Consider the following 70,042-nt stretch of genomic DNA (forward strand, 5'->3'; position numbering starts at 1 on the left):
CAAGTTTCAATTAAAATAGAGAGGATATGCGGCTGGCGCTGTGGCTCACTAGACTAATCCTCCTCCTGCGGCACTGGCACACCAGGTTCTAGTCCTGGTCAGGGTGCCAGATTCTGTCCGGGTTGCTCCTCTTCCAGGCCAGCTCTCTGCTGTGGCCCGGGAGTGCAGAGGAGGATGGCCCAAGTGCTTGGACCCTGCACTCTCACGGGAGACCAGGAGAAGCACCTGGCTCCTGGCTTCGGATCAGCGCACCAGCTGTAGCGGCCACTGGGGGGTGAACCAACGGAAAAGGAAGACCTTTCTCTCTGTCTCTCTCTCTCTCACTGTCTACTCTGCCTGTCAAAATAAATAAATAAATAACAGTTTTTACTTTCTGCTGTGGAGTTTTCAGAAATTAAGTAAGATTTGAAAAATAGTGGTGGTGGTGTGGTTAAGATTGTCCCTTTATTTCAAAGTAATTCCCATGCCAACATTTATAATCTGGAAAGTTTTATCGTGTAAAAGTAAAATTGAGAATTATTTAGGATTAGTGAGATATTCAGTTTACCTGATGCTGATTTTTGTTCAAGAATAAAATAAACCCTCAATGAATTCACATTGAATTTGTAATTCATAAGAAACTTTACTTATCAAAATATAATTTATATAAAAATTGATGAGTCATCATCACAGTTTTCATTAATTTTGATTTGGTTACAGGATAGATCATCCTGATCATCTGCTCATTTTAGAGCTAATCATATCTTTTTATCTGTGATGCTGATTTTTGTAGACCATGATGCATTTGAAATTCCAGACAGCCCAACTCAAACTAGTATAAATAGACAAAATTACCTTTCTAGTTCTCCTCTTTCTTCACTAACCTCAGCCTATCTATTTGACATTATTTTCCCCATTTAAGTATCACAGTTCTTTTCTTTTGAATAAAGTATAAGGTATAAGAATTTGAGTCTATTATATGATATGTTGGACCCCCAGAATTTTGCCTTTTCAAAGAACCTAAAACCTGAAACTAAAAACAACAAATTTAAAACAAAGAACCTTAAATGTTTGCCCCAATTCCAGATGTATAAAGGCCTTTTTATAGGTACAAGCAGCTTATTGTTTGCTCATGACACTTAAGCTAATTTTATGGAATACAAACACAAAATATGTCATTAGAACAAAGTCAAACATAATTTTAATGAAAAATTATTATTTTAATGAAAAAATTATTTTGTGAGGGAAATCTCTTCTTGTGTCTGTATAATAATGTGTATGTTCATGTCAACTATACTATTATGTAGTAAAACGTTACTATTAACTGTTCTCTAGCGTGTTCAATTACCTTTCTTTGGTAATAAACTTAATTTCAGTCTATAGCTAAAAGCAGATGCTAGTAGCAGCCATTAACTTTTACCTTCTCCTGAGTTACACAGGAGATACAAGTAGTTAACTTGCTTATTGTTCATCTTTGACCTGGGGGGCTATAATTTCAAGTAATTTCAAAGAATATTTGGGTAAATTCCTTTAGAGAACACATCAAAAACACTAACCATGTGACTTCAACAAAAATGAGGTCAAGACAATGACAGCAGCAGTTTTCATGGTGCAGTTCAAACAGAAATGAGGAAATCTGTTGCACAATATCCCCCTGGAGGATCCAGATTAATCCGGATGTTTGTTGAGTGATGAATCTGGATTAATCTTATGAGACCAGTTCCCATCTCAATGTCTGACATAAGTTAGGGTTTCAGAATGTATTTGAGTAAAATTCATCAGACAAAGAAACAGGAAGGAAATAGTATGGCTTCCCTAGGCAACACAGCTAGTGATAGAACTGTATTTAGAAACTTTGACACCCACTACCATGGAGAAATCAAGAGGCCTGGTTTGTAATTAATTCTTCAGCAAAACATAGGGCAGAGGCAACCCTGGTGTTATGTGCAGAACCCTAGATCATGTGGCAGCCTCACAAACCCATAGGATTCATTTTGAGAGTGATCTGACAGGAGCAGGCATTGTGGCACAGCAGGTTAAGCTGCCACATGGGACCCCCGCATCCCATACCAGAGGCTGGAGGGCCAGAGACTGAGTCGTGCATCTGAGCCTTCCTGCTGGTGATCGTGGAAAACAGTAGGTGATGTCCCTGGTACCCAGATCCCTGCCACCCATGTGGGAGTCCTGGATGGAGTTCCTGGCTCCTGGCTTTGGCATTTCCCAGCCCTAGCTGTTGCAGACACTGTGGAGTGAACCTGAGGCTAGAAGGTCTCTCCTCTCTCTCACACTCTCTCTCTCCCTCCCTCCCTCCCACCCTCATCCCTCCAAATAAATAAGTAAATAAAACATTTTTAAAACACAGGACAGTGATCTTTCAGAGAAAAAAAGAAATCAGTATATATACTGCACCCAAATAAACATTTTGTAATTCCATTGCCCACAAATGTCTAGAAGTAATGTGTGTGTATGGAGAGGAAAAGAAAGAGGGAGAGAGGGAGAAATGAAGACAGGGAGAAAGGAAGAGAGTGGGAATTGTCTATCCTGGATTTTTAATTTCCTCCTGTAGGTTTTTCTGGGGTGGTTTTCAGTTAGTACCAAGCATGCCATTGCAGATATGGCTACCGACTCCTTTTCCACACCTGTCACAAAGGAGAATCAAAGCAGTTTGAACTAACTTAGGACAGACAGTGGCAAGCATTGATGTTCTTGCTCTACAACTGTGTAAACTTTCCCTCTCTCTGCTATAATATAGTCTGAAGAACCCTGTATCATGTAAAAGATCAAAGAGCAATGGTTTTCATTGTGGTCCATGAGTCCCTAGGAATCCTCCGGGCCCTTTCTGTGGGACTGCAAGGTCAAATTAATCTTTTTTATTTTTTATTTTATTTTTGACAGGCAGAGTGGACAGTGAGAGAGAGAGACAGAGAGAAAGGTCTTCCTTTGCCATTGGTTCACCCTCCAATGGCCACCACGGCTGGCACACTACGGCCGGCGCACTGCACTGATCCGATGGCAGGAGCCATGTACTTATCCTGGTCTCCCACGGGGTGTAGGGCCCAAGGACTTGGGCCATCCTGCACTGCACTCCCTGGCCACAGCAGAGAGCTGGCCTGGAAGAGGAACAACCGGGACAGAATCCAGCGCCCCGACTGGGACTAGAACCCGGTGTGCCAGCGCTGCAAGGTGGAGGATTAGCCTAGTGAGCCACAGCGCCAGCTGGTCAAAGCAATCTTCACAGTGATATTGAGATATGGTTTGCTTGCCTCATTGTGCTGACACTCATTGATGATGATGAATAAACCTGTGAGTGCCTAGCACAGATCATTGCAGTGATAGGAAATTGTGACAGCAATCATTGCCATTCTTCACTTCTGTGCAAACACAGGGGAAAAAGAGAGAAAACTGCCAGTTTCACTTATTCATGTCCTTAATGTGCCACTGCCTGGTCTTCTGGTTATGATATCTGGTTATTGGGTGCCTGGGTTTAAGTACCAGTCTGCTCCCAATTCCAGCTTTGTGTTAATGCACACCTTGGGAGGCAGCAGTTAGTAGTTCAAGTACTTGGATCCCTGCCACCCCTGTGGGAGACCTGGATTAAGTTTCAGGATCCTGACTTTGCCCTGGCACAGCCCAGACTGTTGCAGGTATTTGGAGAGTGAATTAACAGAGAAGATATCTGTCTGTCTCTAACTCTGTATCCCTTTCTCTATCTCTCTGCCATTCAAATCAAATCAAATAAATAAATAAACAAAAATTTAAAAGAATGTCTTTAATAAAACAATAAAGTTATTGATTATATTAAATCTTAACATTTGCATGTACATTTTTTAATATTCCGTGTAACAAATTAGAAAGTATGCATAGAGTACTCATGGAGAGAAGGTGCCTATTTTAAGGAAAAGTGCTTGTGAAATAGCAGAGGCAGAAATTAAAATCATTTTAGGAGTCAGTGTAGTGGGACAGCAGGTTTAGCCACTGCCTGTGACCCCTCCATCCTATATGAGCACTGATTTGAGTCCCAGCTGCCCCACTTCTGATCCAGCTCCCTGCTAATACACCTGCAAAATCAGCAGAAGACGGCTGAAGTATTTTGGCCCTGCCACCCATGTTAGAAACCTAGATGGAGGGGGCCGCTGCTGTGGCGCAGCAGGTTAAGTCACTGCCTGCAGTGCTGGCATCCCATATGTGTGCTGGTTCAAGACCTGGCTGCTCCACTTGCAATCCCGCTCTCTGTTACGCCTGGGAAAGCAGTAGATGAAGGCCCAATCCTTGGGCCCCTGCACCCGTGTGGGAGACCTGGAGGAAACCCCTGCCTCCTGGCTTTGGATTGGTGCAGCTCCGGCTGTTGTGACCAATTGGGGAGTGAACCAGCAGATGGAGGACCCCTCCCTCTGCCTCTCCTCTTTCTATGTAACACTGACTTACAAATAAATAAATAAATCTCTAAAGAAAAAGAAACCTGGATAGAGTTCCAGGCTCCAGGCTTTGGCCAGGGCCCAGAACATTGTGGCCATCTGGGAAGTGAACCAGCAGGTGAAGATTCTCTCTCTCTCTTCTCACACTCACTCTCACCTGTGTGCATGTCCATCCTTTCTGTAAATCCACCATTCAACTGAAAATAAAATAAACCTTAAAAAAGGAAATGAGGGGCTGGCGTTGTGGATAGCAGGTTTAAGCTACCACCTGTGATGCCGGCATGTTATGGTGCTAGTTTGGGTCCTGGCTGCTCCATTTTCAATCCAGCTCTCTGCTGATGCACCTGGGAAAGCAATGGAGAATTATCCAAGTACTTAGGCTCCTGCCACCCACATGGGAGACCAGAATAAAATTCCTGGCTCATGGCTTCTGCCTGGCCATTTGGAGAGTGGACTAGCAGATGGAAGATCTCTATGTCTTTCCTTCTTTCTCTGTAACTCTGCCTTTCAAATCTATAAATAAATAAATCTTTTTAAAAGTAGGAAAATAAAATCAGTTTTATGTGAAAGCGTTATCAACAGATAACTATCAGCATTTGGTCTTAGGTATTTGGCAAACATTTTCTAAACAATCCATTTCTAAAAAAATGAATGAAGTGAGCCTTCACTTCAAGGAAAACAATTGACAAAATTGGAGCTCTCAGGGGCTGGCATTGTGGCACAGCAGGTTAAGCCAGCACTCGGGATACCCACATCCAATATTGGGGTGCTGGTTTGGATCCCATATATTCTGCTTCTGAACTAGCTCCCTGCAAATGCACATGGGAAACAGCAGCTGATAGTTAAAGTGCTTCCATCCTTGTCACCTGTGTGGGAGACCCAGAAGGAGCTCCTTGCTCCTGGCTTCCACCAAGGCAGTCATTTGGGGAGTGAACCAGTAGGTAGAAAATCAGCATTTGGAAGAACTCCTATCCACCATTGTGAAGTTGACATCTCCCCAGTACTTACCTTTCCAACAAGATGGATGCGATATTCAAAACTGTGATGTTTTATGTTGCAGTATGTGAGATTCCTCAACAGCTGGGTGATCTGGATAATTCAGGGATCTAATGTTATTCAAATGGCCAGGCCATATTGCCACAAAATCGTAAGTGGGAAAAGGCCTAAGACCAATGAATTACAGCCTAGCAGGCACAAAAAGTTCATGGTATGATTTCAGATTTCACATTATAACAAAGCTTTAAGAAACTGCCACTAACTGAATTTTAACACAGCATCACAGAAAAATATCCCTAACTATCTGAAAAGACTATTAAAATACTCCTTAACTTTCCAGCTAGCTCAGTGTGAGGATGGATTTTCCTCACAAACTTAAACCAAAATAACATATCACAACAGATGGAATGTAGAAACAGATATGGGATTCTAGTTGTGTTGAAGAGATGTGAAAAAACTGTTAAATAATGCCACTTGCATTTTTTTTTTGTTTTGGAAAATATAGTTGTTTTTCATAAATTAGTATTATTTATATAAACTTGCAGTGGGTTTATTGTTTTATTTTGAATTAATACTACACAAATATGTTTAGGTGTTCTCCATTTAAATTTATATCCTAGTAACTATAAATAGGTGTAACTCATGCAAAGAAAGCTCTGTGGGGGTGCTCAATAAATTTTAAAGAATATAAAAGGATCCAGAGACCAAAATGTTTGAGAATTCCTGTTCTACACATTCATCATAACTGCACATTAGTCCACTGTGTTGATGTTGAATTTTAGTAGAACTGGACAAGTGAGAAGAAAAGTTGCAACTGTATTGGAATCCTTGGATAAAAATACAAAGGTACTTCAAAAAATCATGGAAGATGTAATTTCTTAAAAATCTTGTATTGAGTGAATATAATTTTCATAAGCACAACTTTGGGAATATAGTGGTTCCCCCACACACCCACCCTCCCACCCCCACTCCCATCCCACCTCCTACTCCCTCTCCCATCTCATTCTTCTTTAAGAATCATTTTTATTTAACTTTATGTACAGCAGACCAGCTCTATACTAAGTAAAGATTTCAAGAGTTTGCACACATACCCACACACACACAATGTAAAAAGTACTATTTCGGAACAAGTTTTGCAGTTAATTATCATAGTAAAATTCATTAAGGACAGAGGTCCTACATGTGGAGTAAGTGCACAGTGACTCCTGTTGTTAATTTAACAATTAACACTCTTATTTATGACCTCAGTGATCACCCGAGGCTCTTGCCATGAGCTGCCAAGGCTACAGAAGCCTTTTGTGACCACAAACTCTGTCAGTATTTAGACAGGGCCATAAGCAAAGTGGAAGTTCTCTCCTCCCTTCAGAGAAGAGTGCAGCCTTCTTTGATGGCCCCTTGAAAGATGTAATTGAAAGAAGTGTGCATAGGGCTGACATTGTGGCATTATGGGTTAAGCCTCCCCCTGTGACACCGCCATCCCATATGGGCATCAGTTTGATTCCTAGCTGCCCTACTTCTGATCCAGCTCCCTGATAACATGCCTGGGAAAGCAGTGAAAAATGGCCTAAGTATTTGGGCCCCTGAACTCACATGAGAGACTTGGATGAGGCTCCTAGTTTCAGCCTGGCCCATCCCTGGCCATTGCAGCCATTTGGGAAGTGAACCAGTAGATTGAAACTCTCTCTCTCTCTCTCTCTCTCTCTCTCATTTCTCTCTGTAACTCTGCCTTTAAAATAAATGAATCTTTTTAAAATGTTAGTGCACATTTTTCATGCATGTGCTCTTACGGGTGAAAAAAAAAAAAAAAACCTCTGAGGATTCAGATGTCCATTATATCATTGAAGATATTAGGGGCCAGTAGACTGTGACATGACAAGACATTCCTTCCAATATAAAGGAAAATATATTGCATCGGAGACTTCCTGCCACTAATAAAGAAGCCCAGTGCTCTCTGGGCACTTTGGATGCTAGAGACAGCACATACCATACCTGGGGATATTGCTCTGATCCCCATAGTAGGTGACATGAAAGATGGCAGCTTTGTTAGATAAGAGCCAGAACAGACTCCACCAGCAGGTCTGGTTGTGGTGACAGCAACCCTGCCAACCTTATGGTACTAGAAGAGGCTCCATGTGGATTTTGTGATAAACATCAATAAAAGAGTCACAGTGTAGACCTCTAAGGGTTCTGGAACAAAGACACAACATTGGCAGTAGAAAACACTGTACCATTTGAAAAGCAATTTGGTGTACACCAGCACTCCAGCAGAGGAACAGCATCTAAGCAAGAGACATTAAGAGACAATGGAACAAATATAGCCATCAGATTACTGCAGACCTACCATCAAGATTGGTGGGCCCAGCAGGGAAGTGACATAAAACAGAAGTGTACATAGCAGATCCAAAGTGTACAAGAAAGTTCCACCAGTGGGTAGGCTAGACCACCCTGTCATTAACCACTGCCACCTGAGCACCTGCCCCCCAGCTCAGAGCTATGGCTGCATGACAAGCCCATGCAGCACGAGGGAAGCTGGGAGTGGTCCATATACAGGACAGTCTGGTGTGCTGGTCAGGTCAAAAAGAAGGTTGATGGTCCCACTCTAGAATAACCTTGGGAGACTGGTGGGGGGGATTCTCCAGTGGGAATAGTTTTAGGTGGTGCCTGTGATCATGCATTTAGTGTGGAAAGAGAAATGGCCTGAGGAAAGAATATATACATACAGAGACTCATGAACAGTGCTAACAGCCTGGAAAGTGGAAGATTGGAAGAAGGAGATCTGTGAAAGAGGCAGATGGAAGAACAAAAGGGAAGAAGCACAAAGTGTGAGCATCTTTTTCTCACTTGTAACACACTCCAGAGAATATTCACCACAGAACAGAGCCCTAAAGGTAGAAGGGCTGAGCCCACTGATGACAGCCAGCCTTATTGCTGGCCACCTGAGTGTAGCACAGAGGAGCTATGGTGGAAGGGGTGAAAGCTATGCACAGGTGAACCAGCATGTGCTCCCTCTCAGTGACACTGGTCTAGTGATGGATCTAGTTCCTGCTGCTGCCTAATAAATCAACTTCCTAGGAAGAGAGACCAGTGCTGAGCCCACTAGTTGGCAGCATCCTTTGAAGAGATCTGCAAGTACAGCTTTTCTTCTTCTGCCTACAGGGTCTCAGCCAGCATCACCACTCAAGGTCTTGCATAAGTTTCCATCCTTAAATAGAGGATTCTATAAAACAGCCTCCTGAATCAGCAGCCCCTCTTTGTAGCAATGAGCACGCAGTTTAGAGTCCTATCACAAACCACTTCGTGTGAGTTGAGTTGTCCCTCCCCGTTCCAAGACAAAAGATGTTTTAAAGTCTTAACACCACTATCTGTGATTGTGACCTTATGCGGAAATAAGGTTCTTGTAGATGTAATCATGTGAAGATGAGATCAATGGCTGGAGCAGGGCCGATCTTAAGCCAGGAGCCAGGAACTTCCTCCAGGTCTCCCATGTGGGTGCAGAGGCCCAAGGACCTCGGCCATCCTCCACTGCTTTCCCAGGGCATAACAGAGAGTTGGATTGTAAGAGGAGCAGCCAGGACTAGAACTGGCACCCATATGGGATGCCAGTGGCGCAGGCCAGGGTGTTAACCCACTGCACCACAGTGCCAGTCCCTATTAATGATTTTTTAAATCATCAAATCTCAGCATTGTTTGTTGAAAATAGAACTCTAACCACTGACAAGAACGGGGTCCTAGGGATTTTTTTCACCTTCCATCAGTAACCCTGTCCATCCGGGGACCCTTGTGGATATTGAAGGACTGAACTGACGCCTGTGCTGTGGCCTCCCTCAGAGGCATGATAAAGTCCTAACAGTTTTCTGTTCTCCAAGCACTTGTAATGAAGGCAGGAGGACAGGAGATGACACCCACAAGAGTGGGTTCACAGGGAGGAAACTCAGGAAGCCCAACTGCCCTGTCTGCACCCTCATGGGCTCTCCACTTTTTTCTGGCAGTAAAAGCCACCCTCACTGTCTCCACATCCCTGGTGTGCTCTGCCCTGGAAATGTAACCTGTGCTTTCCTGGAGCCACCCTTAAACAGAGCATGGCACGACAGCACAGAAGCTGATAGCATGGGCTTTGCAGATGGCCTGACCTGACTCCAATTCCAACTCAGTCACTAATCCGTGACCATGAGCAAGATGTGTAGCCCTCTCGGCAGTTTTATTTTCAACTTATTGTTTTGTATTTTTGAGATAATATATTTTCAATTTACATTATAATCAAAGACTTAGTGCTCCACTAAAGAAAGAGTCAACTAATAAAAAGTACAGGCTGGACAATAGGCTAGCCCCATAAAGAATAATCAAATGGAAATATTTTCAACTTCTTTCATTTACAGTAAATTTTAAAACAGTCCTTTGACAGTTTTGTTGCCTACGATTTATGTCTCTTTTGCTAAGTGATTGGTTTTCACTTCTGCCTTTTATTAAACAAACACTTAATGAATTTGACCTTGCTTCACCCACATTCATGTCCTGCAGAGGTAGAGAGAGAAAGAGGTCTTCCATCCACTGGTTCACTACCCAGATGACTGCAACAGGCGGAGCTGGGCCCATCTAAAGCCAGGAGCCAGGAGCTTCTTCCGGGTCTCCCATGTAGGTGCAGGGGTCCAAGGACTTGGGCCATCTTCTACTGCTTTCCCAGGCCATAACAGAGAGCTGGATGGGAACTGGAGCAGTCAGGACTCAAACTGATGGCCATAATGGATGCTGGCACTGCACGCAGCAGCTTTACCTGTGGTAAAGACAATGTAAAATTTCACATTTTAATACTAATGTTGTACACTGTTTTACTTAACATTTTGGGGAGTAACTGCCTCTGACTTCAATTCAAGAGGATACTTTTTTGTTGCTAGTATAACCTGTTTTTGTAATGGCATTAGCAAATAAAGGGATGCTTATTATTGAAACAAAAAAGTGTGTTATCCTTGCTGATTGTTAGCTATGAATATGACAATTATTATTTGATTTACCCACAGTCTCCTGTGGAGGCTCTGGGATATGGGGTAACTAAAGCAGATAAGAATCCCTACTTTTTGTGGTAGGGGCTTGGGAAAATCTTTTTTTCTTTCTGGGAGTCATATTCCTCATCAGTATGATAAGGCAATGGGCCTGTCTGGGGGCCTTTCCTGCTCAGTTTTCTCTGAGTCCCTGGGTGACAGAGATGTGTGTTCAGTGTGCACTGGGGACTGCAGCTAAGACTTGTACAGGTGGAGAAATAAAGGGAAAACTTAGTATGGCTTCTAAGTTCATCTTTTCCAGAATTATCATGATGATATCCAGTCTTGATGATAAGTTACATTGCACTGTACACATCACTACTCTTTTATTGTTTTTAAAAAATTATTTATTTGAACGTCAGCGTGAGAGAGAGAGAAAGAGAATTTTCCACTCACTGGTTCACTCCCCAGATGGCCCCAGTGGCCAGCACTGGGCCAGGTCAAGGCCAGGAGCTACATCTAGGTCTCCCATGTGGGTGGCAGGGGTCCAAGTATTTGGGCACAGGCAGAATTGAGCTTTCTACTCTAACTTCACTCTGCAAACACTCATCCTCTATCCCTTTCTTCAGCCAGCAGCTCCTTTCTCTGAATCTTCATGTTTTGTGTTCTGTACAGTGAGAAAAGGAAAAATGCTTCCTTGGGTACTGAGAGAAGGAAGAAGGATACACACAGAAAATGCACCCATAGGTACTCTGTGCAATAACCCTGGACCCACACAGGGTCCCTTCATGCATCACAGAGAGGGAGGGAGGGTGGGAGGGAGGGAGGGAGAGGGACAGAGAGAGAGAGGAGAGAGACACAACAGTCTTCCACTTGCTGATTCACTTCCTAAATGGTCCCAACAGCTAGGGCTAAGCAGATCCAAAGCTAGGAGCCAGGAGGTTCCTTCAAGTCTCCCACATGGGTGCAGGTGCCCAAGGACTTGGGCCATCTTCCACTGCTTTTCCAGGCCAAAACAGAAAGCTGGATTGGAAGTGGAGCAGCCAGGACTTGAATTGTTGCCCACACTGGGATGCCGGCACTGCAGGAAGTGGCTTTACATGCTATGCTACAGCGTCAGCCCCCACATAAACTTTTATTCTGTTCATAGAAATGTTATAATTTTTATACATTGTTTCACATCCTGTTTTCCTATACTTAAAAGGTTTGTATGGACACAATAGATGATCTTAGAATGCCTCTCCTTGGTGTGTAACTTGGGAGAAAGATCAAGCACCCAAAGAAGAGAGAAAGAAAGCTCTTTAACTTGCCATGGGTGCCTGGGCACCTGAAGTGGGTGGAGATGTTGATGTCACTGCCCCCTTGGGTGTGTGCTTCTCAGGGGCAGCTGTGCAGAGTAGAGAGGTGGGTAGAGGGTGGGGTGTATCTTGGGGAAAATGAGAGGTCTTGGACGTCATCAGTGGGGAGTGTCTGATGTTGATCAGGCAGCACAGGGCTACTGGTTAGGCAGCCACTTAATGGCCAATAATCCCAGAGCTGTAGAAGTAGGCCAGAGATGCTGTTAGAACTTGACTTGGCAGAGCTGTGTGGAGTGAGCTCAGGGCTATGAACAAGACAGGTGATAAGGGGGAAGGGGAGTGTGTGTCCTCTGGGAGAGTCAGAATCCTCCAATTTCCTGCCTGTAGAGGAGAGACCTTACCTGTGAGGGGACATAGTGTGCAGTCTCAGCCAGCAAAATTTGTAGTAGTAGAGGAGCTGAGTTTCCCCTTGTCTGGCATTTCTTATTTAATTGATAGCCCCCCTGAACCTTTTATTTAAGGTATACAAACTTAATGAATTTCATATTAGGAACATAGTGATTCTTCCCATCCTACCCTCCCTCCCACCCGCACTCCTACCCTTCTTCCTCCTCTAATTGTGATTTCAATTGTCAGGGCCTGCAGTTCCTTGAGAGTTCTGTAACCACACCTATCACTGGTCACCTCTCCTCACACTCACCCAGCCTTCCCCACTATGCAGAAGGGGGAAAACACCTGCAAGTCTTCACCCACCTGGGCCAGATGTTTCAGATGTCTCACCTGGCCACGTCTCCCTCCTGCTTCCATTCTGACCCTCTGTCATGGGCACAGCAATCACACCAACTTGCAGACAATACCCAGTGCTGGGTCTGCAGCTTAGCCAATAACACACTTGATTGTTCCTGCAATATGGAGAGAAAGACCTTCAGAGTGGAACCTTCTCTTCCAGGGGACTCTGAGTACCCAGTGAGGGTCCTGGATGAAGCCTAAGGCCAAGGGCATGGCTTCCCTGGCTCTCCAGGGAACACAGGTCAGCTTAGCACGGGTTGTTATTCATGAAAATCTCCCAAAAAGTTCAGAGAAGGTTGAGATGTCCATGTGGCCTGCTGTAGTCATTGTTCCTCCTTCCCTTAGGACAGCAGCAGTGAACAAGGCTGAAGGTTCATAGGGGGCGGCTCCCAAAGGACAGGCTCTCACCATGATCTCATAGGGACGTCTACTCAGCTCCTGGGGCAGGGCTGGTGGGGCTTCTGCACCTCCCCCTCCCCCCGCCACACACATATAGGGTCAAGCAGAACAGGTCCTTAGAACAAGCAAGGTGTTTTTTAAAGTCTTCCTAGTTACAGCTTTCACACAGGCTGTGGTTGTTTTCTGCATTCCGTGAAAGCCCCTTTCAGAATCCAGATAGGCATTCTCCAACTTTGAATTTTTTTTAAGATTTACTTATTTATTTGAACATCTGAGTTTCAGAAAGAGAGAGAGAAAAAAAATCTTGAACTCACTGGTTCATTCCCCAATTGGCTGCAACAGCCAAGGCTGGGCCAGGCCAAAACCAGGAGCCAGGAGCTTTGTCCAGGTCTCCCACATGCGTGGCAGGACCAAGCACTTGAGCCATCATCTGCTGCTCTTCCCAGGCCATTACCAGGGCTATATCAGAAGTGGAGCAGCTGGGACAGGAACCAGTGCCCAAACAGAATGCTGGTGTCACAGGCAGCAGCTGTATCCCCTATACCATAACAGCCCCCAACTTTGAATTCTTGAAGTAGGGGTGCTGCAGCAACAAGAATTAGCTCTTCTGCCCGAAAGAACTAAAAATAACAGCAACCACAGCAACAGACAAAATAGAGTATTTTCAAGATCCTTGACAGCTAGCAAAAAAGAAGTGACAGGAACGCAGCGGGTGAGCCCTGTCATTGCTCCAACTCACTGTCCTCAGAGTTTCCAAGATAAACAGAGGGAGAGGAAGGTGAAGATGGGCCCAGTGGGCCCTTTGGTAGGAGGACACTGAGCTGAGAGGCCAAGAAAGACAAAGTATCATTGAGTCTGTAGGGGGAGCCCGGGGGGGGGGGGGGTCACAGAAGGCGCCTTCTGAGCACACAGCACAGTGTGACCCAGGCCTGCACACAGGAAACCACCTAGTGTAGGGAAGTTGTTTCAAAAGCAGAGACGAGTGCCTGTCACTCAGGGCCAGAATAGTGACTGTTTCCAAAAGACAGACTTTTTCAAAAAACAAGCAAGCACGCAAACACACAAAACCCCTCCGTGCTCCATTCAGCCAGCACCACACGCTCCTCGCCAGGGCCCCAGAGCGCCCAGAGCCCCCACCCCAGGGCCTCACCGCGGCCCTCAGCCTCCAGAGCCGCCGCGCTCCCAAGGCCACGCCCACCGCCGCGCGGCCCGGCGCTTTCCCGCCCTCCGCAAGCCCCGCCCACCCGCCCGTTGCCCTCAGCCCCTCACACAGCCCAGGCCCCTGCGCCCCGAGGGCGCCATCACGACCCCCAGCCCGGCCTGCAGCCCGCCGAGGGCCCTGGGGGCTGCCGCCCCCCTGGGGAACCCGGATGCGGACCCGCTTCAGAAAACAGAGCTGTGGACATGGAGGACCCCGCGCCAGGGCTCCGGAACGGGGACAGCGGTGCGGGGTCACTTGAGGGGCGCCTTCCGGAACCGGAGTCAGAGGAGAAGACAGGGAAACGCGGACGCGGGGCGGACCCCGCGCTGAGGGACAGGGTTCCAGGAGGACGGGCGCTGGCCCCAGGCTCAGGACGCCGCTCCTCGGGAGGAGGATGCGGGAGCCGCGCCCACAGCTCCCGGGAGGGCGGGAAGGGCCGGGCCCCCCTGGAGGAGGCCGCGGGGCTGCGGAGCCCGGGCGGCAGGGGGCGCTCTCCGGGACTACAACCTCCTGCTGTTTGTAACTCCAGGCCTTTCATTCTTACTGTGGTGTTTATTCATTGGAGAGAATTAGAGAGAGGGGAGAGGCAGAGAGAAAGGTCTTCCATGCTCTGGTTCGCTCTCCAGATGGCCACTACAAGGGGTCTCCCAGGCAGGAGCAGGCCCCAAGCCCTCGGGCCATCTTGCATGGCTTCCCCAGCCCATTAGGAGAGAGCCAGAACGGAAGAGGGGCAGCCGGGACAGGAACCAGCGCCCATGGGGGAAGCCGGCCCTGCAGGCGGAGGCTTAGCCCACCAGGACACAGCACAGGCCGGGCCCACGGCGTTTCCGGTGCTGTGCAGAGAAACTGACTTGAAAATTACCAGACTCCAGGAGCTAGAATCCTGCTGTCTTTTCTCTTAGAGAGGGGAGGCCTTGCCTCCTGCGTGCAGGCTTGTAGTGTGTAACTTTGTTGCAGGCAGAAGTCTCTGAGGGTTAAAGTGCAGTTAAGGAAGTGAGGTTAAGGTGGCTGCAGGTCATCCCGCACTGTCTTGGGCTCAGAGGCTCTGGAGCTGGCGCAGTCACACTAAGGAGAGGAGCCCAGGAGCTGCAGCATGGGGGCGACAGGGCATGCACAGAAGGGCTGGGTTGGGGTGAAGGTGGCACAGCAGGTTAGAGCCCCAGCCTGCAGTGCCAGCCTCCTTGGGGGCTGCTCCACTGGCTCTGCAGCTCTCTGCTGTGGCTGGGAAAGCAGCCAAAGATGGCCTTAGTCCTTGAGCCCCTGCCCCGGTTTGGGAGACCTGGCTGAAGCTTCTGGCTCCTGACTTCGGATCACCTCAGCTCTGGCCATTGTGGTCATTTGGGGAGTGAACCAAAGACCTCTCTCTCTCTCTCTCTCTCTCTCTCTCAGGCTCCACCTCTCTCTGTAACTCTGTCTTTCAAATAAAATAAAATAATAATTATTAAAAGAAGAAGGAGGAGGGCAGCGTCTGTTTCCCTTGGGCCACCATGAGTTCACTCATGTCTTCCTTGAAAGGTTGCTGGGCCCAAGCCAGGTCCATCCTGGAGTCATTCAGTTTGTTCTGCACCTGTTCTCTCCATCCTTATCCTCTTTACTTGTTTTGTGTGTGTGATTTATTTATTTCTTTATTTGAGGGTTAGCACTACAGAGAGAGGGAGAGACAGAGAAAAAGGGCTTCCATCTGCTGGTTCACCACCGAAATGGCCTCAATGCCTTGCTCTGGGCTGATCTGAAGCCAGGATTTATCCGGGCCTCCCACACAGGTGCAGGGGCCCAAGCCCTTGGGCCATCTTCCACTGCTCTCCTAAGCGATAAGCAGAGAGCTGAATTGCAAGAGCAGCAGCCAGGACATGAACCGGCTGCCACACAGGATCCTGGCCTGGCTGTTTGAGGCTTCCCCTACAAAGCCACAGCCAGGCCCATCTCCTTCTCCTTAAAATCAGATGTGGAGAAATCCTGCCTGAACCCCGTGCTCACATTAATGAGATTGCAGGGATGTGTGGGAAGGATCCCTCCTCAAATAGTGTTGAAAACAACACCTCTGTCTTTTGTGCTTTTTCCACATAAATTCTGGGTGCTTTTCCTAGTTATATGAATAATGTGCATAGTATTTTGGTGTGGGTTGCCTTGAATTATAAACTCCTTTCTATAGAGTAGACATTTTCATCATGTTAATTCTTGTAATCCGTGGACATGGATGTCTCTGTAGTGTTTGTGTCTGCTTCAGGTTCTTTCACTGGTGTTTCATAATAGTCATGGTAGGGAAGACACTAAGAAATGGACAAGTAGGAGTGCTTTCTACATGGCTTGGCAAACATTTTAATGAGATGTAGAGGCAAAGCATTGAGGCTTGTCTGTGTCTAGCACACAGTAACTGCTCAGTCACATTAGTTCTTGCCAGTCCATCACCATCTGCTCTTTCAGACTCTTCTTCCTTGTCTTAGACACATGGATAACTGTTCATGGTGTGATGGACCATTCTACTCACATAAGTTAATGTTCCTCAAATGATTTAAATGTTTAGTATTATTAATAATGTCTCAAGGAGCATCATCTACATATATTTGGTATGTCCCTTGTTAATTGTGAAGGTACTTCTCCAGGTTGTATCCTGTAAAGGGACTTGCAAGATCAAATTTCCGGTACATTCCTGATGGTGCTGTTCTGGCCCCATTGCCTGGCAAGAAGATTTTCCCATTCACATTCACAGCCACTGATGAGAATGATCTTTTCTATACCTCCTTGCAGAAACTAGACAGCCCCTGTTACCTTCTGTTAACTTTTACCAGCACTTAACTCTTTGTTGTGAGATTATATCAACTCAGATTACACTCAATAGGCCTGGAAAGGCTGCGATCAGTGGGATGCTCTGTGTTCTCTTGTATTGGATGACTGCTCTGTTCTGAGATAGACAACAGCAATGCAAGCACACAAGTCTTGCATGGTGGACGCCACTGTGTGTTGGGTTCCTGCAGTGTTCTGGATTTTGTGTCTGAGGCCCTCATTTCTCTGTCACTCTTTCCTTTCTTTCTGCTTGCATCCTTATTCTTTCTTTCCACAGATTTGGGATTGGTCTGCTCCTGTTTTACTAGGATTTTTGAGATACTTTGTTAGGTTATTTGAAGTCTTTCTAATTATTTGATGTAGGAACTTAATCCCATAAACTTTCCTCTGCATACTACTTTTAGAATTTCCCACCAGATTCAGTGTGTTGTGCTTCCATTATAATTAGTTTCATGGAATTTTTAAATTTCCCTCTTGGTTTCTTATCCAGCCTTTATGTATTTGCATACCTTTGGGGGTTCTTGTGTTGTTGATTTCTAGTCTTATAGCATCCATGTTCCATGTGCAGATGAAAAGAATGTGTATTCTGCAGCTGTGGAGTGAAATATTCTGTAGTCATCTCTTATGGCCATTTGGTCTGTAGTAGTTTCTCTCTGATGCTTGTTAATTTTTTCCAGGTGATCTCTTCCTGTTGAAGAAAGGTGAGTGTTGAAGTCCCCCACTATCACTGCATTAGAATTCATGTGTCCTTTAGATGGAATAATTTTATTTTATAAATTAGTGTGCTGCAGCAATGGGTGCATATGCACTTACCATATTATTTAACAGATAAAACCTGTTTTATCTGATCCAACCGTAAGTACTCTTACTCACATCTAATATCCATTAGCATGAAGCATCTTTTCCCATCCTTACCCTTTCAGTCTCTGTCATTACTGGTGTGTTTCTTGTAGGTGACTTGTGGTTGGGTCTTGCTTTTCATCCAGTCATCCTGTCTGTATCTTGTAACTGGGTAATGTTGTCTATTGACATTCACAGTTATTATGGATAAGGGATGGGTAAGAACTTGATTTTTAGAAATTTCATCATTTTGTTGTGAGTACCCTATGTTCTTTTTCCAGTGGGTTTTCTGTCATGGGTCTTGATGGTGGTGGTGACTCCTTACTCCGAGTCACTTGCAGAGGCTCTGGGACAGGAACTGCACAAGGCAGACAGTGCTCCTGTCTCAGGAAGACTCTTTTCTGGCATAGGAGCCTGATGGTCTAGAGGTGGTCACAGAAACTCATTCTGTGTCTGACTGCAATCACTACTTGATCCTTTCAGTGTTCTTCGGTCCTGCTGTGTCACCCAGGGATCAAACTGACTGAATATCAATGATAGATCTTAGTACCAGAGTAACTCATGGGGGAAGCACATTCTCCAAATGGCCAAATGATGTCCCTGAATAACAAATGAGAATTCCTCAGTTCCTTGGATGTCACAGCATCAGGTACACTTACGCAACCGGTAGAAGTGTTTCTACCTGTGCAGAAACTTCTTGGTTTGATAACATCAGATTTTTCCAATTGGTTTTTATTGTCCATGTTCTTATGGTCTTAGCCCAAAAACTGTGTTGACTCTGCCCATTTCTTAGAGCATTTGCTCCATGTTTTCCTCTTCACATCTTACATTTAGATCATGATCCATTTTGAGTTGATTTTTGTAAATTAAAATCCAATTTTCCCAGTCCCATTAAAATAGATGTGCATATCTCCAGGGAATGTTTTCCACACCTTTGTCAAAAGTAAGTGTAGGGATGTAGGTGTGTGAATTTCTAGGGGTTCTCTTTTTTCCATTGTCCTATGTGTCTATTGTTATGTTGGTAGCATACTGTTTTTTTCTCAATAGCTTTGTGGCATATATTTAATTTTGAACTGTGGTGCCTCCATCTTTGGCTTTATTGTGTTAAGACTATTTTGAGTATTCAGAGCCTTTTGTGTTTTCATAAAAATTTTAAGATTTTTTTCTTATTCTGTGAGGATGTCATCAGTATTTTGATGGGGACGACATTGAATCTCTAAATTGTTTTGGGTAGTTTTGATATTTTAATAATATTAATTCTTCCAAATCAAGAATATATGAGGGAATTCCATTATTTTGTGTCTGCTTCATTTTCTTTCATTAGATTCAATGTGTTTGAATTTCATTGAAGAGGACTTTCACATCCTGGTTGAACTTATCACAAGGTATTTAATTTTTTGTATCTGTATAGAATTGGATAGCACTTACCAATTCTCATCAAGATGGTTGAGTATATAATAAGGCCAGTGATTTTGGAATTCCACACTGTGTACCTAATAGAGAATTACTAATCCAAAACACATAAGGAATGGAAACACTTCCCCTGTCAGGTGGAGTCCTCACAGCAGGAATGTGGGATTTCTCTGGGTCATGAAGGGGGATGTGAATGAGGGGTTGGAGGCATTTGTTACATGTGCATGCTGTGTGTGATTCCTTCCATCTGTGCTACTCTGACATTAAACACACTGCTTATCTGCCCCCATGTGCAGGGGACATAGGGTGATAATGACAGTGACTCTAATTCAGCAAGGGCAAAAATGGAGCCTACAAGGAAGTCATGAATCCAAAAGTTTTCAAGTTGAGATGGGCAAATCCAACAAGACTTCCTGGGATAGGTTTCAAGGCCGAGGACTAATCCTCTGCGACGTGGGGCCTTTCCTCTGGGTCTCAGCCTGCGATACTTCCATCTTCATTTGAGCCAGTAATCGTCCTTTCTTCTCACACTCCTCTGATGTTTGTCCTCTTCCTGGTGTCAGCAGCCTTCTCTTGGTTGTTTTGCACATACACCTTACCTGAGTCAGTCTGCCAATGCCCCGTGCTTGGCTCTGACCACTTTACGAGGGTCTGTTCTCACAATCTCAGGCACCTCTGGAAAATCTTTATTGGCCTGATTTCCATTGGTCATTGTGGAGTTTACTTTTTTATCTTTGAAACTAGCAGCATTGCCTCGCTGAAAAGCTGGGTCCACAGAGGTCCAGAATGAATCTCTACTCTCCCTGGCTCCAGGAGACAAAAAGAAGAACATGGATCTCCATACAGAAATGACCTCCATGAGGTCTGACACTCTGCAGCATTGCAGCAGAGGAGAAAACCTGAGGGAGAATTCCAGAGGTAAGGGCCCACACAGGACAGGCAGGGCTGTGTTAAATACTCATTCACCTTGTGTGTTCTCTGCTCCCATTCTATCACCCAGTGGTTGAAAACAGACAGAGAATACATAATGGGACAATAGAAATGTGGGAAAAGCTGTGTCCAAGGAATGACCCTCATACTTTTGTTTGTTTCTTTTAGCGGCAGAAATAGCAGTTCTTTATCTGAAGTCCACAAAACCCAACAATGCATTCTTGGAATACAAGAGCCATGTTCGGCACAGGGAAGCTGCAGATCAAAGCTCATGGGTGGCCCTCCTTCCATCAGGTGCTGTGGTGCTGAGACAACCTCTTTGTCTCTGTGGCCCTCTGGTTCCTCATCAGTGAGGTAAAGTGTGTATTGTTCCTCTCTGAGGTCCTGCTGCTTAGGTTCCTCTGAGTCCCTGGGGAACCACACGTGCCCTGGGAACTGAGGCTGAGAGCTGACTTAGTCCCTCCTCTGTGTTTCCTCCCAGATCCGGAGCTGAGTCCACATCCTGAGAACCCAGAACTGAAGGTGCAGATGAAGGAAGATGAGCAGCTCTCTGGGACGTGAGAATGACCCAGAGAATGACAAGGTAATGTTAGGGTGAAACCAAGTGTGGGTGAGATGAAGGACACGTTGTGTCAGAAACCTCAGGGGATACTCAGAAAGGCCTACTCCACTGCCCAGCCCCTGAAGGAGCCACCTTCCATGAGCACTGAGGTCAGGAGAGAAACTGACTCCACAGTGAACCTGTGCACCTGGCCAGGGAGATCCCTGGATGGAATCAGAGCAGGTTTATGCTGAACACAAGCTTTCCATGCAAACTAGAGATCCTGGTAACTTCAGTGTCACCACCAAAAAAAAGGGGTGGGAGAGAAAGCACAGACTTCCTGCCCTCTTCAGCTAGGTACATTTTTCTACCCATGCTCAATTCCACCATGCAACACACTGCACAATCCAATAAAATGGCAGTGGTGCAGTTCCACAGCCCCAACGTAAGTATCCCCATGATCCCCACATGGGGCCAAGACCTATGTACATTGTTCACAATGCTTTTGCTTTCTCTGTGCTATAGTGTGAAAGCACTCACAGAACTCAGTAGCCAAAATAATTATTCATCTGAGAAATTGGCAAAGGACCTGAGTAGACATTACTCCATGAAAGGAATACCCATTGCTACCAGGTTTATGACAAGTTGCCCATTATCAGTACTCATCAGGGAAACACCATTCCAAACCACAGAGGGATATCCCCTCAGAACCATAGGGTCAGCTGCTTTCACAAAGACAAGAGAGAATAAATGTGGGCAAGGGTGTACCAAAAAGGAAACCCTTTTACATTATGTGTGAGAATGTTGAGTGGTATGGCCGTTATAGAAAACATTATTAAAGTATTTTTGAAATGTTAAACTAGAACTGTCAAATGACCCATTCATCCTCCTTGTGGGTATATGTGCAGAAAAAGAAGAAACAAAAAGCCATATCAGCATTTAGCAGAGATACCTGCAATCCCTAGCTGGCTCTACATATGGCTTGAAAAGTATATTTTAATAAAAGGATACTACAGACTTTCCATGACACTTTGGAATCACTTGAAACGTTTGAATCATTCTTATACATGGCTGTGTATAGATATTTATATATATATTATGTGTAACAATACATTATACATGATAGATGTATGATGATGCTTAAATATATAGATTTATATGATGGAATGCTGTTCAACTCAAAGTTAAAGGAACTCCTGTCATTTCTGAGAAACTGGATGAAATTGGAGGACATTATGGTGAGTGAAATAAATGAGATATAGAAATAATAACACTGTATGAAGTCTGTTATGTGTGGAGTTGAAAGAAAAAATGGAAAATTGTTGAATATGTCAAAACAGAAAATAGAGGTCTTCAAGGTGGTGGAGTCTGGTTGGAAGAATAGAGAGATGTTGACCCAAGAGTACAAAGTGGTAGTTATAGAGAAGAACTAAATCTAGGGTTCTGAAGTTAAGCATGAGAATCTGAGTTATTAGTGGAGCATTCTATTCTCCATTAGAATGAGAAAGTCTGAGAATTTTCTAACAGTACATTTTGTGGGTTCTTACCATGTGCAGGCACATAAAGGTTAACTGTGAAATGATGAATATTTTATATACTGATCTAGAGGAATCATTACACTATGGATATGTACATTACAATATCATTTTTGAATATTTTAATAATTATTTTTTTTTTTTTTGACAGGCAGAGTGGACAGTGAGAGAGAGAGACAGAGAGAGAAAGGTCTTCCTTTTGCCGTTGGTTCACCCTCCAATGGCCGCCGCTGCAGCCGGCGCACCGTGCTGATCCGATGGCAGGAGCCAGGATCCAGGTGCTTTTCCTGGTCTCCCATGGGGTGCAGGGCCCAAGCACCTGGGCCATCCTCCACTGCACTCCCTGGCCATAGCAGAGAGCTGGCCTGGAAGAGGGGCAACCGGGACAGAATCCGGCACCCCAACCGGGACTAGAACCCGGTGTGCCGGCGCCGCAAGGTGGAGGATTAGCCTATTGAGCTACGGCGCCGGCCTATTTTAATAATTATTTTAAAAGATGTATTATTCTATTTGAAAAGCAGAGTTACAGACAGAGAGGAACACACACACACTGAGAGGGAGAGACCTTGCATCTTCTGTTTCACTCCCCAAGTGCCTACAACAGCCAGGCCTGAGCCAGGCCAAAGCCAGGAGCCCAAAATGCCATCTGGGTATCTCACAGGAGCTCAAGGGCCAAGGACTCTGGTCATCTTCCACTACTTTCCCTGGACCACAAGAGGGAGCTGGATCAGCTGAAAGTGGAGCCCCTGGGACTCCACCAGCACTCACAGAGGAGACCAGTGTCTCAAGTGGTGGCTTAACCTACTATGCCACAGTGGAGACTCCTACATCTATTTAGACATCAGAATTTAAAATTTCCAAAAAATCCCAGTTTTGATCATCCCCTCAAATGGAAACCTTAAAATGTGCATCTTTTGGGACTGGCATTTCCTTCAGCAGTTAACTGGCTTTTGCAATGCTCACATCCTATATTTGAGTGGCGGGGTTTGAGTCACCAAAGGGTTTCCTGTCCAGATTCCTGCTAATGTGCACCCTAGGAGGCAGCATGTGATTGATCAAGTATTAGATCTCTTAGTTCTAAGGGTACAGTTCAAGAACTTGCCATAGGATGCCAAAATCCCTTAAGCTGCCTGATAAAAAGAGCAGCTTCCGTGTTATAGAGTACATGGATAGGATTAAGTGGTAAAGTGAATATAGAGATAGGATCAAGTGTTAAAGTGATCATATAAATAGGACAAAGTGTTTGGAAACAATAGTAGAATTCAAAAGCAGTGAAGAGTCTAATAAGAAAAGTGGTCCATACAGCAGACTCATAGAATGAGTAGTACTGTGAACTCAAAATATCACCTGGTTCCTGGTTTTATTCAAAGGGCAAAAAGACAGAGAAAAGAGATCTCCTATTGACTGGTGTGCACCTAGGAGGTCTAAGCTAACCTGGGCCTGGCCAGGCTGAAACTAGGACTGGGTCCATCAGGATCTCCCACATAGACTGCAGTGACACAAGTACTGGAGCCGTCATTGCTGCCTCACCGTGTGTGTACTCCCAGGAAGCTGGAGGGGAGAGCAAAGCAAGGACTCGGTCCCAGGCACTCTGATCCAGGTGTGGGCACCCCAGGTGGCATCTTAACTGCTGTGCCAAATGATTGTGCCAATTTCAACCTCTTAGAAGAAAAAATAGTACAAAGTCTTTCAACTTGAATTAGATTACATTTTTTAGGTATTATACCCAAACTACATGTAATAAAAGAATAAATTCATAAAGGTCCCAATATGTTTAATTACCTGCTCAAAGTCATTGATAAGAAGATGAATAGACAGGCCAACATAGGGAGAAAACATTTTGAAATTGCATACCTGGTATAACAATTCTCTTCAGAGAACTGAAAGAGCTCTCTCAAAATTTCATTCACAAAAATGAAATGACACATTTAACAAGGAAACGTAAAATTCTCCATTTCAAACAGGTAAAAAAGCCTTGAGATATCTTTAAACAGCAGGTGGGGTGACTTCCTAACAGCCCTGAGAAAGGAAGGCTTGTTGGGACACATTTTCTGCCTTGGTATTTTCATACACATACATGACTATACGAGCGATACATGCTTAGGTGATTTGGGGACACGGTCTGTGGTGTCAGCACAGGATCTATAACTATGAGACTGGCAGATGGGTAGGTTGTCCCCACCAGTGGGGGTCTTGTGCCTCAACCTAGCTTAGGCCCCTGGAAGGCAGAGTTCCAAAGATTCCATGACATGCTCCACCTTCTAATTCTGCGATGGCAACGGCAGACCGTTAGCTGCCACACAACAGCCAGTCCTAGCAGAGACTGAGCTACAGGCAGTGCCTTCAATCTAGGCTTTGGCAGTTTTATCCTTGTTTGTCCAGAGAAGAACTTCCCAGTGTTGTCGGGCTGTGGATCAGGAGTTTCACATCAGTAAGTGAAGCTGGTTATTGTCACCCCCCAAGCCTACCTGAAACTCTTGGATGTCATTTGTTTGACCCTGGCCTGTGTTTGGCTTTCCTCTCCCCAGTCCCTGTTGTCCTGCCGTGACACACCATCAGCATGGCGGGATCCCACAGCCCTGCATCAGATCCTGTGGCAGAACTGAACGACCTCGAATGCCAGCAATTGCGATCCCAGCTGGCAAAGAGCCAACAGGACTGCTGGGAGCTCCAGGAGAAGTTTCTCATAGCTGAGGCTACAAACTTTGCCCTGGCCATGGAGCTGAAAAAATACAGTAAGTTCTCTCGGGTCATTTCACCACAGTGATGATTGTCCTGTATCTTCTCCTGAGGAGCTAAATGGTTTACCTCACTACGTGATTTTTGTCTTCTTTTAACCAAACTTAATTTCCTCCTGACCACACTCCCAAGCTGACACACAGGGTTTCGCAAGTTTTCCAGGTTAGCAGTGAGGTGTAGGGTGACAGGAGTGCTGAATCTGTCATGGATTCCTGATGAGGCATTGAGTGCATGTTTATGATCATCCTGTCTGTGTCAGCTCCTGCAGCCTTATACCATCACTGTGGGCCTCATTTCTGGGGCTAATGCATTTCACTCAATTCAAGCTTCTGTTGAGTTCCCATTGGCAAAGCACTGTCCTAGGTCCAGAAGTGGACATGTGTTCAGAGTGAGCAGGATGGGCTTCCAGAGAGACAGAGAGTCTCCTGTGCACTGGAACTCTGGTATCCATGGGAACACTCTCACAACACAGCCTCCCCGCTGGGAGAAAAGTCCTGCTCCTGGAGCACAAGTTCTTCTTCCAGAAGAGGAAGACAGTGCCTGAGACCTGGGAGTGGGAGCACAGGGTGTAGGGGGGGAATCAGGGCCACTCGCCTGGGTGCCCCCATTGCCCACCTTCTCTGTAACTTTGATTTCTCTCCCATTCATAGGTACTATCTGGGTGCCTCTGTAGATTGTCACAATAAAATGCACTCCTTCTTTCCTATACAACTCCAAGGATGGTTCCTTGCTCAAGATCAACAGAATCCATGAGGCCCTTATTGTGCTGTTTCTAATTTAGCAGGAACTATACTTTTTCTTGGGCCATATTGCCTCAGGGCCTTACTTTGTTATACATTGTACTCTACACAGTTCCATGAAAGATGGTCCCTTAAGTCTGAAATAACAAACACTTGAAATCTTTCCCAATGCAAGGAAACAGTCCTACACCCTTATCAAGCTCCAAAACATACAAAAGGTGACGACTTCATGCCCCAGGTTCCTGTTTGACCTGAGAGGCTGCAAGACTTGCTGAGTCCATTGGCTCATGATTCAGTCTGAGCTCAGGGGCTGGGAACTCTGATTCTGTAAACACCAGTGGAATCACATTGTCAAGTCATCTTCTGTATCTTTGAAGTCCTTTTTTCCCATTTTATTGGGAAATAGCAGGGTCAGTGCTGTGGTTCAGCAGGTAAAGCCACTGCCTGCAGTACTGGCATCCTATATGGGTACTAGTTCAATTCTGGCTGGTCCACTACCACTCCAGCTCTCTGCTATGGCCTAAAAAACAGTAGAAGATAACCAATGTGGCTAGGCCCCTGCATCCACATGTGAGACCTAGAAACAGCTCTTGGCTCCTGGCTTCAGACTGGCACAGCTCCAACCTTGCAGCCATTTGGGGAGTGAACCAGCTGATGGAGTCTCTCTCTCTCTGCCTATGTCTCTCTGTAACTCTGCCTTCCAAATAAATAAATAAATCTTTTAAAAATAGGAAATTTCAGATGCTATGTAGTGAGGTGATGAAATACAGATGTGAAACTCCCAATCTGGAGCCTGGCCCTGGAGTTCTTTTGGTCTTCAGCAGGCACTGACTACAAAAGCACCTCCCTGAGTTCTGCGTGTCTGTCTTTCCCCAGATTGTGAGAAGTTTAAAAACATCATTGAGTCCATACTGACCAAAAAGCTCCACTTGGAGGAGCCGCTGGCAGAGAAGCCCACGGTCCCAGAGCTACTCAGGTAAGGGTCTCTGTGTGGGGCAGATAGGTGGGGAGGTGTGTGGGTGTCTCTGGTGGGGCAGCTCAGAAGGGAGAACTGAGGCATCTCAGGCATGGAAAGCCAAGGCACTGTGGCAAACAATGTTCTCCATGTAGGATCACTGTGGGACCCCAGACAGAAGTGGCCATCAAAGGAGGATGCACTTTTCTCTAAGGGAGGAGAGAACTTCCACTTTGCTGATGGCCTTGTCTAAATACAGACAGAGTTTTCAAAATGCTTCCATAGCCTAGTCAGCTCATGTCATGAGCCTTGTGTGGTCCCTGACAACATACAGAGGAGTGCTAATTGTTAAATTAACAGCAGGAGTCACTGTGCACTGACTCCCCATGCAGGACCTCTGTCCTCAATGAGTTGTATTAAGAGAGAGTTACAGTGAAACATTTCTCAAACAGTTTTTATTCTTGGGTGGGTGTGTGTGCGCATTGTTGAAATTGTTACTTAATATAGAGTTGGTCTTCTGTGTTCAAAGTTCATTGAAAATGCATCTTAATGGAGAATAAGATTGAGAAGTAGAGAAGGAAGAGGAGCTGGGCTGGGAGTGTGGGTGGTACCCTGGGTATGGGGAGAAGAATAACTATGTTCCTAAAGTTGTCTCATGAAATGTATATTCCTTAAAATAAATGAATGAATAAATTTTTAGAAAGAAATGGTAAAAATTAATTTTACAATGAAAGTAAAAGTGAATAGGGACTTGGAAAAAATTCTCCCTTCAGGAGAAATTAAAATGAAAATACATTTTTCCCTCTTCAATTACTGTTTATTTCCCAAATGAAATGGTATGCATAGATAATAATCATAAAAAAAGACATCATGGAGTCCATGTTGACCAAGAAGCTACACGTGGAGAGCACCTGCCAAAGCAGCCCAGGTCTGCTGAGCTGCTCAGGTAAGGCTCTCTGTGTAGGGCAGGCAGGTGGGGATGTGTTTCACTAGTGGGCAGCCCAAATCAAAAACTGAGCCAGCCTGTGCCAAACAAGGGCAGAGATTTACAGCAAAGCCCTGTGTCTCAGACGTTATGAAACAAGGAGGGAGCAGAGGAATCTGAATTCAGAGCTGCAAGTGCAGAGAGTCTGTAAGTAAGGTGTCCAGGTGGATGGGCTCCCATGGGGCCCTCCTGTTTACTCTCTCTTCTGCCACAGGAAATCCCCGTGGCTGTGTTTCTGAGAATCCAGTCACCAGTTAGCTTTGGTCCTCTGTCAGTGGCACTATGCCTGTTCTCTCTTGCTCCCATATTCTCATGGTTCCCTTAGTGTGGAGGTGCTTTTCTGTGGGCACTCACCTCGAGATGGAGCTGCATTGGGTCTTCTTGAAGGAGCAGGGGATGCTGGGCTCCTCTGTTTGGTCATCTTGCAATCAATCCTCATTTACCCTTAGTCACCATCACCTCCTGATATAGAAGACTGATGCTCAGCTTGGCCCTGCCAGACCTTCATTCTTGTTTCTTGCCATGTAACCCCTGCATGCACCATGATTCCCAGTCACTGCACTGTACACTGTGTGTCTTCCTACATGGAAATGCCTGTGGCTGGAAGCAGGAACTGAATTAGCACCTTTATGAAGGCGAGGAAGGAAGAATCCTTGCACTGTTGATAGAACATGACCTGAATGGAATCTCAGGAATTGTGACAAGATCTTTCTCTAAAACTGGGAGCAAGGCCTTGTGTTGCTCTTTGCTTTTCCTGGCACAGGTATTTCTCCAAACCTGAGTGGTGATGCTGGTGGAGGGCTCTATAAGGCATTGTTATGAAAATCTGTTGAAACACAGAGAACCTAACACTCATCCCTTCCCATCTAGAACTTTCTCCACGCTTGCACCTTAGGCATTGCCGTGGCATCCTTGAAGATCAGGACCAAGAACTCTCCCAGTTACGTCCAAAGGTCCAAAGGGGGAGAAATCTAGCCCACATCCTGCAGCAGTACCTGAAGGACGTGCTCACAGTGCATGACCCTGGGACCTGTACGGGGCAGGGCTTCCGACGACTGCTCACTGAGGCTGTTCGGCTGTCAGCGTGCCTTGAGGACCTGCTTGGAGCAGGTAAGCTGGGCACAGGCTGTCATGTGAGAAGCCTCAGGGGTTCAGATGCTTTCATCTCTGCCATGGGCATTTGCCTCAGCTCTTCTTGGTACTGAACATGTGTGCCATGACTAGGTCAGCTCTGCTTGGGAAAAACAGATAGGGGCAGAGAAGTCTTTCAAGTTTGCAGTATCCCAAAGCTCTCCTCCCTTCCTGATTGTGGTTGGCCTTTGGGGCAAGAGGCAGGGTCCATCCTCATATCAAGACCAGAAAGACCTTGTGAAGTGAGGCCACTGTTAGGCTGAACAAAGTCACTGAGCTAACTTGAATGGAAGCCTCCAGCTCTGTGCTCAGTGTGGTTTTCAAATGGTAGACAGCTGATTGCTTTCTCCATCCAAGATTTCTCTCTCCTCATTCACTAGATGGACCAAAAATCTGGGGCAGAGCAGATGTAACCATCAAAGGTGGGAGCTGTTTTTTGTATGTTTCCCAATACAACAAAGGCCCTCCTCTCCCTGGGAGTGCCAGACCAAGCACTAGAGTTAGTAGAACTTCCATGAGGAAAGCTGTTGAGAAGGGAACTCATAACACAGAGAGAATTTCCTCTAATGATACAGCAGAGAAAACATGGAGGGCCTGTGAGGGAGGGATGGAAGTCGGGTTCTTTGCTTCTTCATGACAGATGGAGGTTCTCTGTGAGACCCATGGGAACATAGAACCCATGCCTTGGACTCCCACTAGTGGCAGGATGAGGGATAATAGGCAGAAGTCCCAGGGAAGCTTGAGAAGCTTCCAGTGATATGGGAGCAAAGGATGTTGGCCTAGTTTCAGGCAGAATCTGCCATGGTTCTGATCTCCAAGTGCAGAGACACAAAGCCTGATGGACCACAAGAGAATGGCAAGGTGTTCCTTTAAACACACTATTGGCACATGTGTAGATATTCATATGCACACAGAGGCCACCTTGATTGTAGTGGGGTGGGGGGTTATAATATCTGATTGGACATTTCTGAATTTGTTTACAGAAAATATTGAAGAGGAGGAAACACCAGCACAAGGACCTGTTGCTGACAGGTAATAGTGAATGATTAGGAGCTGGCAACAAATGGGTGAAGGATGCGCAGGGTCTCCTAAAGAACAGAAAAGGGGCCGAGAAGTCATGGAGTTGAGATGCATGCAGAAACACAACTGCAGATTGTGTTGAGTCCTTCCTTGCCAACTAGGAAATCCCCCTGTTAAAGTAGTTGTCTGTTGTCCTGGTCCGAGTTGCTAATAGGATCCATCATGAACTCACAGCCTTAGGTGTTGCCTGCAAACAAAATTCCAGAACCCCTGTTCTGTGCTTTCTGGAAAAGCAGAGGAAGATGGGCATCTGCTTTCTACAGAGTTCGCTGAAGTTCTCATCAGAGAAAACTAGCAAAGAGGCAATGTGCAAAGGGAGCAGTTAGGAAGAATCCAGCCAGTTTCAACTGCAGAAAAGCACCTCTGCAAACCATGTTTGCTGTCCTGTGACTTGGTTAAGAGAAGGCCCAGAAGGTAGCACATCTCTAGAATCTGCCAAGCCCCTAAAACCTTGATCACATGGCTGCAGGACACTGCAACAACCCAACCTGAGCACAGGGTGTCAGCCCGCGCGGCTGTCAATGTGTGCTTGTGCTGTGACTGTGCCATGCAGCGACAGTGGAGGCTGCTTCCTCATTAGCTGTTGTGTATTGAGTGTGATGAGCAGAGGCTGATCTCTTCCCAGGCCCTCTCCTCCTAGGCAGCCACACGGTGTCCAGAGTGGAGGGAACCGCCTCTATGCTGTCTATGACCGATCCCTTATGCACCCCATCCAAACCAGCCAACTCCCTGGTGTCTCTTCCTTCTTGGTTTAATCTCTGTCATCCTTATCCCACCTGGCTTCTCAGGGAGTTCTTGGAAGTGGATGAAATGGAAACCCCACAAAGTTCACAGCAGGAAACATCTATCACTGGTGCTGTTGACCACCTGCCCAGTGACTCCTGCCTGCCTGAGGGCACTGTGCAAATGTCTCCTGATGCTGAGGACACCCACGGTGTGCTAGGTGTAGACGGGGGACACGCTTCTTCGCACAAGAAAGAAGAACCTGTCACCATTCTCCCAGGTAGCCTCTCCATTCTTTGTACACAATGACTCTCAGGTGGAGGGTTGCTTTTGAGCACAGGCCCTGCAGACACAAGTTGGTTTCAGTCAGGGTCCAGGTTGTGGCACTGAACATAGACATCAGGAGAGTCAAGGAGCTTCCCTCCCCTCAGATGCAGTTTGTCTCACTGCACCCTAGCCTATGGGAACATACAGAGGCCCTGTGTAGGAAGTGCCTTTCAGACACTCTAACTTAGAAATAATGCCTGCTGTCACCTGCAGTGATATCATTCTGTTCTGCTACTGTATCCCTGGAGTTCTATCCCCATGCAGGCTTTGGGTAACACTTCCCATGTGTGGGCCAAGTTGTGATCCTAGTTTCCCTACTTCCATCCCTAGTCTCTGTCTCCTTTAAGACAGCTTATCTTAGCTATGCAATCATCTCAAAACCAAGACATAAAGTGTTTTATACTGTACTTCCTGTACAGTTCAAAAAACATAGCTGAATCCAGCAATGTCCCTACAAAATCAGTGTTCAATCTTTCTCTATAACTGCATAGATTTATTTATATGAGGTGTTATAGAGTTCATTCAGCCTTCTATAGAAACTCCTCTACCCTTATTCACCATGATCAGTGTGATAGGATGAGTCAGTATTATAGCAACACTCCTAGATTTTAGATACATAAATCCTAAAGGGCCTGGGTAGAGAGCTCTTGAGTTGCTTGTATTGTTCCCATAGACAAGAGGGAGATTATTCATGAGCAACTCTTAGAATAGCCAAGATTCTCTGTGGCATCAAACAGGTTTCAATTCCAGGAAATGCAGACTCCATGCATAGCTCTCTCCCAGTGTTCTACCTCTTCTCCACAGTCAGCAGCCTGGGTCCTTTAATGAGAGCAGCCTGATGACTGCAGTTTGCCTCCTAGAAAGTTCTTGGGCTGTGAGCTTAGAATCCCTGAGGCCCATTGCAGGCTGTTTCTAAGGGTTCTGGACAGAGGTTATTGAGATGGTGATGCAACTGTGAACAGGGAGATTTGACCCCTTGCCCAGGATGGCTCACCAAGCCCATCTCTTGATGTCGACTTAGTCCTCCTGGAGGATTTCTGTCACAGTCTCCCGTTCTCACACGAGAACAATCTGTCCTCTTGGTAGTAGTGGCCATTGGATACCAATATCTGACCCAAAACCTGCTTAACCTGGTCAATCTCTCTGAATTTGTTTGCAGAAAATCAATATCACGAAGTGGAGGTACAAGAGCAAGTTGTCACATACACTTCCAGGTAACTCGGAGGCAGAGCAGACAGTGTAGCATGGACTACTAGGGAATCGAAATGCTGGAGAAACTGGTGACTACAGCCATTTGGAACATTCAGCCAATGATGAAATGGCTCTGTTCCTAACGTTCCCTTTTGTATTGTTTCCCTCTATATTCCCCCTTTGAAAATCCCTCACATATTTTAACCTGTAGTCTGATGACAAAGTCACTTCTGTACCTGTGATGCATGTCTTCAGTGTCTCTGCCCTCCCATCTCAGCAGGGAGCTCCCAGAGGAGCAAGAGCAGGAAGACCCAGATGACTCACTGGACGAGTGCTACCTCACTCCCTCGATTTCTCCAGTCGTTTCTGAGCTTGACCATTCCATGTGGAGCAGCTGGTGCTCCCTGGAGCAGCAGGACATGAGTGAGTCCCCCACTGTGAGGTGATACAACCCCCTCTGCTTGCCAAGGAGCCCGCACTATCCTTGCACTCCTCACTGCTACCTGACTGAGAGGGCTCCTGGACATGGGATGGTCTGAGACATTCTCAGCATCTGTTCTTTTTCAACCAGTCTGTTGCACAGGTGTGGTTGGCCCATCCAGCCTTGCTGTCCTCCCATTCCTTGTGTGGCTTTGTCACTCAGATTCCAGTGCTCAGTCATTGCCAGAAGAATGTCACAGATGCACACTAACCTAAGCAGCACATCTCATGCTTGTCTCTGCCATCTGTTCTGAATGAAGCAGACCCCTCTGCCCCCTGCAGTGTTGATCACATGAGTCAGTTCCCGTCCCTGTCATGTGACATTGTTTCCTGTCAGAGCCAGCAGCATGCTCGTCTCCATTGCAGTCAAGATACTCCCCCTGTTTCATTGAACCCAACCACGTTGTCTGTCCCTTCAAAGTTGGCATCATTTCACCTACCACACGTACAGAATATTCTGTCATTCCTTTAGTAGTGTGTCCCCAGGCTGCAAGTCTGAGACCTGTGCTTAGAGATTCCATGAGTAGCCAAGTTTTCTCTTGTGCTGCACACATGCACTCTGATACCTAGAACTGAAAAGTCACCTGTTCCACATTTTATCTTATCCTCAATGCACAAAATATGGTAAACCACAAACTACCAAGATAGCTTGTTTGAGAACCATGGGCACTGCACTTCCTCTCATGGAAAGGAATCACACTAGGAACCAAGCATCACCAGAGAATATTATTTTAGATTTTATTTTACCTTATGAAAGGCAGAATTAGAGAGAGAAAAAGGGAGAGAGAGAGAGAGAGAGAGAGAGAGAGAGAGAGAGGCAACTCTTGCATACTCTGGTCTGCTCCCCACATGGCCACAATGGCATTGACTGGACGAGGCCCAGGGAGGAACTAGGAGTTTCGTCCAGGTCTCCTATGTGGGTGCAGGGCCCAAGTACTGGACCATCTTCTACTGCATTCCCAGGTGCATTAGAGGGATCTGGATCAGAAGTAGAACAGCCAGGACTTGAAGCGGCATTCACATGGGATCCTGGGGTTAAAGGCAGCAACTTTACCTGCTATGCTACAGCACCCACACTTGGGAAAATTTGTTTCATTTGTGTAGGGAATCAGGTCAGCAATTATTGGTGTGATGACTGGAGGAATAGGGAGGTTTACCTCATGTGTCAAAGAAAAATGAACAAGCTAGTTCCCTCAGAAATGACCTCCACCCTCTAGACAATTCCTATCTGAGGAGTTGGCAGTGACACTGAGGATACTGGTGTGCTGTGCTAGCGCTGGACAGCGCATTGTACAGGCTTTGAGGGGATCATCCTAGATGACTGTGCCTATTTGAATTCTTTTGCAGAAAAGGAACATGACAATGATGAAGTGCAAGAGGAAGCACAAGCCCTATCATACTCCAGGTGAGTCTTAGGAACCCTGGGCAGTGAGCTTAGTGCTGACACGGGCAGACTCCAGGTCCAGAGAAGAAGAGCAGTGCCACTGTGCATCTCCCATCCATTGAGCCAACCCAGCGGTACCCCATCAGCACTGCTGTCTGCCATCATTAGGGTACCAGTCTGGGTTTCCACTTCTCCCTACCTTTTCCATGTAGTGACCTGCAGCAGGCTGACTCCATGAAGGAGCCTCTCCAGGGATTCCTTGCCATCATTGCCTCTCTCACGTGCAGTGAAGGGCAGGGTGCTGCTCACAGGTCTCCTCTTCTCATGAGCTTCTCTGCCCCCCATTAATCACATGAAACCACCTGACAGAAACTAGTGCCTCAGCACTGAGAATAAGACTGACGGCTAAAGCTGTGATAGTCTCCAGTATCCCACAAGGGGAATTCATTGACTCTGCATATAATTTACATAAATCTGTTGAAGCCAGTTTTTGTTTTCCAAATACTCATGAGTACTAGTGGGCCAACTGAGTCATATCTCCAGGCTGAGTCCCTAATGACCTCATCACAGAGGAAATCCTCTGTTTCTCTCTGCTTCTGTCTCCATGCCCTTTCAATATCTCTGCTACTCACCTATCACTTCAAACCTAATACTCTTTCTCCAAGAAGATGAGAGTTCTGTTTGCATGTTTACTTTTCATTGACTTCAAGCAGTACAAATAAGCATAAAGAAGTCTACAAGCACATAGATCTAATAACATTTAATATTTGGCTGTAGATGATTCATGTGTAAATATTATATATCTACACATACTTACTATTCTAAGTGAAGGCAGTGGGGTTTCTGTTTTACCTGGCTATTTGTTTGCCACATGCTTCATATGAGCACTTCATTTTTCCTCACATGCAAGCTGCCCTGTGTTAACGTTCAGTTCGTCTACTCCAGGTGGTCAGCAAGGAACCTCCTCAAATGGAAGACATAGCATCCTGTCTGCACAATTAGCAGCCATTCTTCCCCAGACAGGGACAAAGTTGTGGGTGGCCCCTTGCTCAGCACAGCCACTTCTGGAAGCCTCCTCTTTGGAACAGCTTGGAAAGGGGCTTTCTGTTCCCTCTATGTTTCTCACCCACCTTTCCCTCCCTCCAGTCTCATCAGGGAGATTCCAGAAATTGAAGATCAAGATGTCTCACAAGACTCTCATGGTACGTTTGACTCCTGCACTTCTTCCAGAAGCTTCTGACTGGTCCCATTCTAGGAGCACCTGGTCCTCACTGGAGAAACAGCCTGTCTGCTCTGCTCTTGTTGTAGACAGTGAGTGCTCCATTGTGAACGGGAACACTCCACTGGTCTCCCAGGTGGCCTCTGTAGTGTTGGGTTGGTGCACCTGTGTTGGGTGAGACAGACCACTGTGCACTCAGGCCCCGGGGACTTATCTCGGTCTGGATGTGGCTCTTGGGTGGATTTGTTCATAGTCATCAAATGGGGGAATCCCTTGGCTGTCACCAGGCCCGCTTTCAAGGTGCAGCTTTTGACTCAAGAGAGGGAAGGAGGGGATGGGAAGGCAGGATGGCAAACACCGAGCCACCACCATCTCTCTTGGAGAGGCTTCTTGAACAAGTCACTGTGATGTTCTTAATTTTAACAACAGTTGCAATTTTGAACAGCATCCTCCAAACTTCTCAGGCTTAAAGCTTTGGCAGTCTGTACAATGTTTCCTTAGTTCTCTGATACTAGGTATCCTTGGTCGGCAGACTCTGTTTTCTCTGAAGCAGCTTGGTGCTAACCACAGCAGTCCAGTCCCGCACCTGTGTCCATGGTGTGGTTTTCATCTTCTGCTTAACAGCACTGATTTGTGCTCATATGAGGTCTGTACTTTTAATCCAGTGTCTAAACTCGGCATTTTTTTCTCATGCAAAGCCTCCATAATCTTGCACCAAGACAGGAATCTATTCAGTATCTGAGTGAGGCTGAGGGATCCCTCATGTCATCACAAGCAGAGTGCCTCTTGCTGAGTAGGAGCCCTAGAGTATGGCTTCATGGGGAGGGGCAGAGAAAAAGTCCAATTTCCTTGAATCTGAGCTTCAATGAACTTTTACACTTTCTCTCAGCACGAATCTTTTGGGTTTGAGGCACCTTCACTCATCAAATCATTCTATAGGAAAATCACAAAATCCTGATGCCCTTCCCTGTTTCTCAATGTTCTGCAGTAGAATTGGCAATGACAGTTGTCCCCCCAGTGCTATAGATCAGCAGGCACCTTTTCTTGGTGAGACCATGCACTTTTCCTCTGTACAGAGGTACAGAGATGTGCAGAGTCATCCCAGGACACAGCGATTCACACACAGCTATGAAGGCCAATCTCATGGGCATCTGTGCTGTGCTAGACCCTGTGCTGTCCTGATCCATGCAACCCTCACTGGACCTCTCCTGGTGGAGATTCTGTCCCCACCTTGGGGAGAGGATCCTGAGGCTCAACAAGGTCACTCTCCCAGGTCACCCCACCTTGTGTGCATTGCAATCAGAGACCACTCCTTGGCCTGCCCCTTGTCTGTAGGCTCAGTCCACTTGTTTTCAGCAGACATGCCAGTGATGTGGCTGCTATGGGTATTCATACTTAAAACTTTTCTTCTGTAACAAATTGTGTTGAGAGAATTTCAAATATCAGTAGAAAAGTTCTGGTCTGCAAACAAGAACTTCTAAAGGCCCTGCACAACATCTCCCACTAGGAAGGGATTGGTGTGCTTCGTCCCTGAGCAGGGTCCGCACCTCATTGAGGTTCTAGGATAGAACTCCAGCTCAGGAGTGCCCCATGGCCTCAAAGTTCCTGGTCTCTCCCCTCGGACTTTTTGCACTCAGGGTCCCAGTGAGGCATGCCCATCTGCATTTCTGTCGAAAGTGGTTGCTGTTTCACAGAACAGAGTTCCCTGGATGAACGTTTCTAGGCTCCAGTTGTGGCTGGCATGTCTGACTGCAAGCATACAGGAGCTGCTTATGCTCAGAAAGCCAGAGCAGATTGGTGGGCAGTTTATGTACAGAATGATCCCTTTTGAGAGCAGGTAAACCTTCATCTCTGCCCCTGGTGACTGCTCTGTCCTTGTACTCCTATCCCCACTGAGGATGAGTGAAGTCATTGCTACGTGCCAGACCTACAGACTTGTGGTTGTAGACTCAAAATCCTGAATTGAGCTGTAAGCAGGAGTTAGAATTCATATTGTTTATTTGTTATGGAACAGAGTTGTGACCATTTCACAGCAAGCTCAGCAGCATGTGCCCCGGTGGTGTTTGCTCCCTCCTGGTTGGAACCTTGGAGGATCACTGTCGCCACGTGCTTACTTTTTCTTCAATCCCAAACCTCAGCTCTGCCCTTTGACATCCATGCTTGTCCAGGCCACAGCATCCATATAGGCATCTCTGTCATTCATGTTCTCAATGGCGTTTCCATTTGGAGATGAATAGACTAGGAAAGAGTTCGTCCAGAAATACATGCTCTTGAATTGCTTGTATTGTTCCCATAGACAAGAGGGAGATTATTCATGAGCAAACTCTTAGAATAGCCAAGATTCTCTGTGGCATCAAACAGGTTTCAATTCCAGGGCATGCAGACTCCATGCATAGCTCTCTCCCAGTGTTCTACCTCTTCTCCACAGTCAGCAACCTGGGTCCTTTAATGAGAGCATCCAGACAACTGTAGTTTGCCTCCTAGAAAGTTCTTGGGCTGTGAGCTTAGAATCCCTGAGGCCCATTGCAGGCTGTTTCTAAGGGTTCTGGACAGAGGTTATTGAGATGGTGATCCAACTGTGAACAGGGAGATTTGACCCCTTGCCCAGGATGGCTCACCCAGCCCATCTCCTGATGTCGACTTAGTCCTCCTGGAGGATTTCTGTCACAGTCTCCTGTTCTCACACGAGAACAACCTGTCCCCTTGGTAGTAGTGGCCATCGGATACTCATATCTGACCCAAAACCTGCTTAACCTGGTCATTCTATCTGAATTTGTTTGCAGAAAATCAATATCATGGAGTGGAGGTACAAGAGCAAGTTGTGAGATACACATCCAGGTAACTCGGAGGCAGAGCAGACAGTGTGGCATGGACTACTAGGGAATTAGAAGCCAGTCTTCCCCAGATAGGGACAAGGTTGTGGGTGGCCCCTTGCTCAGCACAGCCACTTCTGGAAGCTGCCTCTTTGGAACTGCTTGGAAAGGGGCTTTCTGTTCCCTCTATGTTTCTCACCCACCTTTCCCTCCCTCCAGTCTCATCAGGGAGATTCCAGAAATTGAAGATCAAGATGTCTCACAAGACTCTCATGGTACGTGTTTGACTCCTGCACTTCTTCCAGAAGCTTCTGACTGGTCCCATTCTAGGAGCACCTGGTCCTCACTGGGAAACAGCCTGTCTGCTCTGCTCTTGTTGTAGACAGTGAGTGCTCCATTGTCAACGGGAACACTCCACTGGTCTCCCAGGTGGCCTCTGTAGTGTTGGGTTGGTGCACCTGTGTTGGGTGAGACAGACCACTGTGCACTCAGGCCCTGGGGACTTATCTCAGACTGGATGTGGCTCTTGGGTGGAGTTTGTTCATAGTCATCAAATGGGGGAATCCCTTGGCTGTCACCAGGCCCGCTTTCAAGGTGCAGCTTTTGACTCAAGAGAGGGAAGGAGGGGATGGGAAGGCAGGATGGCAAACACCGAGCCACCACCATCTCTCTTGGAGAGGCTTCTTGAACAAGTCACTGTGATGTTCTTAATTTTAACAACAGTTGCAATTTTGAACAGCATCCTCCAAACTTCTCAGGCTTAAAGCTTTGGCAGTCTGTACAATGTTTCCTTAGTTCTCTGATACTAGGTATCCTTGGTCGGCAGACTCTGTTTTCTCTGAAGCAGCTTGGTGCTAACCACAGCAGTCCAGTCCCACACCTGTGTCCATGGTGTGGTTTTCATCTTCTGCTTAACAGCACTGATTTGTGCTCATATGAGGTCTGTAGTTTTAATCCAGTGTCTAAACTCGGCATTTTTTTCTCATGCAAAGCCTCCATAACCTTGCACCAAGACAGGAATCTATTCAGTATCTGAGTGAGGCTGAGGGGTCCCTCACGTCATCACAGGCAGAGTGCCTCTTGTTGAGTAGGAGCCCTAGAGTATGGCTTCATGGGGAGGGGCAGAGAAAAAGTCCAATTTCCTTGAATCTGAGCTTCAGTGAGGTTTTACACTTTCTCTCTGCAGGAATCTTTAGGGTTTGAGGCACCTTCACTCATCAAATCATTCAGTAGGAAAATCACGAAATCCTGATGCCCTTCCCTGTTTCTCAGTGTTCTGCAGTAGAATTGACAATGACAGTTGTCCGCCCAGTGCTATAGATCAGCAGGCACCTTTTCTTGGTGAGACCATGCGCTTTTCCTCTGTACAGATGTACAGAGATGTGCAGAGTCATCCCAGGTCACAGTGATTCACACCCAGCTATGAAGGCCACTCTCATGGGCATCTGTGCTGTGCTAGACCCTGTGCTGTCATGATCCATGCAACCCTCACTGGACCTCTCCTGGTGGAGATTCTGTCCCTACCTTGGGGACAGAAAAGTTCCGGTCTGCAAACAAGAACTTCTAAAGGCCCTGCACAACATCTCCAACTAGGAAGGCATCAGTGGGCTTCATTCCTGAGCAGGGTCAGCACCTCATTGATGTTCTCTGATATAGCTCCAGCTCAGGAGTGTCCCATGGCCTGAAAATTCCTGGTCTCTCCCCTCGGGCTTTTTGCACTCAGGGTCCCAGTGAGGCCTTGAACTTGTCTTTGCCACAGACCAGTGGTTGTCTGGCTTTGTCTCAGAAACACCCAGTGCCAGGGCTGGGAAGTCATGGGGAGGAAGGCAAGTGCACAGACACTGTCTCAGGAGGGAGATGTGTGTGCTAGGCCAAAGCAATGCCTTACAGCCCACCTGGGATTTCTTCCTGACTTTTGTGTTTCACCTTAGCTTGTCTCTCCCTTCTTCAGGTGCCTGTAACTAGGTTCCCACTTCAACTGACCAGAAAATTGATGGCCACATCATATATATTATTATCTATATGACAGGCACTGAAGGCATATATCCTATGAGTCGATGTGCTTGGTGTATGTTCAGCAAAGCATGTGCATGTATGAAATGCATGTGTTCTTGTGCTAGTGTTGTTCATTCCAGCTGTGAGTGGTCCCCTGTCCTTGTCTCTCATTACAATGCCCTCCAGGTTGGATGATCCTGCTCCATCCCCCCAAACCTTCAACAGATATCCAGTGTGGTTTCTGTGCCTTAAAAGCTTAAGAGCTGTGTGTTTTATTAGTCCCACTTTGTTGAATATTGTGATCATCTGAGCCATGTTTATTACTTTTGCCTAGTGATAAATTATCAGTGAATATGTATAATATCAACCCGAATGCGCAGCACGCCAGATGTGGTGGCCATTGGAGGGTGAACCAACGGCAAAGGAAGACCTTTCTCTCTGTCTCTCTCTCTCTCACTGTCCACTCTGCCTGTCAAAAAAAAAATCAACCCGAATGAAAACATTTTAGTGTCTGAGCAGATTTCATCTCCCACTTCGGACATGACTGTGCAGGGCCCCTTTCCTTACTTGTCCCTCTGCTGCAGGCCTGACTGCCAGAGAGAGAGAGCATGAATACCAATCCTGATGGCTGTGGTTCTATTTCAGAACTGAATTTTGTTGCTGCCCCTGAGAGGAAGACCTGTTCCCAGCTGGAGGGAGGTCCTCACGAAGATCCCATCACCAGCAAGTGTGAGAGTCATAGCATCAGCCCCAGCGATGTCCCAAGTACCCCAAAAGAAAATGTTATCAAAGGAAAATGGAAGCCCAGGAAATGCAAACTGGCCTGCCAGTTCCCTGGCCTGGAGATGAAGGGAAAACCACAGTCCACAGAGAGGAAGATTGCGTGCCAATTCCCTGGTCAGGAGATGAAGGGAAAACCACAGACCAACATGTGGGCACTGACCTTCAGATTCCTGGGCCTTCACGCCTAGACAGAGGTAATCCTGTGTGTGTGTCTGAGATGTACTTGTTCCTTCTTACACTGGGCACAGAGTATAGCTCATTTCTGTTTGTTCAGATAGGGTAGAACTGTAACCTCTCTGTTTGGATCAATAATTTGAAGTAGAAGATACAGTAAGAAATCTTTGTCATGTAGAAACCTGACCCACAAAATAGGATACCTCCCCTCATAATCAAGTTAAAATGTTTACAGTTGAACTTCTCTCCCTAAAACATGCTGTTCACCATCCACTCACTTGATTGCAAGTCCTCTATTGGGTTGAGAAATATACATTGAACAATCACATTTTATCTGATTTTATTCCTAGGCCGATTTCCAATGCAGATTCTTAGGTCTCATTCTCACCTGTTTGTCCTTCCCTCTGACCAGTATACAAACAGGATATTCTCAAAAAGAAAATTTCTTAGTGGAACTGAAAAAAACAATGGGGAAACTCTAGGATGACTGAGGAGTGCCTGTTTTAAGTTAATGTTCCATTCAGAGTTGAGTGAGTGAGCTATTAGGCACACAGCAGAATGGTCCTAGGTGTAACTAGATGTGGAGTCATCTTCAGAGAAACTTGGTGTCTGTTCTGTTGACATGAGTTGTGCTGTGGTTACACTCCTGGCTCTCTTTGCTTACTGCAGAAAACTAATCCATTTCTAATGCACCAGAGAGCAGGAGGAAGTGGGGTGACATCACCCACTCCTGGTTAGGAGAGGCCAAGGGCCCTGGTTCCCCAGCACTGCAGAGCTGGGCTGGAGTTCAGGGCAGGACTCTGCTCATTTGGCTGCCACTTCCCTCTCAGCAGCCCAGGGCTCCCCTTTAGCCAGTCTCCCCACTGGAATTGAGTTGCCCGGCTTCTGCCCCACTGTGGCCCAGATGCAGGCTCAGCTCTCACCTGGACCTGACCCAGCTCTCCTTTGATTTTTCTTCTCTCCCTCTTTCAGATCCCAAGTACAGTTGGAAGGACAGAACAGTATTGCTGATTGTAACATCCCCACCTCTTCCAAACATCTACCACAGGAGCTCCACTTCAACAGCAACCAGAACACCAAGAACGCAATTTCAACACCATGAACTGCCCTCGGCTATTTTTATCCACTAGGCTGCTTCCTTGAGAGCTGGAACAGTCTTCCACCTCCAGTCCGAGTGAACACCTAAGGAGACCCAGGCCTGACTCCACAGCTGCTCTGGAGAGAACACCACCTGGCTCCTCTCCAACTGCCTCCTGTAGAGATCTGAAGTCAGGAGGAGCTGGAAGCAAACAGCATAGGACTCTGGGCACACACTGCCTTTGGATGGGGTGAGCTCGGTGTGGGCAGTGTCAGAGACACAGCGCCCTGTGCACAAGGCTGCATGTGAGCAGAGGAGAGGATAGGACTCTGCAGGATGTGGACCCTGACCGAGACAGCTGGCCCTCTCCTTCACACTGCCAGCATCCACATAGAGGACAGCAGGAGGAGGAGACTTTGGGGCTCAAAAGGACAGGAAGGGTCTCTTTCCTCCTTTTGAACCCCAACCATCTCCCCCTTCTGCTGTCTTCCATGATGGGAATGCTGACTGTGTGAAGGCGCAGGCCAGGTGTCTGGCTCAGGGTCTGCATCCTGAGGATCTCTGATGCTTTCCTCAATTTTACACTCAGCCTCACTCTTTGGCCAAGCACCCGATGCAGGGAGTGCTGTATGCTCCCTCCCACATCCCTGCAGGAGGCAGAGAACATCTTGTGTGCCCATCAGGTCCCCTGACCCTGGCATCGGTCAGTTGGTGAAAGCTGTCTGTTGATCTGTACATCCTAAAGATGTGCTCCTTCCTCCGTATCCTAACAACTGTGGAGAGGGTGACCCCTCAGAGCCTGGGCAAAAAGGGAGTGAGCAGCAGCCCTGGCGGAGGTCCGGTCATCAACCCAGGAGGTGGCCATTGATGGGCGTGATAACAGCAAGTTCATGGTGATGAATGCAGCAGTGTGGCAGGGAGGGCCCAGGTGGGCGAGGTGGACTGAGCCTGCATCAAGAAACTGGACACCTCTCTGAACACTCCTCTCTCCACGTCCAGAGTCAGGCAGCACAGATGCGGGCAGGACCTCGTCACGAGGACGCTCATGTCTTACAGCTGCTGGTCCTGCCAACTCCACTCAGTGTTGCAGGAGAACTGGGGGCTCCTGATGCAGGACGTGGGCCAAGGCACCCAGAGCCCCAGCAAACAGCAAGGCCATGTTCCTGCCAGCCTGAGGCAGCTGCAGGACGAGGAGGGGCCATATGCCTGCCCCCCCCACCCCTGTCATGGAAAACCGAGTCCTTGAAGATTCTGGACACCTGCTGCTTAGTAGTTGTTCCTGGTCAATGAACAAACCGAGCCAATGGCACCGCTGCCCTGTGGTGGACCTGTTTCTCACAGCTACCATTCTTACTTCCACTGTCTGTCATACCTGTGATGACACAATTGTTTTCCTTTCATGAAAATTGGGATCCTAGGGAGGGAATCATGTTTCCACCTGAGTGTGCCTCCTCTCAGTGTAACAGCTGCCTTAGACACCCTGTCAGCACATCTTGGGCTCCTAAAATCTACAACTTCTCATTAAGATATCGCTGTCCAGGCCCAGAAGTTTCTCCAGTGTCCAGGAGTGTAACTGGAATTTCAAAAATTTAGATTTAAGTCCCGACATGTATTCCCTGTTTTAGTTAAGTGTTTATAAAAAGAAACATTCCAAAAAAAATTTAAATATTTGAAAAGAAAAAAAAATTTAAGTAAAAATAGAAAAGAAAAATTGTACTGCTTGTTTTTTTAAAAGGAAAGATTAAAAAAATTTTAAAAATTGTTAAAAATTTTAAAAAGAAAAAATTAGAAAAAATGTCACTTAAGTGTGTTTGAAAGAAAAATACTGAAAAAATTAAAATTAAAAATTTTAAAAACTTTAAAAACAATAAAAAACAAAAAATAGGAAAATAGTAATAGGAAAATTAAAATGCCACTTCATTTTAGTAACTTTTTAAATAGGAAAAATTTAGAAATATATATAAATTAAATTTATTTCAAAAATTTAAACTCAGCAAAAAAAGTAAAACTCCATTTCAGTTCAGTGTTTTTGTAAATACAAAAATGCTAAAAAAATTTTAAATTTAAAAATGATTATACTTTACAAATGACAAAAGAGAAAAGCAATTATTCAGACAAGTGTAAAATGCCATTCCTATTCACTGTTTCACTTAATGGAGAAAATGCCAAATTAATAAAATTTAACAACTTTGCAAAAATTTCAAACTTAAAACATAAAAAGCAATACTAAGGAAACAAGGTACAATGCTATTTCAGTTAGTTATCTTTCTAAATAAGAAAATGCTAAAAAGAAAAGAAAAAATTTCAAAACAAAAAGAAAGTACTAAGAAGAAAAAAATAAATGCCGCTTCAGTAAAATGCCACAATGCAACAAAAAAAATGTAAAAATTTTTTTTGCTTTGTTTGACAACTCGAATTGGTTCTCAACAGCTGACCACTGATGATGACAAGTTATTCAGTACCTCCAGAACAAACCACCTGGTAATTTATGCCAAGAGACAAATCAGCAGTCATCTAGGTTTTTCCTTGGATACCACTTTCACCAAGCCTAACTTAGGTGAAACTCTCTGCAGAAATTTTACAAACTCTTTGCTGATTTTGATACCTGCTTTTACTTTTGTTCTGTAAAAATCATACACTTTGGATAATAAAATTTCAGAGTTGAAATAAAACACTTTGGAGAGTGCTGCTTGGAAGATGTATAAATCTCCTGTTTGAAAATGGCCTTCCTTTAACAATTTTACCATGCGTTAACCATTCATGCCTGTGTCAGTTATTATATTCAAGTCTAATACTAGATTTCTAATAGAATTCTTCCTGAAGACTGGATCCTGGCATTCTATAGTTCAAAAGCATTCTCACCCCAACGTGGAATGTTATTGCAAATATCCTGTTAGCCCATACCATTGAATTTTTTTCTCTATCACTTGGATTTTTAAATTTCAGTGTTATAATACATTACATCTCATATTGGGTGTGCCGATGTTTTACCCTTGTATCTCTCTCTCTCTCTCTCTCTCTCTCTCTCTCTCTCTCTCTCTTTATTTATATATGAAGTAGATTGCTTTTCTCAAGCTATAGCAGAGAGCCGGATCAGAAGAGGAACAGTCGGGTCTTGAACCAGAGTCCACATGGGAAGCAGACACTGTAGGTGGAGGCAAAGCCCACTATACCACAGTGCCATAACCAGGTTTTCCAATATTTAAAGAGACTGATTTATTTATCTGCAAGGCAAACATAAGAGAGAGGGAGAGCTACATAGAATGAAACACACACACAGAGATGTACCATCTGATTCACATCTCAAATGCCTGCGGCAGCCACGGCTAAACTGGGCTGAAATAAGGAATCCAACAACTTGAGCCATCTGCTTCCTCCCATTACTACAGGAAATATGGCTTAGAAGCAGCTGGGTCTTGAACCAGGCACTCTGACATGGAAGCCGCTGTCATATTGATGGCTTTACCCAGGGTCCCACGATGTCAGCACCTGCCTTCTTTAAAAAAAAAGTTTATTGAAAAGCAGCATTACAGTGAAGAGGCAGAGGATGAACAGTGGGAGAAAAGGGAGAGGGAGGTGGTGGTGCTGGGGTGGAGAGAGAGAGAGAAATACCTTCCACCTACTGGTTCACTCCCCAAATGCCTGCAAATTCAGGGAAAACCTCCTGGCTGCCTTGAATGTTTCCATTCCTGCACTTGGGACTCCAGGCCAGAATCTAAGTGTCTCTCCTGGAAGGCCAGCCATCTGCCAGCAGGTCTTGGGACTTCCTAGCCTACATGACCACATGACACAGTGCCTTATCCCATGATGCCCTTGGGATCCAGGGGACCACAAGTGCAGGTTCCATTCGCAGTGATTTTGAAAGTTGAAAAAGAATGCATCTGTACTGTCCATATACCATCTTTTTCCCCTTGAATTCTTCTACACACAATATACCATTTATGTCGTAGTGTCTTTAGGTATAATAAGATATCTAGGGACAACTGAAAACATACGGGAGAATATTTGGTCCAATGCAAATGCTACCCATTTATGTACAGGACTTTAGCAATGGTGACTTTAGTGCCTGCAAGTGATCCCAGACCCCATCTGACACAGAGCTTCATGGACAACTGTCCATATTCCATAAGTCCTCGCAGGGTCTCACCAGACACAAATTATCATCCTGAGACTTGAGGTGCAGGTCTAATGAATCCTGCAAGGACAGAAGCAGCTTTGCCCCTGGGGAACAGGTCCCCACTGGAGGCATTTTCAGATGCACACTGAGCTATGGATGGGAATGGGGATTTTGGTGAGGTCTGCAGTGGAAATGAGGAATAGATGTGATTGAAGACCAGGAACAAGGTGAACCTTGTTTGTAAGAGGCAGGGAACTTGGTTTCTGGCATTTTTCTAGAAGGTATAACTTGCCAGGAATGAAACTGGACATTAAATGGAGGTGAATTCTCAGCAAAGTGCTGATTCAGGGGCTTGCCTTCTGGCAGTGTTTCAAAAGAATTTATTTGAAAGGGAGAGATACAGACATACTGGGAGAGAGATTGTCAGCTGCTGGGTCAATCCCCAATAGCTAGGGCAGGGTCAGGCCAAAGCCAGGAGCCAGGAGCCAGGAGCTCCTTCCAGATGTGTGTGGGGTCCAAGCAAGTGGTCCAACTTCCGCTTAATTTCCAGGCACCTTAGCATGGAGTTGGATAAGAAGTGGAGCAGCTTGGACTTGAAATGGTGCCCATATGTGATGCTGACAGTGCAGGTGTGGACTTAGGCTTCTATGTCACAGCACTGGCCAATGGCCATCTGACTCTTTATAGTAACGTCCAAAAAGAGAATTTAATTTCTGGGAATTCTGAACAAAAAGAAACTAGAATTTGAAGATTTGGAAAGTTGAGTCTATCCATATTACAACAAATGAAATGTGTTCTGGAAGAGAACACCAGGGTGTGGCTAGGCTGTGCCTTGAAAAAGATGCTTGTATGACATGGACAGAATCTGCTGGTTTCACCAAGGGTGAGCGGAATGGTTTTGAAATGAAAGTGGGCTGACGGCCTTCCTGGATGGAGAGAACGGAGTAATGCAGGGCATCAGTTGACAACATGCAGTTTTTGTCAAGAAGAATGAAGGTGACCCTGAAGGGGATTCCAAGATAATCAGGGCTCCTGCATCTGTTACCCAGGCTGACAGGCAAGACAGAAGCCATGGGACACTGCACTGACCAGCAGTAGAGGCTCTGGAAATGTTTGGGATAATGCTGCCACCCTCCTGGGCCCAGATGGCAGAGTTTGAAACAAAGAGAATTATCATGGAGAGGCAGAGACAGAGAGAAGGCCTTCCAATCACTGGTTCACTTCCCAATTGGGAACCATGGCCAGAGCTGGGCCAATCTGAGGCCATAAACCAGTAGTTTTTTCTGTGTCTCCCACATGAGTGCAAGAGCCCAAGGACTTGGACCATCTTCTACTGCCTTCCCAGGCCATAGCAGAGAGCTGGATCAGAGGAGGAGCAACCAGGACTTGAACAGGTGTCCATATAGGATGCCGGCATTCCAGGTGAATGCTTGGGCTAGTAAACCACTGCTCCATCACAGAAACTAGTTGTTTGAGAGGGAGAGACACAGAGAGTACTGCCACCCTCTGTTTCAGTCCTCGAATGTGTGCAACTGCCTGGCTGGACTGGGGCCAAAGTCAGGAGCAGGGAATTCGATCCAGGTCTCCCTGTGTGGGTGGCAGGAACCCAAGTACTAGATATCCTGGGGACGGGTTGTTCACAGACATGTGTGGGCATCTTTGGGGTTGTATTTCTACTTGTCTACAGGAGGCCTCCTGCAGAGTTGGCCACCTCAGGCTGTTTTGTCCAACCAAGGACATGCTGTTGCCAAACCCCTTCCCATGTGTGATGAATGTCCTGCGTTCTGAACACTGAGGGCCCCACATCTGCTTTCTCAGTTTCCCTGGCTCCACCATGTAGGAAGATCTCCATGGACTGGCCATTCTGACACAGTGACACCAGCTCTTGATGTGAAAGGAGAGACCCAAGGAGCAGGTACTGGGAAAATTCATGCTGGCTCCTGTAACATAATTACAGCCCATCTCAAGATCCTCACAGTGTCCAGGGACAGCAGAACCCTGTCCACGGGCAGTGTCTAGTTCCTAGGGCCAGCGGTGTCACCTGTGCAGCCCAGGGTCTGTCACTCAGGGTGGGCTCAAGTGTCCTCCAATTGGGGGCTGCAGTGCCTGCTGGTCTGTCTGAGTGCACTCGTGCCTTCTTCCTGTCTCCAGTTCCTGGTGCACTGAGTCCCTGAAGATCCTCTGGACAATGACTGTCACCTTCACACAGTGGATTTCAGACAAGCTCAGCCAGACTCCAATTCTGTTCCCTGCCTAGCAAGAAAGAGAAGGAAGAGGCCAGCGGTTCTCTCTGAGGCAGCTGTGTGCTGAGGGCTCTTCCCGGGCCTCTAGGATTCTCCTGATGAGCATGCCCCTCCTCCCCCTCTGCACTCCAGGACAGCCACAGAGACACAGGGACTCCATGCCTGCTGTGAGCTGGGTTTCCCCTCCCCCATCCTTCTCCAGGCCCCAGGTCTAACCCAGTCCTGGAGGCCACAGGAAAACAACAGGAAAAGCACACTATGTTGCATTTTCAAAGCACCCAGCCCTAGCAACCTCCATGAAACTCAGGGAAGCTGAGCTTCCCCGTGGGCACTTGGGGTCACTCCTCCAACTTCTGAGAGGGCTCCCGGACAGCAGCAGCTGAGATGAGCGGGCAGAGGTGGCTCCCAAAGGGCGGGTTTGCACCCTGGACCTCACAGGGACGTCTGCACTCTGCACATCGGGTCCCCAGGAATTGCCCTGACAACAGGCAGCAGGCTTTTTGTTTTTTAGAGAATTTTTATTCTTTTTTTAAAAATTTTATTTATTATTATTATTTTTTGACAGGCAGAGTGGACAGTGAGAGAGAGAGAAAGGTCTTCCCTCGGTTGGTTCACCCCCCAAATGGCCGCTAAGGCCGATGCACCGCGCTGATCCAAAGCGAGGATCCAGGTGCTTCTCCTGGTCTCCCATGCTGGTGCAGGGCCCAAGCACTGACCTGGCCTAGAACCCGGGGTGTCGGCGCTGCAAGCAGAGGATTAACCTATCGAGCTGCTGCGCTGGCCACAGCAGTCTTTTAAATACAGCCTCCAGCAGGTTCCTCATTCATGGCTCCACCCTGCCTCTGCACTGTGCTCTGTACCTGCGTCTTTAACAACATTGATGACCGAGCCGGAACACAGGGCGGTGCAGTGGGTTAAGTTCCCACGTGTGATCCCAACTCCCCAATCAACGCATGTAACAGGGAAATAACGGGACCCATGCTGTGGTTTATGGCACTGGTGATTGGGGTCAGGGACTAATCACTTCTTAATCAATACATTTCCGTGAGGAAAGTGCGTGGACGCACATGCGCACACACACACGCTGGAGTTCAGGGCACCACAGCCTGACAGCAACAGCAGCTCAGCGAGGGGCCAGGGCAGAGGGGACACAAAGAGCTCCCCCAGGGCAGCGCTGGTTTCTCCTCCGGACTCTGCTGCTCCCTCAGGATCCGGGCCAGAGAGACCCCGGGAAGAGTGGTCCACGGGCAAGGGAGGAAGGGTCGGGATCCCCAGAGAGAACGGAAGCCGGAGCTCGAGGTGGCAGAGCGATCATTAAATCCACAGAGGGGAAACCCCACGGGCCACAGCGCCACGCACCCGCTCCTCCGTCAGCCCCCACACAGCTGGGAAGGGCGGGGACACGGACACGCGGGACAACCCCGCACCAGACCTTGGGCTCCCACAGGCCACGCCCACCGCCGCGCGGCCCGGCGCTTTCCCGCCCTCCGCAAGCCCTGCCCACCCGCCCGTTGCCCTCAGCCCCTCACACAGCCCAGGCCCCTCGCCCCGAGGGCGCCATCACGACCCCCAGCCCGGCCTGCAGCCCGCCGAGGGCCCTGGGGGCTGCCGCCCCCCTGGGGAACCCGGATGCGGACCCGCTTCAGAAAACAGAGCTGTGGACAATGGAGGACCCCGCGCCAGGGCTCCGGAACAGGACAGCGGTGCGGGGTCACTTGAGGGCCGCCTTCCGGAACCGGAGTCAGAGGAGAAGACAGGGAACCACGGACGCGGGGCGGACCCCGCGCGAGGGACAGGGTTCCAGGAGGACGGGCGCCGGCCCCAGGCTCAGGACGCCGCTCCTCGGGAGGAGGATGCGGGAGCCGCGCCCACAGCTCCTGGGAGGGCGGGAAGGGCCGGGCCCCCTGGAGGAGACCGCGGGGCTGCGGAGCCCGGGCGGCAGGGGGCGCTCTCCGGGACCACAGCCTCCTGCTGTTTGTAACTCCAGGCCTTTCATTCTTACTCTTCTGTTTATTCATTGGAGAGAGAATTACAGAGAGGGGAGAGGCAGAGAGAAAGGTCTTCCATGCTCTGGTTCGCTCTCCAGATGGCCACTACAAGGGGTCTCCCAGGCAGGAGCAGGCCCCAAGCCCTCGGGCCATCTTCCATGGCATTCCCAGCCCATTAGGAGAGAGCCAGAAGGGAAGAGGGGCAGCCGGGACAGGAACCAGCGCCCATGGGGGAAGGCGGCCCTGCAGCCAGAGGCTTAGCCCACCAGGACACAGCACAGGCCTGGACCACGGCGTTTCCGGTGCTGTGCAGAGAAACTGACTTGAAACTTACCAGACTCCAGGAGCTAGAATCATGCTGTCTTTTCTCTTAGAGAGGGGAGGCCTTGCCTCCTGCGTGCAGGCTTGTAGTTTATAATTTTGTTGCAGGCAGAAGTCTCTGAGGGTTAAAGTGCAGTTAAGGAAGTGAGGTTAAGGTGGCTGCAGGTCATCCCGCACTGTCTTGGGCTCAGAGGCTCTGGAGCTGGCGCAGTCACACTAAGGAGAGGAGCCCAGGAGCTGCAGCGTGGGGGCGACAGGGCGTGCACAGAAGGGCAGGGTTGGGGTGAAGGTGGCACAGCGGGTTAGAGGGGGACCCGTTCACACTTTGCGATTAAGGAGTGAGAACCAGATTTGGGCCGTGCATGCACAGTCAAAAGTTTAAACACTTTATCCTTTTACAATAGATATACTATACCTATACACAATAGAATATTTGTTTATATGAAATCTATATTTGTATAATTTGAGCCATTCAACTGAAACCAATGTACAGGTGTGCAACCAGGAGTTTCAACGCGTAGGTCTTTTTTCCCGACACGGTGTGGAGTCCCCTTCTCCAAGTGGGAGGCACAGCTTTCTCACTCCCTGGTGAGAGCAGGGCAATCCCCAGTTTGTAAGAGAGCCGGGGGGTTGAGAGTTATCTTTAAATTCATGGACAAAAACCGCTGTAAAATGTAATGTTATTGGCCAGTGCCGCGGCTCACTAGGCTAATCCTCCACCTTGAGGTGCTGGCACACCGGTTTCTAGTCCAGTCGGGGCTCCGGATTCTGTCCGGGTTGCCCCTCTTCCAGGCCAGCTCTCTGCTGTGGGCAGGGAGTGCAGTGGAGGATGGCCCAAGTCCTTGGGCCCTGCACCCCATGGGAGACCAGGATAAGTACCTGGCTCCTGCCATCAGATCACGCGGTGCGCCGGCCGCAGCGGCCATTGGATTGTGAACCAACGGCAAAGGAAGACCTTTCTCTCTGTCTCTCTCACTGTCCACTCTGCCTGTCAAAAAAAAGTAACATTATTAAAATAGATTTATTATCCCTGAAAAAAAAAAGTATGATAGTTTTACTGTTGTTTATAGCTATTGTACTTGTCTTTGTGTGTGTGTTGCCTCCAAACTCATGTTGAAAATTAATCCTCCAGTGCAGACCCCAGGGACAGGAGGGAGTCGGAGTGGGAGGAGGCCTCGCGGGGGGCTACCGCAGCCGCCTGGTACAGCCATGTGACCATGGAGTTGGTGCCCTCCTGGATGGCCCGCCACTGGATGCTTTCCAGGTCAAAGGCCCTGTCTGAGCCGGCAGCCTCCTTCTGCAGTCCCGGGGTGCCTCTGCCGGCTGCCCATCCTGCAGGCAGAGGGCACAGGGGGCCAGAGGCCTGGGGCGGCACCTGGTTGTGGCTGAGCCTATGCAGAGGTGCAGGAGCTCCTCCTTGGACCGCGGGCTGGGGGAGCTGTCATGTCCACTTCCCCGGCGCAGGGCCTGGGGGACTGTGGGCTCAGGGCCTCTCAGGTTTCTGGCTGGCTCCTGATAGGGCTCAGGCACACTAAGCGAGCTGGCAGAGGAGCTCAGGGAGTAGCAAGGTGGGGTATCCTCGGGGATCAGCCGGGGCTGGGCCCAGGGGGCTCCTTGGCTGGGGCCGGGGCCTCCTTCCCACCCTGCTTCAGGGCCTGTGGGATGACGGATGGCCGCACCGTGGGAGCGGCCAGGCCAAGGAGGGTGCCTCTTCAGAGTCCTAGAAGCAGTACACGCCCTCCTCGCCCTCCTCAGTGGGTGTCCTGAGGCACAGGGACTGCCTCCCTCCTTCCCCTCCAGCCCAGTCCTTTGGGCCCTTGGGGGCCTGCCCAGGGGCAGCTCCAGCCCAGCCCGGCTCCTGCCTGTGCCCCGGGCCTGCTCCGGGCTCCAGCTGGTACACCCAGCCTTGAGCCAGTGCCCCGAGACCTGGCTGGAGGGGGTCGCGAGGCCGGGGGGCTCCTGCCTGTCCAGCTGGCCTCAGATTGCTCCCTGGGGGGCCTTTGCAGGGTCTCCTCACTGAGGGACGTGGCACAGCAGAAGTTGACTGGCGTGTCGGTGCACGAGTCGTCCTCCCGGGCCAGGGTGGGCACCAGCATATAGACATTGATGGCCAGCGCCCGGAGGCCGAGCACCAGTGCCGAGGCCACCTTGTGGAGCTGCGCAGGCACAGCCACCCCCAGGCACTAGCACAGCATCTCCAGCTCCTTGTCCGCGCTGCATGGGTGAGGGAGCCTGTGGGCACCGGCCCCTCCTGGCATCTGGCGGCTTCTTCTCGCAGGCGGTGCCCACCGCCACCGCCACCCCTGCCAGTGCTGCGGTCAGGGCAGGTGGGCAGCAGCAGCCGCAGCTCCACGACCTGCTGCAGGGAGTGCTCGTGCAGGGCCAGCACGCTGAGGCTGGAGGCGCAGAAGTTCTCCTCTGGCTTCTCCACGGTGAAGCGGACTTTGCTGGTGTGCAGCTAGGATGGCGGGCGGCAGTGCTCAAGGCAGTCGGCGATGACCAGGGAGCACTTCCCATGGCTCTCCCACTGCAGGCTGACCTGGCTGCTCTCAGGCTGGCCGGACGGCGCGGCCGACGGCATCTTGCTGTGGCTGGGCGGCATGGTCTGCCGGGGGCTGTTGGGCAGCTCACTGGGGCTCACTGTGCCACTGCCCAGCCTGCTGCAGGGGTCGCTGGGGATGGAGCTGGTGATGGACAGGCTCTTGAAGCTGCCCAGGGAGCTCATGGAGCTGCAGCGGCTCAGCACCAGTGGCGTCTCCTGCACACAGTTCTCTGACAAGCTGGACGCTGTGGCGTCCTCCACGCCCAGGCCCTGGCTGCGGCCCCGCCGGGGCACCTGGACGGCCATGGGCAGGGAGGCGGCCCCTGGCCCCCACCATGCCCCGTCCAACTCCGCCTCTTCAGGGCCATCCTCCAGGCCCTTGAGGGAGGAGTCACTGTCCAGGTCTGCGGCCTCGCTGGGGCCTGGGCGTCTGGCCGAGAATAGCGAGGACAGCGAGAGGGACCCCCTGCACCACCAGCCTCTGCAGTGCCCTGCTGGCCAAGGGTGGCCGGCCGGCCCCCAGCTTCTCAGGCACCTGGCTCAGGCCCTCTGCTGGCAGCCAGGACTGCTTCCGGGCCACGGATGGGGGGGGCTCGGGGCCGCCAGGGGCCCCCGCGCCTGCCCTGCCCATGGCCTCCAGCAGCGGCACGTCAAGGTCAAGGTCCAGCCGAGCGAGCCGCAGCTGCCCGCCCAGCAGCTCCTCGCAGCGCTCGGCCAGCGCGGCCAGCGGACAGGGCTGCATGTGCTCCCGCGGGCAGTAGCCATCGCTGGTGCTGCCGCTGTTGAGGTTGTCCTTGGACAGGCTGGCGTTGGACAGGCTGGCGTGGGCCGCCTTGAACCAGAGCAAGGGGTCCACCCGCCCCCCCCACCTCCTGCCGGCCACCCTTGGGGCAGCAGCAGAGCAAGCAGGACTGTGCCCGGCCCTCCCTCAGCGCCTCCTGCCCGGGGGTCCCCGGAGCTGAGGCTGAAGCTGTTGTCAGAGGAAGTGTGCAAGGCGGAGATGTCCTCCACCAGATGGTCGATCCACGCCACCATCAACGCCAGCTCGGCTTTGGCCTTGGCCACCAGGGCCGCCTCACCTGCCTGACCGCCGGCCTCCTTCTCAGGCTCCAGGCCTGGCGGGCTGGTGGGGTGCGAGCCGGCACCTGGCCCTGCAGGAAGGGGCTGCCCAGGAAGAGCAGCACGGCCGGGCTGGTGGGCTCGGCGGTGGCGGCGGCCAGGGACAGCACGTCGTTGTCCTCAAAGCAGCCTGAGTTGGAGGCATAGTCCGGAGCCAGCCCGTCCAGGTGCTGCAGGGGTGGCAGCGGCTTCTTGGCGGCGGCCTCGGCCTTGGGCAGGGTGAGTACCTGCGCCAGGCACAGGGCGTCAAGCTCCGCCTCCAGTGCCGGCTGCTCTAGCAGGCAGAGGCTGGGCACGCAGGTGCCAGGGACATGGCCATGGCAGCCGGTGGTGCTTGGCGGGCAGGTGGGCCAGCAGGTTGCACAGGGCAACGGCACTGCCCATGGCGATCATCTTGTGCCTGGAGTGCACCAGGTTGCGCAGCATGCCCACGGCGCCCAGGTCCCACAGCAGCTCCTGGTCCCGCGTGGCTGTGGGCCCACAGGTTCCAGAGCGTGCTGCACGCGTTGCTCATGATGGTCAGGCTGTGCGAGGTCGGGTGCTGCAGCAGCGTCTGCAGGCAGTTGTGGTCCTGGAGCACCCGCCTTGGTTGGGGGAGGGTGGGGGCGGGGTCAGGTGTGGCCGGAAGAGACGGCCCCGCCCCACCCTCAGGGTATTGGGAGGCCATTGTGGGAATTTGGGGACGTGGACCAACACGTGGGAGGGGTGGTGGTGGTGGTGTGTCTGTGTTTCTCAAATAAATATTAAAAAAAAAAAAAAAAAAAAAAAAAAGACCGGCGCTGTGGCTCATTAGACTAATCCTCCACCTGAGGCACCAGTACTCCAGGTTCTAGTCTGGGTTGGGGCGCTGGATTCTGTCCCACTTGCTCCTCTTCCAGTCAAGCTCTCTGCTGTGGCCCAGGAAGACAGTGGAGGACGGCTCAAGTGCTTGGGCCCTGCACCTGCATGGGAGACCAGGAGGAAGTGCCTGGTTCCTGGCTTCAGATCTGTGCAGCACACCGGCCACGGTGGCCATTTTGGGGGTGAACCAATGGAAGAGAGACCTTTCTCTCTCTATCTGTCACTAACTTTGCCTGTCAAAAAAAAATTAGTCCTCAATGCTACATGGTATTTGAGGTGAGGGTCTTTGGGAGGTCATTAGGATTAGATGAGGTATGGGAGTGGGGTTCCTGGGTTTGCATTAGTGCCTTTATAAGAAAAGAAGGAGAGACCCAAGCTCATACACTTTCTCTGTCTCAACATGAGCTGCCCTGCACAACTGCAGGACTCTGCAGAGAGTTCCTTTCCAACCAGAAAGCTCCCATCAGATGCAGCCCCCAACTTTGGGCTTCCTAGTCTCCAAGAAATGGATTTCTTTTCTTAATAAATTATCCAGTCTGTGGTATTAGGTTACAGTAACAGAAAACAGATGAAGACAGCCACCAGTTTCCTTAAAGCCTCAAAAGAACACCAGGGAGGGCAGTTTTCCCCGTTGTCCAAAGATGACTTAGAACAATAATTCTGACTGAATTCTTCTCCCCTCTGCAGACTCACCTTCCTCGTGATGCTGGACACACTGGTGACCTGGGATGCTAGAGATGGTCACCCCGGAGAGGCTACTCATACTGGGCATGGTGACATGGGTCATACTGGGACACTGGTCTCACTGTTCATGCCGGGGATGGTGACACTGGGGACCCAGAATCATTCCGGGGACACTGGTCACGAGGGGCTACTGCTCACACTGATGATACTGATAACACTTGGGGTTTGCTTTGAGTCAGAAATTTTTTGTAGTTTAGTCATCCAATTCTGTGTTTTTCAGAAATGCATGTATTTTACCCTAATGTGAATACAGACCATTTTACTGGGCCGTCTTTTGATGCTGCATTCAACATCAAGTTCCTTGGCAGAAGACAGAATGTGGTTAATTTACAGGGCTACCTCTGGATGATAGAGACTCCAACTGTCAAGAGCATTTTGATTGTTAGTTTTGAGTCTCTAATGTCTTCAGATGTAGATGTATTTGCTCATTCTGTGCCTCTCTGACTTATGGACCACTTAGCTCTTTGCTCTCTACTAATTGATGATTGCAATGAAGCACTTGATCATGTTCATTACTACAAGTACTCAAAAAGCTCATTGGTAGACTCACAAAAAAAGGAGAGTGATTTTTTTCAAAAAAGTGAATATTCAAATCAAACTAGATTTTTCCTAATAATTTCTGAAGTGCATTTAAAACACATACCTCACAATTTCAGATTCATATATAAACATTTTCTAAAATATTTGTTTATTTTAATTTTATTTGAGAGAGAGAGATGAATATATAGGGAGAAGCAGAGTGCTGCTGGTTCACTCCCCAAATGCTCATGACAGCCAGGGCTGGGTCAGGCTGAAGCCAGGAGTTTAGAACTCAATCCAAGTTCCCCACATGGGTGGCAGGGGCCCGAGTTCTATCGCCATCACCTGATGCCTCCCAGCATGCACCTTATCAGGAAGCTGGATTGGAAGCAAAGGATCCAGGACCCGAATCAGGCATTCCTATATTGGATGCCTGTGTCCCAAGTGGCATCCCAGCTGTTGTGCCATTTAACCTTACCTTTCCCCAATAAATGAGTTCTTTGGGGACAGGTAGTTGCATTAGAGCTCATTCTTTCACAGTGTCTACATACTGAATAATTATTTACTGATCAATCCCAAACCTAGTGTGTTCTTACATTCTCTCTAACCATTTTGCTTCACTCTCCTATTACTATCTCAGATAACCAATAGATTTCCATCAATAGTAGCTACTTGAATGAAGGGACAAAGACTCACATCTGCAGGGCTGGCACTGTGGCACAGCAGGTTAATCCTCAATGCTGGCATCCCATATTGGAGCCCTGGTTCAAGTTCTCACTGCTACACTTCTGCTCTACTTCCCTGCCACTGGGCCCAGGTAAGCAGCAGCACTGACCCAAGAATTTGGGCCCCTGCTACCCATGTGGGAGACCTGGATGAGTTCCTGACTCTTAGCTTTAGCTTCAGCTTGGCCCAGCCCTGGCCACTGCAGCCATCTGGGGAGTGAACCATTGGGTGGAAGAGCTCTGTATCTCTATCTCTCCCTCTCTCTTTCTAATTCTGCCTTAGAAACAAATAAAATAAGTCTTAAAAAACAGCTTGTACTTGGGAAGTGTGGTTTCAGGAGATTTTTCAGGCTAAAGCAATGTGATGTTAAAATGCATGATGGGTCACAAGAATCTGATGGAGTAATCAGGATATTCAAACTAGAAATAGTCTGACACATTGGTTCCACTATGCAAGGGTGAGAATAAAAATGTTCTGGCAAACTTAGGAAAGTCTGGTTGTTCTGTAGCTGTGCCAATAAAGATCCGTGTTCATTGTTTAAACCTCTCTAAATGATCAAGGACAATGCAGTTCTATGAATACACATTTGCAAAACTAAATTGTTGGTGTCAGCACTCACTTGTGAAAGTCAGCCCATCAGGGCAGACTCACCACCAAACTGTACCTCTGAGCACCAATAGCCAGCAGCACTCTCACCTGTGGAGCCACACTTCACGGTGATGCAAGCTCACTCCCCCTCTGAACATCCTTTAGTCCCTGAGCGCCACGCTGCCCCAAGCAGTCATGGACGATCAGCATTCTGCTATGCTCTGAGGGACTGTATCTGCAAGCAGAGTTTCCTCTTGTAATGCTAAGGCTTAACCACAGCTGTGTCTTTTTATCTCAGATCCTCAACAGTGGTCATTCTGGAGATTCTACTGAGACCATTCACTGACTCACCATAGACTGCTTGGAACACAGGTGCATTGACTGGGCCCTAAACTCCAGTTGCCCAGTGAATCTGCAGTCAGGTAGAGATACTGGTAATTTGACTTCTGACTAGTTCCACTGGGCTCTTGATGCTCAGTGTATTTTACTATCTCAGAGTTTGTGACTGTCTTGGTCCTTATTATGTCACCAAGACAGAACACTTGAGACTAGATAATCATAAAGGGAAGAAGTTGGGGGCGGTGCTGTGGCAGAGCAGGTAAGGCAGCTGCTTGTAGTGCCGGCTTCTCATATGGGCGCCAGTTCAAGTCCTGGCTGCTCCACTTCTGATTCAGCTCTCTACTATGGCCTGGGAAAGCAGCAGAAGATGGCCCAAGTCCTTGGGCCCCTGCACCCACATGGAAGACCTGGAAGAAGCTCCTGGCTCCTGGCTTCAGATCAGCACAGCTGTGGCTACTTTGGCCATCTAGGTTGTGAACCAGCGGATTGAAGACCTCTCTCTCTCTCTCTCTCTCTCTCTCTCTCTCTGCCTGTGCCTCTCTGTAACTCTAACTTTCAAGTAAAGAAATAAAGTCTTAAAAAATAAAGGAAAGAAGTTTATTAAGCTCATGGTTCTAGGGACTAGAAGTCTAAGATGCAGTTGTTTATGTATACAAAGTGTTAACGTGATAGGTTTTTGTCTGATGATTGTAAAGGGAGTCATTCTAGAAGGCAGAGGTTAGATGGGCATCCAAGCCATGCCAAGCCAAGTCTGAGGGCTAATGAATTGAGGATCACTAGACCAGTGACAAATGTGTATCAAAGCAATTGGTGGAACTTTGTTTTAGAACCACACAGAACTCTTGTATGGGAAATCCTGACTGGTCACTTTGAGAAAGCTGCCACTTAGTTCAGCCTGTTTTCCAGCTCAACTGATTGTTGCATTGGTTGGGGACCCTAAGGCACTGTGCCCAAACGCAAACTGTTGACTAACCAGAGTGACCTGTTGGTTTATCTGTGTGAAAGTCTCTTCTCCTTTAAGAAATAGCTAACTCTTTGCACTTTTCATGACAACTACCAGCAGTTGGTTTTACTTACTGAGAAATTTCTGACAAATGAAAATCAAAGTTAACTTATTTTAGAGAATTTCTCAGAAAATAGGAACCAAACCCCAAGAGAGCTGGTTAAGCCACCACCTTTGATGCCAGAATCCACATGAGCCTGTTTGAGTCTTGTGCCTGAAAAAGTAGCAGAGAGTGGCCAAAGTCCTTTGGCCCTGCCACCTACATCGGAGACCCAGATGGCATTCCAGGCTCCAGGCTTCAGTTTGGCTGAGCCCTGGCCATTGCAGCCACTTGGGGAGTGAACTAGCAGATGGAAGATCTCCCCCTCTCTAACTCTGCCTTTCAAATAAATAAATAAATCTTGATATCTCAAAGACTTTGCAAGCTTCCGAACCCTACCCTCCTTGCATTTCTCTATCTTGTGTTATTTCTATTCAGCTTTATCTGACTGACTATGTGAACTAATCTTCCTTTGGGGTTTCTCAGCAAAAATGCAATCATCTTGCAAAATTGCCAAGCAAAAAATCAGGGGGATGGGGCAGACGTGTCTGCCAGCTCCTCAGGGCTCATGGTGTGTGAGCAGAGACAGCCACTGTAAGGCGAGGCCATGTAACTGCAGAGACAATGGTCAGACACAGGACCTACCTCCCGGTGATGTGGATAAAGTGTCTGAGGAAGATCTGTGCAGGAGGCGACACTTGAGTAGCGACCCGATGGAAGATGAATGGGAAGAGCATTCAGGTGGAGACTGGCTTGTGCAAAGGCCCTGAGGCAGCCCACACGTAGCTGACCTGCCCCCACAACTCGGGCCCATCTTGGCTGCCCTTGAACGGGGGCACAGCTAGTGTTGAAAGGAACGGCCTAGAGCCAAGAGCCGCCATAAAAAATGGCCTTAATAAAACAGTCCTGGGAAATGGGGATTAAACTAAGTTCACAGAGAAAGCAGATAGCTACTACCCAGAGATAAGGGCTACTACCCAGAGATAAGGGCGACAGAACATACTGGTACACACATAAGCCCCCTCCCCTGTGCTTGTTCAAGCTTAACAAAGAAACCGCGAGGCACGTAGAGCACGTAGCCACCCCTTTCTGCTCTTCAAGGACACCCTCCCCTTGTCCAAGCTTAGACACGTAGGGCACGTAGCCCCCGTTTCTCCTCCTCCTCGACGACCTCCTCCCCTTGTAGTTGCCCAATAAACTTAAGCCACCCTATAGTATGTTAATTTTGTGGTTTTGCCCTTTAAAAACTGTGTAAAATGATTTTTCGGGGCTCCTCTCTCTTGCTCCGCTGCTTGCGGCAGCCAGTAGAGAGCCCATTTGCGCAAATGAAATAAAACTGCCTCCTGTTCTTTTGCATCATCTGGTCTGGAGTCTGTGTTTCTGGGGTCGTCACAAAAGGACACCGCTTTTGGGGTCCTACAGTGTAAGGCTGGGATGGGTGTTATTTGAGCAGAGCTTTGAGTAAGGAAAGAGAGCTCCCAGCATTCCCTGTGCGGAAGAGGACTTTTCATGGAGAGTGGGCAGATCCTGGTCCCTGTGCTAATCCAGAGCTCAGACCTCATTTGTTTTTGAAGCTGTCTTGGGTCATTTGTTTGAAAGACAGAGTGACACACACACACACAGAGAGAGAGAGAGAGAGAGAGAGAGAGAGAGGTCTTCCATCCACTGGTTCACTCCCCAAGCGACCCCATCGGACAGCGCTGGGCCAGGCCGAAGCCAGGAGCTTCTTCCGGGTCTCCCATGTGGGTGCAAGGCCCCAGCACTCAGGCTGTCTTCTGCTGCTTTCCCAGCCATCTGCATGGGAACTGGAGCAGCTGGGACTCGAACTGGTGCCCATGATGCAAGTGGCAACCCATGCCTGCTCTGGGACAGGGAAGGCATGTTTTAGTCTTTTCTCCTTCTCTTTCTCCTTCTCCCCCTCTCCCTCCTCCTCCCCCTCCCCTTCACTCTCCCCCTGATTCAAGATTTTATTTATTTGAGAGGTACACTTACAATGAGAGGGAGAGAGTGAGAGATCTTCCATCTGCTGTATGACCTCTGCATTACAAAATAAAGCCCTAGATATCCTCAAAAAAAAAAAAAGAATCCATGTGTGGTCTCAGGAGATAACCTATATCATCATTTCTAAATTGTAGCCTCAATTATTTTGTGATAAAAAATACAAACAACAGAGAGGTAATCAGCAGGGAGGTTAGTAGTACAAGGGGCTATTGTGAATTCTTGTTCTACGTATCTCCAGCTCTCTCCAGAAAAGACAACCTGGGCAAAGCACCCAAATATCCATTGCCTTCACCAAGTCCAGCATACATATTGCATGGGGCAATTGTACCCATCATTAAGGCTTCCAGATAACTCACTTTTTAAAAAGTTTTTATTTATTTTGAAAGTCGGAGTTACAGAGAAAGAAGGAGAAACAGAGATCTTCCATCCATGTGTTCACTCCTCAGATGGCTGCAACCATGAAGGCTGGGCCAGGGGAAAGCTGGGGGCTCATCCAGGTCTCCCACCTGAGGGACAGGGGCCAAACACTTGGGCATCTTCTGCTGCTCTTCCCATTATCAGGGAGCTGGACTGAAAGAGAGGCAGCCATAAACAAACTGGCACTTAACATGGAATGCCAGCATTGCAGGTGGCAGGCTTACCCACTATGCCACAATGTGGCCCCAGTACTCACTGTTTACATCTCATGATTGACAAGCACCTGATTCCACTGTGTTTGCAGGAAGGCAAGGGTGGGAATGAAGTAGTCACCAGGCTTTCACTGTGGATAGGATTGTTGGAAATGCTGGAAACAAGAGAAAACCACACGTCACACACTCAAGGTCAAGCAGAGGAGGGAGGGCAATAATCCAAAGAATGGATTCTAAAATAGACTGTAAAAAATAATAAAAGGACTAGAAACAGAGTATACTCATTATAGAGCCATGACAAGGATTCTGGTATAAGTAAATCTGGGAGAGAAATGAGCAAGTATAATCATGGACTTGGAAAAATGTTCTATTTGTGGCAGATGGTGTCTGAAGCTGGCTTTCAAGTATGTTTTGTATCTGAATGTGTGAAAATTATGCAGGAATCTGGCCATGAAGCACCAAGAGGGCCTAACTTAAGGTGTTTCTGTTGTGTTCTGAAAGACGTGAGGGACACCTGTAGGGCTTTACTTTCTTAAGTGGCATTGTTACATTATAGAATGTGCTTAAACAGAAACTAAATGAACAAAACTAAGTTTTATATCTGAAAATGCACAGTTTTTTTCATTCTGGAGGCTGGGGTTCAAGGCCAAGGCTCCAGCAGATTCAGAGGAGGGCGCAGCCATGTCCTCTCCCCCATGAGTCCCACCACTTATCACCTCCCAGTCCCACCCTCCGGGGGGTGAGGGCTTCAACCTGACACTCTGGGGTAGCCCGGTGCCTCCCCTGCCAGATGAGCCAAGGGTGCTGTTGCCCCCTGGGGTGGGAGGGGCCGGGCAGGTTCAGTGTCTGCACCCCAGCAGCCAAGCTCTGATGGCCTCCCAGGGATGGACAGGGCAGGACACCAGGGTGGGGAGGACAAGGGCAGAGGCACGGCTGCCCGGCTGCTCGGCACCTGCCCTCCCCTCACTGCCTGGACACTGACCAGAACCTGGCCCCATCCCTGGCTCCTCACACAGTTAGGCCATCTTTGCGGAGCCCATGAGCACATGGTGGACACAGAAGGATGACAGTGGACACTGGAGGAAAAACTTGGTGAAAACGGTGCCCCAGGAAACTTCGCCAAGGCCTCCTGGGAGCTTCTGAGTGGGGAGACAGAGAGGAGAGAGGTGGTGGAGCTCCCCCACCACCGTGGACTCCCAGTCCCCTCATCCTCACGGTGGGAGGCACTGTCCCTGTAGCCCCTGTCCTTGTGGTCAGAGCCCAGCAGGTACCGGGGTGCTAGAAGGGCCCATAGGGGATGGGGGTGGGACTGCTGACCCAGGGACCACTTCTGCTGTTTGGGGTAGGACAGGTGCATAACAGGAGGTGAGGGGTGGGGGTGCTGTGGCTCACGCCCAAGGGAGGAGCAGGCAGAGACTGGGGCAGGCGGCCCGGGAGGGGGTTTGGGGTCTGGTCTCCAAGCACCTCTCATGCTGCAGCATGGGCAGAGACAGGGCATGGCTGGGCTCCCACCTGCCTGGGAGGGGTTTCCGTGCTCCTCGGCAGGAAGCAAGAGCCTGCCTTGACGGTTAGTCCCCCGCTGTCTCCGGATCCAGGGAAGCACCAAGCAGGGTCCACTCAGGATTTGTAGGCTCACTGGGCCCCCCACGGCCCGAGACGGGGAGCAACCCCGTGAGTGACTTCCAGGAAAGCACTCAGCAGCAGCCCTGAGACTCAGGCCAGGGCCAAGGTGGGAGGTAGCTTCGGGCCCAAGGAGGAGCTTCCAGGCACAGCGTGAGGGCGTGGCCTGGTCTTGGGCGAGACCTGGGCTGCTGCTTCAGCCTCCCAGCTCTAGGTGTGCGCCAGGGTCCCCAGCCTTGGGACGACCCTCCCAGGAAGCTGTCCCTTTACTCCTGGGGTCAAAAAGACGGAGGCTGGTCATCCCACTGGGACCCACCCTGGCGCCAGGCTCCTCCTGATCTGGGGCGCTGCGCAGGCGATACCCCGAGGCTGAAGAGGACGGGCTCCCGTGGCTGGGTTAGTGCAGTCGGCAGCCCGAGTCCACCCCTCTCTGGGCTCTGGCCTTCAGCCGCTTCAGGCCGCTGTTCACCAGCAGGCCGCTCTGGGCTGCTGTCCAGGCCGCGCTGCCCCTGGTGCAGGAACTGGCGGATGGTGGGGGTGCGGCCCAGCTGCCCCCACAGGCTGCTCTGGGCAGGGGCAGGTGCCAGCGTGAGGGCCCGCTGAAGGCTGCTGCAGCCCCCACCTCGTCCCCAGGCTCAGCAGCAGAAGGCCCTGGGAGCAGAGTTCCTCCGCCCACCGCGGGAAGCCCCCATCGCCTGCACCCTCCTGGAACAGTTGGTCCAGGTCCCTGAGGGCTCGGTAGCATTCCCGCAGCTGGGCCAGGCAGGGGGTACGCAGGCGCAGGTGGCAGGCGCCCCCACCACCGGCCAGCACGGCCAGGGGGAGAAGCCCAGCGCCTGCCGCAGCCGCCCCGTGTCCAGGAGGGCATTGGCATCCCGGGCAGGGCAGAGGCCTGCATAGAGGAGGGAGGGAGGGAGAGAGCCTGGGTCGGCCCAGCCCGCGCCCAGCGCCTCCCACCTCTGGGGCCCCCTCCCCGCGCTCCCTGCCATCCCAGCTGGCTCTGCAGCCCCTCCCGCTGGCCCTGCACAGGCTGTCCCCGCCCCCAGGACAGCGGCCCACCGGCCTCCGCGACCCAAAGCCGGGAAGGCAGCGAACCAACCAAGGGACAAGTAGGCTGTTGACCAGGCCTCGGCGCTTCCGCCACTCCCGGCCCCACCGCACCCTCCGGACGGCAGGGCCGGCGGGTTGTGCCCAGCTCCGGCCATGCCGCCGGCGCCTTCCTTTCCCTGGGCCGAGCTGAAGCCCCCTCGGTCACCCTCCTGGGCTCATGAACCCCCGGGAGAAGCTGTACGGAGAACCCGCCCCAGACTGCGGCCTGGCCCGGAGGGCGTGCTCAGGCCCCACACAGCTGGGCTGGTGGGCAGCGGGAGGAGCGCGCAGACCGAGTGGGGGACCGGCCGCCAGCCACCGGAAGTGGGGAACGGCTACTTCCGGTTCTGCTCGCTTCGCTCAGCATCCTCTTGGACAAAGCTTCTCAGAGATGCTGCCTCAGCCCCGCCTCCGAGCCCAGAGGCCCCGCCCAGTTCCTCCTAGAGCCAAGGGATCCCTGCCCAGGTGCTTATGAGAATTCTGAGACCCTGCTTCCAAGCCCAGAGGCCTCCCCAGCATGCCCCCCTAGTCGAGAGGACCCGCCCAGTCCCCCCCCGCCCCGTGAGCTCAGTACCCCGCCCAGCCCCGCCTCAGAGCCGACAGCCTCGAATGTGCCCTTGGTTCCAGGCTCCGGTACCCAGCCCACCATCGGGCGCTGTTGGTTGAGGCCGCGGGAGCTCCTGGCACGCACAGGCCCGGGAGAAGCTGTGGCGCCGCCCTGCACTAGGCGGGCTTGGTGCAGGGCGGGCCCCGAGGGATCTCCCTCCGCCCCCGGGAGGCTTACGCCCCCTGCGAGCGAGCCCAGAGGCCCGTGGCCGTCGCGGCCGGCGGCCGCAGACCAGGGTCCAGCCAGTGATGCTGCTCGCGCCCACCGCACACGCGATGCGCACCCCGCGGTGGCACCTGGGCGAGGCTTTGCCGCTGGGAGGCCTCCAGCAGCCGCAGCAGGAAGCCCAGGTCCCTGGCATCTGGCTCCGCCAGGCCCTGCAGGTCCCGGGCAACAGCCCGCGCATCTCCCTGCTTCAGCTGGCCCAGGCCTCCCTCCGGCCGTCGCGGACACCCGAGCAGGGCGCAGGGCCCCTGCAGACGGGCACAGGCTGCCTGGTAGCTGCTTGTAGGGGTGGGGGGCGCTGGGTGGGCGTGGGCGAGGGGCTGCGGGCAGAGGAACTAGGATTCACCTGCTGACACAGCCCCTGCCTCTCCTCCATGGACACCACAAGGGGTCGTCCCCCAACTAGCCTCAGCAGAACCGGAAGTGGGGACCCCGCTCTCAGGAAGCTGCTGGCACAGCACCAGGGTGATGTGGGGCAAGGCCACCCGGGCAGAGCCGGGCCTCCACGGGGCACAGAAGGGGGTCAGCGGTCATGGCTGAGGCCTCAGAAGTCACTGCCATCCAGGGTCGCTTTCCCTGCTGATCAGGTCAGAGGGTGGCGCAGGCCGGGCATACCCAGCGCCATGAGGGCGTCAGCCAGCAGCAGGTGCCCACTGGGCTGTGCGCCGTCCATCTGGACCAGTGCCTCCCCAGCGGCCAGAAGGCCCTGGGCGTTGTCCTCCCAGAGGGGCCAGCTCAGCAGGGCCCAGCAGTGAGCCTCCAGGCCCTGCACGAGGAGGCCCTGGGCGTCGCGCCTCAGAGAGTGGAGCTCAGGGACCACAGCAGCCAGGTCCAGCTTCAGGGCAGAGACGATGTTGGCCACGGTTTCCTGGAAGGGAGGCGGGCAGGGTGGGGCTCTGTCTGGAGGGGCAGCCCTGCCTGCCCCACCCTGCCCTGCCTGCCCCACCCTGGCCACGACAATGAACCCCATTATCCCCCACCCCGTTTCTGCTGGGCACCAGAAGGGATCTCTCGCTGGCCTCTGTCCTGAAGTGAGCTGCCCAGAGCCCCTGAACAAGGCTGGACACGGCCCTCAGAGCACACCCTCCCATCACCTGTTCCCGCCCCTCCCAGCGAGGGCAGCCTGCTGGTCTGGGACTCGTCCTCCTGCCTGGGCCACTGGGGACTGTGCCCTGAGGGTTTGGGAGTCAGGATCCTGCCCTGCACAGCCTGGGAGGCGGCCGGGGGTGGTGGTGCCTGGGCTATGACCCGTGTCTCCGCTGCCCGAGCTGACGTGAGCAGTGGTTCTCCTTGTGCAGCCGACCTTGCCTCCTGCTCTCGGGGTGACCCAGCCCAGCTGGATCTGCTCTGTGGGTGTTTGGCTGAGTGTGCACCCACATTTATAAGGGGTCGTGCATGAGGGCTTCAGCAGTCCGTGAAAATGCGTGTTATGCGGAGTCTAGGTGAGCTTTGCTTTTTTAGGTCTTTGCACCTTTTCCCACTGGCTTTCTGAAGGGGGTGCCTGCCTGGCTCTGGGGTCAGGGTCTGTCCCTCCTCTGCGGGTCTGTCTAAACATAGGTGCTTCACCAGGAAATCTGCCAGGCACAGAGCCTTTCGTGGTCAGGAGTCTGACGCCCCAGACAGGGCCCTGGTCTGTCGCTGGTCAGCTCGGGGGGGCCGGCCAGCCGTGTCCCTTCCCCACCAGTTTCTCCATGAAGGACTCACTCAGTTCCCCCTCCCATCCCTGCAGGGGTCTCTGTCAGGCCAGGGGGTACCAGCAAGGCCCACCAGGAACTGCTCGCAGGCAGGCCCCTGGCCCACACCCTCCATCCCCTGTGGGACAGGTCCCACCCCCCAGGGCTGTGCCCCTGCGCCCAGAGCTCAGCCAGGAGGGGAGGCCAGGTGCCCACCACTTGGTCACTGTCCCTAGGTGGACTTGGTTGGGGGTGGGGATCGAGTTGGGAAAGGGGCCTGACTGCCCACAGGGCCGAAGGGGCTGGGATGGACGCCTGGTTGGTGCCTGGCTGCTGCAGACGTGTCTTGGGCATTGGAAGTTCACCTGCATGGCCAGGGCCTGTGTGCAAGATGCCCCCACCCAAGATGGTCCCGGGGCGCACACACCTGAGACCAGCCCTGTCCTCGGACCTCACATCCCTGACCTGCAGCTCGGCAAAGACCGCCCCCATCCCCTCATGCACCTGCCACGGGATGGGCCTCTCAGGCAGGGGGCCGGCCCCTACCTGCAGCGAAGATGGCCAGAGATAGTTGATGGCATCCCTGGTGAGGGCCCTGCTGTCGGCTGTGCTTTGCCGTGCCTGCAGAATGGCCAGGGCCCAAGTATGGCAGTGGCCCTGGGGCAGCTGCAGGTCCTCGGGGCAGAAGACGTCCAAGGTGGGCTGGAGGCAGACAGTGTCCCTGGCCTGGACGAGCCTCTTCACCAGCTGCAGGGGGAGCCGATCACTGTCGCCCCTCAGGCACAGCTGCTCAGTCCTCCCCATGCTCCCGAGACTCTGGGGGTGCTCCCAACTCACCCCTGGATTGGAGCCCAGAAAGTGCAGGGGGTGGCCCCACTATGCCCCCACGAGGCTGGGGTGGGTGGGGGTCTCAGGGTCACCAGGCTCCCACACACAGGTGAACGCCTTGCCGGCCAGAGTGTAGGGAGGGGCTTCCAGATCCTCAAGTTCAGAGCCAGGAGCAGAGCAGGAAGGCTCAGGGAGGACAGAACCCCAGCTCGCAAGGCGGTCCCCAAGGAGACCCCCTGCCGCCACCTGCTGGCCGCTCATGCATGCTCCAGTGCCTTGGCTAGCAGCTCCTGTTCCAGGAGGCGGTTGTCCCCAGGGCTAGGGGGATGCTGGGGAGGGCAGGGGAAACAGGGGTGGACAGGACCCTTGGCCGGTCCTCCCCAGCCTGAAGTCTCCCTGCTCCGCACATAACCTGCTTCCAAGAGCGAGGCCCCTTCAGCGTGCACACAGGTGTGGGTGGGTCTCACTGGGGAGCAGAGGGGTCGCAGGGCCAGGCAGGCAGGGCCCCAAAGGCCAGGATTCTCCCTTGACCACCGGGGCACACCTGCCCAGGCTGTGTCCTGGACAGCCTGCGAGGAAGAGCACAGAAGACAGGGTCGGAAGTCGGAGCCCCCACCCAGGCTCCTCACCTGGTGGGCATCAAAGGTGAAGCTCCTGCGCAGCTGCACCAGTGCCAGCCGCACCAGCACCGTGGCCAATGGTGCTCCCTGCGTCAGGGCCACCCGCAGGGCCCCATGAGTATCATCCAGGCGGCCCAGGTGGTCCAGGGCATCGGCGACCAGCAGGCGCGCAGCCTCGTCCTCCACGTCCAGCTCCATTAGCAGCGAGGCCAGCTGGTACACACTGTGGGCATCCCTGTGGGAAGGTGGCTCAGGCTGGGCCTGCCACGCACCTCTCACCCACGCAGGTTGGGGGGACGCAGGCCTCCTGTGCACCTGGCCTGACGTCTGGTCAGGACGCGAAGACGCAGGGCTCCCAGAGGGACCCTCACGGGCTGCACCGACCCCAGGGACCTGGCTGCCCTTCCTGGTGGCCGACCCTGGGCCCCAGCCTCTGGCTCCAGCCTCCTGCCACCCCGTGGGTGGGCATTCTTCAGATAGCAGGCCTGGGGGCGGGCAGAGGGTCAGCAGGAGGGCTGACCCTGAGCAGACCCTGCCTCAGTTCTCCGTTCTGCAGAAGCCGGCGCGAGCCATTTGGCCCTGTGGGCTCAGGGGCACGGGTCGGGGGCAGACTGGATGATGGTGACACTTCCCAGAGAGAACGAAGGGAGTCCCTGGTCCCGAGGGTTTCTCCTCCCCAGAAGATCCAGCAGGGGACTGCAGGACCTGTGTGTGTGCTGATGTCACCGCTGCCCCCTGCCAGCTGAAGCACCTCCCACACACCTCCCCCCAACTGAGGAGAACGAATGGCAGCAGCTGGAGGTTCACCTGTTGGGTCCTTAAGTCTATCAAATGGGGGGAGGGGCTTCCAAAATCAGGGGCCATGCAGGGGAGCTGCTCCCTGACCCAGCACCCCCAGGGCCGTCTCCATGGTGAGGGGAGGGGGATGCCACCTAGAGGCCTTGGAACTAAGAGCAAAACATCTGGGGCTTTCAGGTGGGAGCAGGTGCACGCCTGATACACACCTGGCACAGCCAAGCTCAGCGCTGTGACCGGTATGGCAGGTGCACAGAGAAAGGACCAGAAGGAAATGGAACCTGGAGTGACCGGTGCTGTTGTCTCTCAGTGTCTGGCGGAGGGGTGTGTCCAACCCAGAGCCCAAGGTGTCCCCTGTGGCCCGGGAGCTCGCCCAGAACAGGAAGAAACACCGCTGCCCCCTTGCAGGACCAGACAGGAACAGCAGCCCCAGCACGCCCGCGCGGGGGTACTCACCCCTCCGGGCCGCGCTGCTGTCCGGCACAGCAGCCTGGCTTCCGCAGCCCAGCAGGGGCGGTCCTTCTCCCGCAGCAGGATCAGCAGCAGCCTGCGCTGGTTCCAGGGCACGAAGGCCTTGGCGGCCAACAGCGCTTCCTCTGGCCTAAACCCGCACGCGGTGACATAGTGCAATGTGCCCAGGCCACACAGCGCGCACGCAGCCGCCAAGGTGCGGCGCCCCCTGCTCCACCACCGCCTGGAAGTCCTCCCGGGCGCCCTGCGCGTCCCCGCCATGCCACGCACAAAAGCCTCGCAGCACCAGCAGCAGTGCGCGCTCCCTGGCGCGGACCTTGGTGGCATCCCCAAGGACAGCGGGCTGCAGCAGGCGCTCGCACAGAGCCCGGGCGCCCGCCACGTCCCCAGCCAGCAGCAGGCACTCGGCCAGGCGGGTGCCCAGAGCAGGCTGGGCCCCGGCTAGTGCAACGCGGAGCAGGA

The 70,042-nt window shown here is 50.1% G+C and overlaps 1 protein-coding gene and 2 long non-coding RNA genes across 12 annotated transcripts; 1 reads left to right on the forward strand and 2 right to left on the reverse strand.

Annotated features, from left to right (window-relative positions):
- Nucleotides 1-9,551: 9,551 nt before the first annotated feature.
- LOC138850480 (uncharacterized) lies at nucleotides 9,552-14,351 on the reverse strand. Of its 2 annotated transcripts, none has more exons than XR_011390289.1 (3): nucleotides 14,231-14,351; nucleotides 12,418-12,566; nucleotides 9,552-10,161 (listed from the first exon to the last, which is right to left on the reverse strand). It is a non-coding gene; the product is annotated as an uncharacterized lncRNA (long non-coding RNA). The 2 variants fall into 2 exon arrangements; XR_011390288.1 differs by lacking the exon at nucleotides 14,231-14,351 and adding an exon at nucleotides 14,003-14,041.
- Nucleotides 14,352-14,412: 61 nt separating this feature from the next.
- On the forward strand, nucleotides 14,413-44,839 carry LOC103345827 (neuroblastoma breakpoint family member 6). Of its 8 annotated transcripts, none has more exons than XM_070077254.1 (14): nucleotides 14,413-19,062; nucleotides 19,838-20,008; nucleotides 20,189-20,374; nucleotides 20,502-20,603; nucleotides 24,625-24,831; nucleotides 26,452-26,551; nucleotides 28,411-28,625; nucleotides 29,630-29,678; nucleotides 30,515-30,729; nucleotides 31,936-31,990; nucleotides 32,245-32,390; nucleotides 33,795-38,138; nucleotides 40,504-40,835; nucleotides 41,788-44,838. In XM_070077254.1, exons 5-12 carry the CDS (start codon nucleotides 24,657-24,659, stop codon nucleotides 33,854-33,856), a joined length of 1,017 nt encoding a protein of 338 aa, XP_069933355.1. In that variant the 5' UTR covers nucleotides 14,413-19,062; nucleotides 19,838-20,008; nucleotides 20,189-20,374; nucleotides 20,502-20,603; nucleotides 24,625-24,656; the 3' UTR covers nucleotides 33,857-38,138; nucleotides 40,504-40,835; nucleotides 41,788-44,838. The 8 variants fall into 8 exon arrangements, with proteins under 8 accessions (XP_069933355.1, XP_069933356.1, XP_069933358.1 ...); XM_070077255.1 differs by having other exon boundaries at nucleotides 14,413-18,326; nucleotides 19,002-19,062; nucleotides 20,189-20,603; XM_070077257.1 differs by having other exon boundaries at nucleotides 14,413-18,326; nucleotides 19,002-19,062; nucleotides 19,904-20,008; nucleotides 20,189-20,603.
- A 16,164-nt stretch (nucleotides 44,840-61,003) lies between these two features.
- Nucleotides 61,004-63,582, reverse strand: LOC127488634 (uncharacterized). Of its 2 annotated transcripts, none has more exons than XR_011390287.1 (3): nucleotides 63,165-63,582; nucleotides 61,697-61,807; nucleotides 61,004-61,593 (listed from the first exon to the last, which is right to left on the reverse strand). It is a non-coding gene; the product is annotated as an uncharacterized lncRNA (long non-coding RNA). The 2 variants fall into 2 exon arrangements; XR_011390286.1 differs by having other exon boundaries at nucleotides 61,015-61,593; nucleotides 61,724-61,807.
- Between the last annotated feature and the right edge of the window lie 6,460 nt (nucleotides 63,583-70,042).

This window comes from Oryctolagus cuniculus, chromosome 7 (genome assembly GCF_964237555.1).
Source record: "Oryctolagus cuniculus chromosome 7, mOryCun1.1, whole genome shotgun sequence".
In the NCBI taxonomy this organism is placed as follows: domain Eukaryota; kingdom Metazoa; phylum Chordata; class Mammalia; order Lagomorpha; family Leporidae; genus Oryctolagus; species Oryctolagus cuniculus.

Bases quoted from the DNA above. Each gene is read 5' to 3' on its own strand.
- LOC103345827 (XM_070077254.1), top strand. From the start codon at position 24,657: ATGGCGGGATCCCACAGCCCTGCATCAGATCCTGTGGCAGAACTGAAC. The intron at 24,832-26,451 runs GTAAGTTCTCTC...GTCTTTCCCCAG, and splicing joins CATGGAGCTGAAAAAATACA to ATTGTGAGAAGTTTAAAAAC. The intron at 29,679-30,514 runs GTAATAGTGAAT...CTGGCTTCTCAG, and splicing joins CAAGGACCTGTTGCTGACAG to GGAGTTCTTGGAAGTGGATG.